The sequence below is a fragment of the Gastrolobium bilobum genome, unplaced genomic scaffold (assembly GCF_033153095.1).
Source record: "Gastrolobium bilobum isolate Gb01-03AN ecotype WA unplaced genomic scaffold, APGP_CSIRO_Gbil_v1 utg1982, whole genome shotgun sequence".
Lineage (NCBI taxonomy): Eukaryota > Viridiplantae > Streptophyta > Magnoliopsida > Fabales > Fabaceae > Gastrolobium > Gastrolobium bilobum.
In genome coordinates this window covers 46527-107386 of record NW_026897008.1, presented here as the reverse complement: position 1 = coordinate 107386, position 60860 = coordinate 46527, and the positions used below count along the sequence as shown (strand labels likewise).

Here is a 60860-nt window from a genome sequence, read left to right as displayed (position 1 = left end):
ATCCCATTGAGATTGAAAAAATATTGCATGCAAACCATCCAAGCCAGGAGCTTTGTAAGGCTTCATATTGAAAAACGTATTCCTTATCTCAACAGCATCCGGAATAGCCCCCAAATTCCTCCAACTCCTATTATCAATAATAGGGAAACAGTTTCCTATACTCAGACTTGAAGCAGCTGGAGTCTCCTCCATATACAGATTCTTGAAGAAGTTAACAGCTAAAAGCTTCAATTCCTCAGGATCTTCCACCCACTCACCTCCATCATTTTTCAAAGTTTTAACTTTATTCCTCCTAGTTCTTGCAACAGTGGCAGAATGAAAGAACTTAGTGTTCTTATCTCCAAAGGCAAGCCATTTACATCTTGCTCTCTGAAACCAAGTTAACTCCTCCTGAACATAGATTGAATTTAACTCCTGCCAAAGCTCCTGATGCAGTTTGTCCATAGTCTCACTAGGACATCTACTCAACTCAAACTCCAAGCCCCTTAATCTACCTTGTAACTTCTTCTTCCTCCTATGCAAGGCTTTAAAAATATTCTGATGCCAGGCAACAGCTTCTTGTTGAAACTTATCTCTAGCTTCTAACCAACTAGAACTTTGCTGCCAACAAGACTCCACAACCGAACCAAAGTCTTCATTTGTCAACCAAGCAGCAAGAAATCTGAATGGTTTAATGCCCCCAACATCATTAACCCGAGAACCATCCTTGAGGAGAATTGGTCTATGATCGGAACCATTAAACAATAAATGCTGAATGGACCTATTAGGGAAATTCAAGTGCCAAGCCTCATTCACCAAGATCCTGTCAATCCTTTCCTGAAGCTTACCTCTTCTCCAAGTGAATTTAGGCCCAGAAAAACCCAAATCCGCAAGATTACAATCACTCATACAACTAGAAAAATCATAGACACTTCCCCAACACACCTCACTACCTCCTTCCTTATCATTCTTCTCCAAAATGGCATTAAAATCCCCCATAACAGCCCAATTAACCCCTACAGTCAACCCAATTTCTCTAAGACTCCCCCAAAGGCTCCTTCTCTCCATCCATCTAGGGCTCCCATAAACAAAGGTGAAAAATTCCTCCTTCCCATTCTCCATCCAGCAAAGTCTCGAATGGACAAATTGGTGCTCATCCAACAAAACAGACACATCAACCACACTTTTATTCCAAAGTAACCAGATTCCACCAGAAAATCCAGTTGCCTCTCTCCTAAAGTAACTATCAAACCCCAAATTTCGAACAATTTTATCAGCCCTCCCACCACTCACTCTAGTTTCTAGCAGAGCCAGAACCTGAATGTTATTTTGGTAAACCAAATCTTTGATTAGAGAGGAAAAGCCCTTTTTTCCTGCTCCACGGCAATTCCACGAACACACTATCATAGCAAACAAATTAAAACAGTAACAAAGAGCCAAATGAAGCTCCAAAATCAACCTATAACCTTAGGTTTCTGCACATCACCAAAATTGGTGATATCATCCAGGATCATAGGATCCTTACTCATTTTATCCACCCTTATCCCCTCAATACAAACATCCGGTGGTTTATCCTTCAGAATGACCCCTTGTCCAGACCCATTCCCAACATCTAGTGATTTACCTCCCTCCATCAAGACCCCCTGGCCTATATCCCCTTTGACAGCAGCCTTATTCAAACCAGTTTTCTTAACCAGAATAGCTTCTCTCAGGCTTTTAACATTTCCTTGCATCAAGCTAAGCCCATTTCCCTTACCCACAGAATTCTTTTTTATAGACTCCATGTGGACAGAGGGTTGTTGGGTGCTTGACTTTCCATTTCCCCCAGGACTCCCCTTTCTCCTTCTTGTCTCTGATCCTTTACTACTAGAACCACTTCCCTTAGGTAACCCTGAACCCCCCTGTTTTGCCTCATCATTTTGCAACACCAAACCCGAATTCCCATCATCCTTTAAGTCTCCTAGCATTGAAAACCTCGAACCTGAAATTTCCTTTTTAGAGTCCTGACCAAGACCAACACCCTCCTGTTTACCCTTTCCTGGACTTACTACCTTGGGTTTTTGTTGTTGAGAACCCTTCCTGTTTTTATTATTCCTCTGGATGGTCATCCAGTTGCCAAAACCATGTTCCTCCTGGCTTTTCTCCACCTCCTGTCTATTATCCATCACCCCACCACTTGGATCATCATTAGGAACCTGACCCTCCTCAGATTTCCTCAGATTTTCAGGGTTAAACATACAATGATCTTTTTTATGGCCATACTGCCCACAACAAAAACATATGAGGTGAAGCCCCTCATAGCCAATAAACAGTTGCCTACGCCCAATTCTAAATTTAGATAGCAAGCTCTTACTTAAATCAACTTCAACACAAATACGGGCAAACTTACCTCGATCAGTGATCTCCTCTTGCTGCTCCAATCCACTATGCCTCAAAGAACTTGCATCAATCCGTAAGGTTCTGCCCACCATATTCCCCATCCTCCAAAGATCCTTATACGTATAAAACTCTCGAGGCACCCCTGGGATTCTAATCCACACCGCTAATTTCTTGACACCATCATCATATGGGTCGAAATTCGGTCTCCATCTCTGCACTATTAAGTAGTGGTCAGCAACAATCCAAGGCCCCTGTTGTTGAACAAACAAGTAGTCTTGCATTTTCTCGAACTCCACCATGAAATGGTCATTCTCCAAATCCAAGACTCTATACTCCCCTTCCAGATTCCACAACTTGTGTAATCTGTTCCAAAGGAATCTAGCCCCCAACCTCTTTCCCATCAACTTCACGATAAGAGCCATTCTCCACTTTTTGCATTGCTCCACTTTCTCCAGAATATCAAACTGGTAGAAAGGGTTCAATGGGTCATCCTCTTGCGATTGCTCGTACGCTTTGAACGCCTCCTCTTCATCCAATTCATCGCGTCTGCTCTGAGCCAACCAATCATCTTCCTCATCAACATGCCGATCATCCCACACTCCGTTCACCCGAAGAAGCTGGTCCTTATACGAAACCAGTTTCCTAGGATCCCTGTGAAAACCTTCTTCCTTCCCCCGCATCTCAGGACCTCCATTACTGGTCTCCGTCAACATCTCCTCCTCCGTAGCGCCCGCTACCAGGTTCGGATCAAGCATGACCAGATCCACCGTTTCCTCTCCCTTAGCCTTCTTGGTATCTCTGTCATTAGCAACCTCCTCCTCCGAATCAGGGGGTCTACCCCCTCTTCCTAACATCATCGCTTGGATTTGAGACGAAAAAGTCACGAAACCCTATCAGAGCACAAAAATCTCCCTCACGCGCTCACGCGCTTCCCTTTGCCAGTAGCATATATTCCTTGTAAATACTGTGCAACCTTTAACTATAGCATTTTATGTAAATAATTATTTTTTTGCAAGGATTTGTGTCATTAGTATTTTTGATTTTTACAAATTTGTATTTACAAAAATTAAAATCAGATTTAGGAATTTAATAATAAAAGATAGTACTTATGTTGCACTTATTTACAAATTTGTATTTACAAGAATTTAAAAAATTTAACAATTTGATTTTAGGAATTTTTTTGCAACCTTATTGTAATGTTGCACTTCTAACCCGAATAATAAAAAATAAAGAGGAGACCTCCTTAACAACACTATAAAAAAGAGGCTATTTATTGACCCGACCTGGAGGCTCTTTCATCAAGTCCATATATAAGATAGTACTTATGTCTTATCCAAAAAGCAATTTATAAAAACTAACTTGACCCGGTCAGTCTCATAGGTTGAATCAATTAACCAAACATATATGTAACTTGATAAAGAATTGATGAATCAATTCAGCTGATATTAATCTGGTATTGATTTTTTTATTGAATTGGTTCCTAAAATTGTGACAAATATTTCACCTCTTGAGATTCAAACTGGTTACCAAATGAGAGGGGAGTAAAATGCTAACCATTAAGCCACATAACTTTAATTATTATATTACTTCTATTTATATATTTATTATATATATTTACATAAATTTAATTAATCGGTTGAATTAGTGTCCCATTTATACGGTATTTTAATAACATTACCTAGAAGAAATAAAAATAACATAAAACCTTTAATAGAATTAAATCACTCAATATGAGTTAAGAATAGATAATGCTTAACTGTTGGGTGTGTGTAGTGTGTATTAGGTTGCAAGTTCAATTCCTATAATATTCAAAAAAAGAATAGATAATGTTTTCTGAGCTTCTCGCCCTATATAGATTGAGTGACTGCCCTTACAAAAAGAGATATTATTTTTGTTTTTAAGATTTTGTATATATAGAAAATGGTGAAAATGAGATTTTATATTTGTTTTACAAATTCTTAAAAATAAGAAATAAAATAAAAATAGAGCAACACTTATAAAAATTTTAATAAAATTCTATCAGTTAAAAGTGAAAATAAAACAAAAAACTAACACCAAGCTAACACATCCATCAAATTCATTGTCCATCGAGAGACCCACTGTTTTTATTATAATTGTCGGGCCATGTAGGATATGCATCACAATGTTTTCAAAAATAATTTTTATTCAATTCTTAGTTTGAGAATTATATATGGTTAAAAATTATGATTGATAAAAGAAATTTATTTATTTTTCTTATAGAGAATGAACCAATTGTTTAAGAATAAAAATTTAAAAATATTATTTTTGTGAGAGGTAAACTTAATTAAAGAAATAAGTATCCCTTTTTGTATCAAATAACATATTATTTGGTAATTATATCACTAAATTAATATATTTGTGATTACTAATATAATGAGAAAAGACACAAACTACTAACAACAAAATATAATTTTTTGATTTTATTTGTGGCTATATTAAAGATGTTTTTTTTTCCTTCCAAATAAACATTAAAAGTGTATATTAGACAAAAATTGTATGTCGTTTTGAGTTGAAAAATTAAAAAAATAGAATGATAAAGACTATTATAACCCTGAAATAAATTAAAATTACAAAAATATCATGATTTCCGTCCCAAAACGACGTCGTTTCAATGAACATTAGATAAAGTTATCTAAAGTAATTTTAGAAAAAACAAACCCTTTATTTTTTCGTAAAACTACTGCAGATTATTGTAACATGCTAATTTTGAATTTTTAAAAGTCAAAGTACTTAATAAATTTATATTCAAACAATTGGAATTCAAATTTATATTTTCAAGAAAAAAGATTCAATAAATATTTTATTACTTATAATAGATCAAAATAATTATTAATTCAATGTTATTTAAAATTTTAATTTTTAATAAAATATATTATTCACAATCATAAAATATACACACACACAGAGTAAATGATAATTAATATTCATGTTAAAATAAAGAAAATAAATATACAAGTATGCTTGAGATTTGAATTAATTTATTTAAAATTTGGATATTAAGACTAATCAATATACTTTTGTTAAAGAACATAAGAGATATTTCATCACTTAAATTAAAGCCAATCAGTTATAAGTGAAATTTGATTTTTTTAAACTAAAATTAGAATACAAAAATTAATTATATTAAGTGATCATGGTGAAATTAGAAAATAAAAATAAAAATCATACATATATAATTGACCTGTAATATTAATTTCACTCGCACATTCGGTAAACATTAAGTGACTATATTTTATCCTTTTAAGATGTATTTAAAGTTGTATATTTTGATTATATATATTTTTTAAATAATTAAATCAATAATTTTTTGGGTACATAATTAAGTAACTAATTAACAAAGATGAATTTGAAACGATGAAAAGTGGACGCTATTATAGTATGGAATCCCCTTCCCTTCTCCGGTAGGTAGTATAGACTATATATATAGAATCAGATATATTAATTAACATTTTAATTAACATATTATTTATTTAGAATTCAGAAATCCCTCGTCGATGTAGATTGGATTGGATTGGGCCCAAAACAAAACAAAGATGCTGCTGCTGAAAATAACACCCGACCCAAGTCCAACCATTGCATTGCATTGCTCTCAGTGTAGGGTAGTGTCTATCAAAGTCAAGTGTGGCCCTGCAAATGTGCAATGCATAACCCAAAACTGCAATCATTCTTCTCCTCTCCACGAAACATACATGCCCTCTCTCTCATTCAGATCCTGTCACCGTCTTTGATTTCATCAGTTTTTTAAGGCATCTTTTATGTTGTTTAAATTTATTGTGTTGTCTTGTTTCCCTTAGATCCATGCGCGAGGCAATAGAACCCAGTTCATGGATCATCCTTGCAGTTCTCGTCAGATGAAGATCGTTGATCTTGTTTTATATCTATGCTCCTTCTCTGTTATGCTTTGCTGGATTATTTGCTGTGATGATGGCTATTATGGATCTTTACCGACTGTGATTTCCTTGATTAATAAGGTAATATATCTTTATCATATCTCTACTATGGTTAATTAATTTATTTAATAAATTTATCTTTCTTTGATATTGTTTGTGAAACGTTGTGTTCGATGCTTCAAATGCAGTATGGAACTAGTTTCCTATGCTTGGTAATATGTTAAATGAACTTTTTATAGGTTTTGTGTAATGCTTATTTCGCAATTTATATTTCATTTAATGAACTTGTTAAAGGTTCTGTTCTGTGTTATGCTTGTATTTGCAATTTATGTTTCATTTTGTTCATAGAGAATAAAATTTATTGTAATTATTGATTTTGCAGTATCAACTACTACTAATGCAATGAAGGCCCTGGATATGTGGTAAGAAAAGAGGTTTGGGCTGAAACGGATAGGCTGATGCTGCTTAAGCTCTCCCGCCTTTTTACGGACGTACCTGTTATATGTATGTGATAGTTTTATATGTGATCTTCAACTATTCTTATTATTATTATTTTCAATTGTTGAGGTTTTGATTTTGTGGTTTTCTTTCTATATAATTTAATTACTTTTTATTTACTTCATCACTCTCAATTATTAAATTTTTCATTTCAGTGTCATCCGTAGACAGTGACAAAAAGCTGGTTAAGAAAGCAATCAGTCTGGGAGCGTCAGATTATCTGGTCAAACCTCTTAGATTTGAAGAGCTGCAAAATGTTTGGCAACATGTATTTAGAAAGTAGATGAACTCTAAGAAGATGGAAGAAGATGAGGTTGAAGATTATGAAAAAGCTAAGAAGATGGAAGAAGATGAGGATGAAGATTATGAAAAAGCTGAGAAGATGGAAGAAGATGAGGATGAAGTTGATGAAAAAGCTAAGAAGATGAGGTTGAAGATTATGAAAAAGCTGAGAAGATGGAAGAAGATGAGGATGAAGTTGATGAAAAAGCTAAGAAGATGGAAGAAGATGAGGATGAAGTTTATGAAAAGATGATGAAAAAGCTGAGAAGATGGAAGAAGATGAGGATGAAGTTGATGAAAAAGCTAAGAAGATGGAAGAAGATGAGGATGAAGTTTATGAAGAACTTGAGAAAGGTCTTAACCAAGAGGACCGATCAACCCAAAAGCAGTCTCGGGTTGTTTGGACCGAAGAGCTACATCGGTGTTTTGTGGCCGCTGTTAATGACTTGGGTGTTGACAGTAAGTTATTCACTCTTTCTCTACAATGCAAAGTAGTTGTTATCTTAATTGTTATTAATTGCTACAATTGGTCAATCGCTTGATGTTTCTGCTTTATTTTAGCAATACTTTTATTATATATTTGTTTAGAAATAGCAATCAAATCCTAATACTATTACAATGTGAAAACTAGTTCCATCACCTATCTTTGCAAACTTTATTTCCACAGGTGTCTTCACATCCACTGCCTAGAATCCAACCATAATTTTTCGAACATCTGTCTCAGCCCCACTTGGATATATAATTTCTGTCATAATATTGGAATCTGCACCAAAATAAAAAATGGCTTCTCCGTTGTTAATACCAGTGTGCATTTCCAAATAACAAACAAATCCACTGCCCATGTATTCCTCTATTTCAGTAATCCTTTCCTTGGAGTAAGCTAATATACTTATTTGGTATCTCTCGAAAACTGAACAAATCAAAATTCAAATTTTCCTTAATTCGATGATGATTAATTTGGTCTCATGAGAGCTGGAAGCTGCCCAATTGGTCCCATTTGTCATGAAGTCCCAACTGTGTCTTCCATTCCCTGCCAAAAATGGAACAATGATGCCTTTTTCCATTCTTATGAAAACTCTGGTTTTTTTTTTGTATCGCTGAAGTATATGTTTGTTGTATTTTTCCCATTGCTGTATTTTTTTGTTCAACATTATTTTGAATGCTTTCTCAAATACTCTTCCTAATCTGTAGTGCACTGTAGTAGATGTCATGGCATTATTATTAATGAAGTCTGACACATTTGTATGTTCTTTTGATTGTAGAGGCTGTACCTAGAAAAATTCTTCAATTGATGTACGCAGAGAAGCATCTTACTAGGGCGCATGTGGCCAGCCATCTGCAGGTATTTTTTTTCTTTTCCTTTCTCCTTAAATTTCATAAAACCAAAGCTTTTCATTTATAGAACTTTATTTGTTTTTGCAATTGCTGCAGAAATATAGACTCCGTCTGAAAAGAATCAGCTCTAAGGCAACCCAGCAAGTTAATAATGTCAGTCTTTTTAGATCCTCTTCTCCTGGTGGGATGATTAATAGATTGGACACTCTTGCTGCTCTGAATGTGCCAGAGTTGCCTTCTTCTGCAACTCTTCAATTGGGTCATGCACAGAACTTAAGCAACTCAACCAATGGTCAACTTCAATTCCAAGCAGCCATAGTTTATGGTAATCAAGAAGGTTCACAGGGATTACCAATGTCTGGGGGGCTTGACCAACTACTGTAGATTGAGGGTGTTGAACCTCTTGGGCAGGCTGTAATGGGTCCTATAGATGACATGAGTTTTACACCCTTGCAAGGAGTTACAAATAGTCCTAGGCAAACAAGTAATATAGTGCCATTTCAGGGGTTGGCTGACCAAAGCCAGGATGGCAGTTATGCTTCACATCTTACCAATTTAAGCTCAATAGACTCAATCTTAAATGAAGACTTGGACTTGGACTTTGATTCTGACTTTGATCTTTATGATCCTAGTCAAATGATTGACTTGGATTATTTGTTGTCTATGTAGTTGATAACACCAATTATTTGTTGTCTATGTAGTTGTATTGTGTAGTTGTAAATGAGATTCAAATTTAATTCTGTTCATAACTGCTTGTATTTTACAGCACAATGATTAGTCTGATCAACATCAACACTTTTTGTGAATGATTGAACAAGGTTATTTGAAAAGAATGATGAGCCTAATGTGGATGGAAAATTTAGCTTTCTGAAATTTTTGTGAATGATAACGAAGTGTCAATTACTAGCATAAATGTCCATAGATTATTCAATATGTTAATGTTTGTGAATACCTTTTCCTAAAGAAGTCCATAGAGTCTTGGGGCTTTGCATAAGTTATATCACGATGTAGGCATTAACTGAACTTGATGAAGATATTAAAATAAATATATAGAAGGAAATTGTGATTCTTAGACCTAGCAATGGTTTTCCGTATGATGGATTTAGAAATTTTATAATAACTTATCATAGGAGCTTTTAACTAACCGATTCCTAGCAGCATTCGCCTCTGAAATGCAGTTTTCTAGATGGAAACTAGATATCTAGAAGTCACATGCAAACATAAGAATTAAGCCAAAAAAAAGAAAAGGAAACAAACAAATTTTTCCAATATGGGCATGTTAAAGTAGTGTGGATGAAAGAACCAAGTAGCAATTGCCAAAAATACTAGTAAGAAAAAGTTTAACATTGCTCCAAACTCACCCTCTTGAAAACACAATCAAATGCTTAAGGATACCCAACATAGAAGAAACCACCTAACCTAGTCCTACATCGAATTTTTTTTATGGCATCATCAAGGTGGACTTAAACTTAACCATAGCAAGAAGTTTGGTAGGACTACGTTGTACCCTGCATACATAACTACGATTTGCAACATTCTCTACTAGAAACAAGTTTCTCTTTTCTCAGTTTGGTCAGTTCAAAGGCACCAAAGGGTGCACAACCTATGTACACAGCTATATGTTTGTTATATAATACTTCTATAATCCTATATATATTTGGAGGTTGAGTCTCAGAGTAGTGGCACGACACTATGACTGTATATAAAGACACTATGACTGTATATAAAGATTGCCCTCATCCCTATTCTTGTTTATCTGTCGAGGTTTAAAGAGAAGTGATTTAATCCTATATATATTTGGTTCAAACAATTTAATTCGTAACCCACTAAAACGTAGTAACTCGATCAAGTTGAGTTCAATGACATTGAAAAATAAGGCAAGGAATGAAAACAAATTCATATAACAAAAACAAAAAACAACGGGCAACATCATTTTTCAGATAAAAAATATAAATAAACACAAAATGGAAAAATAAATAAATAAATAAATAAAAATAAAACCTGGGGAAGGCTGTTTAAGTGCATTTTCCTGCACTTGTCCCCATTTCTTCTCCACCTCTCGCCCATCCTTATTCTTAACACTTCTTTCCTTTCTAGTTTTTTTTTTTTTTTTTAAATTAAACACAAACGATATTTTGTTACTAAATTTTGGAATATCAATTTATTAGTAAAATAATAAATAAAAAGCTTAAATTGACTCAATTGATTAAATGACATTGGGCCGTTATATTCCTTTAAAGCTAGAGCTACCTAATTGATCTCAATACCAAAACAATAAAAGTCAAGTATGATTAAATTATTGACTTAAAAATATTGATTGGATATTGTAGATTGTTTACTTCAATAATCAACATGCTCGCTTATCAACTACCAACTTCATATTCAATGAATAAGGGTGTAAATAGGTGAAACGTTTTATCAAGAGCTTAGTGTTTAAAATAAAATAAATTCAGATGTTAAAGAAAGTCAAAAAAATTTCAATGGAAATAACATGTGAAATCAAAATTATTGTTACTAGAAGTCTTGTAACTTTATTTCTAGAACGGTAGCTTGCTTCAAAATTATTATGAAGACGACATCAAATAATATTATCAAACTCAAACTAAGATATTGGGTCAATGGAACACCGGTTCAACCAATAAGTCATTAGTTCAATCCTTGAATTAAATATATATAATAAATATATAATTAGAAGAATTACAGCTAATAAATAGAGTTGGTTTAATGACAAGCGTTGTAAATTATAATCTGGTCTAGATTCAAACCCTATTGGTGGTATTTTTCAAGCATTTTATCAAAATTTCATAAAACTGATGCAGGTTTAACATCGATTGAATCCAGCTCAAGCTCGGGTCCAATTTACGGATCAATCGGTCAAACCAACTAGGGCGGGTCAATTTTGACAAGCACCAAATTTCAAAATTATAAAACATTGGACCAATCATCATTTGACACCCTTAGTAAAAGTCATTTTTGGATATGAAAATGTGGATTTTGTACCTCATATTTTGTGTGTGTGTGTTTTTAATTTATACCCACAAAATCCTTTCCCATACTTCAAATTAATTTACATTCTCATTGAGGTTTTCATGGAACTCAAGTTTGTACAATCTCATCTGTCTTATTTTTTTAACTCTAGAGACACACCATCTCAGTACATAAAATATTTGAAAAATTAATTTACCATGATTTCAATCAAGATACTATTATATATTAAATTTGAGCACTAAGTTAAGCTGATATAATGCACCCTACATTGCTCAACCAAGTGACCATTTAATGAGATTTCAATTTGCATATATCAAAAATGAGAAAGACCCCAGAAAAACTCGTCAACTTGAGAGTAAATACAGATGATGTTCTTCTTGAAATTATTTGGTTTTTATTTGTAGAATTTTTTATATTATTATTCTTAATTTGTGTGAAAAAGCCCATTACATGAGCAAAGGCAAAGAGATACTCACTTGAACATATATCAATACAAGATGCATCTAGCTTATACCCCAAAAACAAAAACTTGCAGGCCTAAATCATGTTTACAAGTTCCCCTTGCAACATTGTACCTTCCTAATGATCATCAACTAAATACTAACCAAAAGGGTAGGTACCAATTCAGCACCAGATTAAGAATAAAAAATTAGTTACATGTTGAAGGTCGTGGTTTTGGTGGCATATAATAAGAATTACCACAGTCAATTGGAGTTTGCATAAGTGGATTCCATCGGTCAAATATTATACGGCCCCCTCTGCCAATTCTTCCACGAAATCTATACGATGGTGCTGACACTGACACCCCATTTTTTGTTACAGAATCTGGTGGCAGAATTCCTGCCATGGCCAACTTATCTGGAAGTAGAGGTTTTGTGAACAATAAAACTGGCTCATGCGGATCCTGCATAATACCACAACATATTGAACTATGAAGGTAATATAAAAAAAAAAAAATAAAAAAAAAATAAAAAAAAAAAAACCACTCCCCGTTAAACCCGACTAGCGAGTGTGGGGTGAAGGAAATCCTTGTACGCAGCCTTACCCTTGCATAATTGCAAAGAGGAATAATATAAAATATTAAAAATCCACATGAGGAATCATCTCTCACACAAGGAAGGAGATATCATAAAAGCATGGCTAAGGAAGAGGATATTAAAATAAATGAGCAATATATATTGCTCATTTATTTTAATATCCTCTTCCTCAGCCATGCTTTTATGATATCTCCTAGGAGAAGGATCAACTTACAATAACAAGTCTTATATCCTTTATTATCTATTGATCCCACTTACATCAATGGCTCTAATTTATTAGTCATGTGAAACGTTAGATGCAAGTGAGATCAACGGCTAAAATTGAGTGCAAGACTTGTTATTCTTGTAGTCAATCTTAGCCATTGATCTACGTGTATCTAACCAGCTATAATTTATTAAGTTATATTGATTACTTAATTACTAATTCTCAATAAATTATAACCGTCACATGCACATAGATCAACGATTAAGATTAGGTATAAGATTTTTTATTCTTACAGTGTTGTAAATTGATCATATCCCTTAAGATATATATATATACCTTAAGATATATATATATATGTGTGTGTGTGTGTGTGTGTGTGTGTGATGGATAGATAGATAGATATAGATGTATGTATTAAATTACCAATTTATGAGGCCATCCATGAGGGACATATCTCCTCTTAAACTCCTGCTTTGTACTAACTGAAGGAACCATGGGCAGGTTGGTGTCATAGGAAGGAAGACTATGTACTGCAGTGGAACGTGCACGAGGATGACGGTTTGTCATGACATCATCTGAATCAAAATATTCCTCTTCACTTGAAACAAACTTGGAAGTGAAGGGAGTAAATCCAGAGAGTGCCAAGTTGTCTTCCAAAAATTCAGTTTCATGCTGAAATAGAGAATTATACATCAGTTCATAAGTTCAAACAAAACTACTTCACAATGCATTCTATGACCCAGTAAATAAAAAAAAAAATAAAGTCCACAGTCCACACCACTTATAAGTTTCTAAGAGGGATAAAATTGATCCAACAAGGTGCATAAAATAGCACACAGTTTCATACAAATTCTTACTTTTCTTTCTTCACCCTTCTTACTGAGGTCTCAAATATATTTGAATAGGTTTTGTATTCTAACCCATACAAATGATAGACGCAATCAGGCCAAGATTCCAACCAGATGCAAGAATAAACACTAAGTTCAATACATTCAACAAAATATACAAAAGGATAGACATACCTTGTACTTCATTTGCATCCTCTGGAGTGTAACTTCACTCTCCATTACTTCTCTTTTTTTCTCTTCCCTCTGGTTATGATTGTATATCAACACAAGTATGAGTACAAAAAGGGGATATAAATAGGGTAAAAGACTCAACTACTCAAGACATAACTTGAAAGTCACACCTTGATCAAAGCTTCCAACAAGCTCTTAGCTTGGTCAAGGTTGCGCCTAACCTGTTTATGAAGAGATTTCATTAAATTTTCAGGTAATATATATTACACATGAAACATTCCAATTTGAAAGGAAAGAAATCCTGCTATTCACATATTTCTTCAGACACAATTATTACCAACATTTCACAACTACACAACCATGCAAATCATATAATTTAATATATTGCTTCTACGTTAAGGCAACTAACACTACACCTTGAAAAAAAAAATGGAAATGAATTCAAATCAAACCATTTTTCATTTAAACTGACAATTATATGCAGAATAGTAGCACCATCTATTGCATTAGCAATAGATTAAACTAAGAAACTCATATAATTAGAAAGGGGAGATGGGAACAGGGACCCAATTCTGTTTTAGCAGACAGTTAAGAGTCACACATATAATTAGAAATAATTAGAATGTTGTTAGAATATCTGAAAAATATCTAATCGTATCATTATTCTATCATAAAATATGTATATTAGATGATCTCTTAGTATTAATTTCTATATTTTCTTATATTTCATGATGTTTCTTCATTTAATTAGGATTAGGAGTCTAGTATGAGTATAAATTCCCAGGTGAGGAAATAATATTAACAATCAACACAAATAGACAATTATAGCATATCAAGAACACAGATTTCTGTAAGTATGTCAGAAGAAGCTAGTTTAGAACCACAGGGAGTATGCATCAAAATGTATGTCAAGAAACTCGGTATTCTCTGCGACAATAAATAGAGGAATAGACCTATACCAATCCTTTAAATCTCTAACATTCACTTTCATAGAAATAAGAATCCACAATGCAATGGAAAACCACAAGTTCATAGAACCACTACTCCACACTGAACTGCAGGCCCTCGAAAGAGAAGCTTCAAGCTCAGTTTTACTAAATCCAACAGATGCCTAATAATCAGCAATTCAGAATCAATTAGAGGAGCTAACCTGGCGAAGCTTTTCAAATGACTGCACATTGTTTTCTCTCCTTTGCATCTGAATAGAAAAATAATAATGGCTTAGTAAACAAAAAATCATGCACAAATTTCCATAAATTGATGCCTTAGAGGAAAAAGCATTTACCCAAAACTGAGGTATAATGAAAACATGAGCCAAGTTTTCCACCTACCCTTCTTGTGTGAAGCCTGTGGGCCTTCTCCCTTGGCCGAAAGACATTGTAGGGGTTGGTGTCGTTAACAGGCGGAGGCGGCTGTATGCAAAATACAGTTCATCTTGTCAAACAATGCCTAAATAAACCAGTAAACAATACTAGATTCAACTATAATCCCGTATCAAAGTTTGACATCATGTCATGGCTAATTATGCAAAACTACAAGAAAAGGCTGAAAAAGAAAATTATACAACTCTAAACAAATCGGTCAAAGGTATTGTAGCTGAATTGAGCAATAGAACTGATAAATCTCATCTAATATATTTAAATTTGACTTCAAATACAAATACACTATTATATCAGTGACAAAGAACATATTAATTGTAATGTTCTGAAAACTAACCTGCAAACGTCGCAAAATGGGCTTTTGCCACCGTTCTCGCTGCCCCCCAAAACATGGCAAACAAGGGAGAAAAAAGCATCAATATTTTTGGTAAATACTGACTAATAAAAGCAAATAGCAAATTACAATCAATTATAATTTAGATAATATGAACTCATAGGGGGATAATATGAACTCATAGTACTGTATAGGTATCTTGGATCTATCATTTAAAGTGATAGAAAAAATAGATGTAAAACATAGGATTCAAGCTAGGTGGATGAAATGGAGAAATGCTTTAGGTGTTATTTGTGATTGAAAGGTGCCTCTCAAACTAAAGGAAAATTTTACTGCACAGCCATAAAATTGACAATGCTTTAAGGTATGAATGTTGGGCAGTAGAAAGCCAACAAGAACATAAGCTAAGTGTTGGAAATAAGAATGTTCTGGTGGATGAGTGGAAATAAAAGACAAAATTTGGAATAAATGCATTAGAGAGAAAGCAGGGGTAGCACCTATTGGGCAAAAGATGGTAGAATCTCGCCTCCTAAGATGGTATGGTCATGTGAGAAGAAGCCCTAATAATAAGAGTTGACCAAATGGAGGACAGCCCAATAATTAGAGTTAGACGGAGACCAAGAAAAAAGGGAAATCATTAGACTTAGGTATCTAAATGGCCTTTCTGAAGGCTTTGTTTATAACATAAGACAAAGGAATCTTTTGATTCATGTAACCCAACCCTACCTAGTAGGAAAAAAGCCTTTGTTGGTCTTGTTGAATTCAGAGTGGGACAAACACAAAATTATCAGAGAAAACACTAGCATAGATCAGTGGAAGATAATTTAAATTCATCATAACCTCTTCCAACTCCTAAATGAAACTTTATTGTAATCCTCTCCTTCTTTAGGCTAGTGAAGTGTGAGATATATTCTAGCAGTCTCAATACATCCCTCCACCCATCAGCATCCATATTTAGTCATGTCAATGTTAATATATTACCAAGCACTGGTACAATTTCCAGATCTCATAATGAAGGAAATTATTGAAAGTCATTCAGAAATCTAAATTGATAAATAAAGGAGGCATGTCCCTCATAACTGATAGTTTGATGCTGATGCCATACCTTCTCTTTCCAATAATCATACACAGACTTAATAACTGTATATTTGATGGTCTGCGCTTGTAAGGCCTAACATTTAAAAAAAACAACTTTCGATAAGCCCAATAAGAATCATACACAAAACAAATGCAGAGTAATATTTGTATTGCAGGACAATGATATGAAATGCATTCTGAAATTTTAAAGATGCTCCTATGTTATCAATAATAATAATAATAATAACCTAAATAAGGAAATCTTTGGAGAAAACCAATTCTTCACTGGCATCATCAGGTGGCAAAAGACTGCTGAAATATTCAAAGTTTTTCATCTAACAAGAAAAACGGTACAAATAAATGGGGGAAAAATGTTTGTCCTTTTAAAGGAAAGTCATTTTAGTTAAAACTAGTGTTTTTTATTTAATATTTAAATTTAAAAAAATCTCACTTTCTCCAACCATGATTTATGTTTCTCTCACCATAAAACACAGTAGTTTTAATTAAAATGACATAATTAAACATTCTTTAAAAGGACAAACACTAATCCCAATATATATTCATGAATCAAATGTTAACCCTCAAAAACTATATCTCAGTTCATCATTGGCATAAAACTGTTCAACGTTACACTCAGATCCTTAGAAGGCAAACACTAGATTAAAGGAAATTTCCATGATCCACCTTTAGGGTAGTGTTGAGATTTTAGGTTTGAAAATTACTATGCAATTCTCTAACAAAAAGAACCCAGTCAGCTTACATGTCAAAATGTTTTCTCAATACTATTTATTCATTACATGTACAGGTTTAAAAACTGTTAAGAAATAAAGTCTTAAGAGAGTTGGTTCTTAACAAGGCATCAAAGCCCCATCAGCCAAGTGTTCAAGAGTTAGACCATTGCCACTCCATATGCATTTAGGATTTTCAAAATATAAAGGATCTTTTCCTTGAAACATATAGCCATTCAAGTTCATTCATTATTTCATACTAAAAATCTGTGAAGGCTAGGTTTTATATATTTCTGGAACCTGGACTTGTAGTACCAGCTTTTTTTTCAAAATACCACCCTTTTCTGATTACATTGCATAACTTATTTTAAAATATCACTCTTGCTCTCATAAATTTGATTTCTCGGAGGTCTAATGATAACTTCATCAAGTGAGGTTTTCCATGTGCACATTTGAAAAAGAACTTTTAAAAAGGTTTGATTAAACTATGTTCATGCCATCATCTCCGGACAAATTGCAAGTAATTTTTTTAGAATACTATAGCTAGAACCATTAACATGAAATACATCTTTCCCAGCTCATACACTAATGACCAATCGTTCAAGTGCCAAAGGAAAAGTGCATGTTCTTAGTAAACCAAGTACAAAATAATTAAGCATTAATTAAACTTAATAAAATCTAGCAGCTAGACCAACCAACATACATCACCATCAATATCCTCTTCATTCCAAACAAATTGGAGTTGACAGTCAATAAACCCAAACAAAAAGCAAGAAAAAATTGAGGGAAAAGAAAAATAAAAAAGAAATAAATAAAACATAAGAAAATAAATAAATATAGGAAATAAAAATATAGGGAAAAAAGATTAAAAGGGGCTGTCTGCAACATAGGAAAAAAAGGGATTGGAAAGATGGATTTTTAACACGCAAAGACACCGTAAATTTTTACCTCAATAGCAGTATCAAGCCGCAATTGCACAGGAATTGGTGAACCAAGAGTAGGTGTGATAAGTCCAGCTCTTTCACGAGCTTTATGATCCAATACCTCCAACTTGAAAATAAGACTCTCAAACCTATTCACCAAACATTTTAAATGAAAACTGGAAGAAAAAGACAACAGCATATGTAATGCAGAGCTTATACTACCATTACAGGATGATATGAAAAGATGTGGCAAACAAACAAAAATTCAATGGAATAGAAGACTGACTCAAACCAAATGAAAAATCCTTTTGGGTTGCACCAAAAGGTTTTCAGGACAGTCACATGTCAGGCCAAACCCAAAATTAAATATAAACCACTTTATAACACTGACAAAACATTCTGTTGGAAGTCTAGAACAACCACTTTCTATGTGTAGGATCCATATTTTGTTGATTTTCTTTAAAATAATGCTATTTTGATTCTAAATTCAAAATCTACTTATTAATTTCTATTATTCAATATAATAAAAGCTAATTTACTGTCACAAAAATAATAGTTAAATAATTTGACCAAACCATGATCAATAGTACCACATTCATTTCAAGCAGTCTGGAAAACATAGCTTAGAACATAAAAAAATGAAAACAAAACAGCATATATATATATATATATATATATAGAGATAAAAACCATTAAACTGAAACCAACCTCTAGCAACCAGAAATAAATAAATTATCTGAAACAACAAAGCCAGAATTCAGTCTAAAACGTTACATTTCAGGTGTCAGAATCTTCCTTTCTTCATTAAACTCTGAAAGCCAATCCTCATCTTCATTGTCCAAGTCATACTCAACAAACTCTCCAATCTCAGCCCGAGCTGCAACAAATGAAAGAACTTACAGTGCAAGAATTGAAATTTACAAAAGAACCTTCCAAAATTATTTCTAATATAACTAAATGATCTATGTAGTGCAGGTACCTCCTCTAGCCCGCAAATAGGAAGTTGGTTGAGAGAAAGTGCAAGAATAGTCCCTTTCGTATGTATCCACAACAACATACTGAGGAGTAGGTATTTCAGCAGCCAATTTCTTGCTGGGAGCTTGATGTACCTGAGAAAAATAAATAGAAATTACTGATAAAATTTACAATATTTCTATAACAAATACCTTATCAACTGGTTTCTTTCCTACTGTTAATTTATTTATAGAGGAGCAACATCCATGATTACTTCTGAATATTTGAAATTTCAACTATCAAGGCTTCTATTCTGCACAATATTTATTAGTTATTTATCATAGAAGCTATTGAGGTAATCATGACTCAGTATATTAAAATAACAATCGTGCATGTTAACATGGTGTGCATCTTTCTTATTGTGCAAGTGAAGGTCTTGTGAGATATAGTATAACAGCCATCACATTGATGCTAACTACAATCTAGCATATAGCTGGTAACTATTAGAACACTGATACAGATAATCCAAAAATATCGAGATTTAAACAAGCCAACACAGCGGCATACACCAAAAAGTTATCAAACAGAATAACTGGGAAACATGGTGCATTAACATAACACCAGGAAGAGCTCATACCTCATTTTCAACCTCAGGAACAACACGTAGCAATTGCGAATTACGGGTAGATGCGGGTGCCTCATCATCTTCAAAGTCCTTGATGGACTTGACAATGGGGAGCTTCTTGTGAATGTCAAGTGGTCGAGGCCTGAAAGACAACCTACTCATTTCTACTCATCTATTTATTCCCCTCTCATTTCCACTGTTTTGAGTCTTTTGATGCCACCCCTTTTTTCTATCCCCGGTTTTGAAACCACAAGTGACAATATCTTAATCCTTGTGAAGCTAAAACCACATCAACACAATCATACAAACACAATGCACAGATTCAAAAGTTATATAATTTATCAACACATCCAACACAAGTGGGCACAGCATAGCATATTCAGCATAATTTCAAATTCCCAAGGGAAAAAAAATTGAATTTTTGGGGCGAAAACAGAGAGAACTGAAGGATTTTCAGAACAATCATTCACAACTATACTGAATCACATACATGCACAAAAGTTGCTGCCCAGTTCAAGATTTCACGAGAAAACATGTAAATTGATTCATACAAGTTTGGGAGTTGGAAAAACCTAGCGAAGCAGTGATGAGATGTTTCTCCGATTTGGTGAATCTGAATTGGTTGTTAGCGATTGTGTTTGAGGCGTAGAAAAACCCTAACCCTAACCCTAAATTGATCGAACTTTTTTGTTTCTGTTTCTCAGTTTTCCAACTTTTTTTTTTCGTCTCCGGTGCCCTCTTTCCTGCTGTGCCCGGGGTGCATTCCTTGATTTGATTTCTATATATAAAAAAAAAAATTAAAATCAAATGAAAAAAAAAGAACAAAAAAGAAAAAACCAAAAAAAATAGCACTTCCTTTATAACTTGTGTTCACTTTCGAGGTTTAAAACTTAACAGTAAGACGGACACCAAAAATAAAATAAAATCTTCGATATAGATTAACTTAATTTAAATAAAATGTCACTTGTAATTTATGTGATTATTGAAAATCACCTAGGCTTTGTTTAAGGTGAAAAAACTAAGAAATATCTCCATTTGCTATGAAAAATTTATTATGCAGTTTGAAAAATGGTGTGTGATCCTTTTATGTGTATCTTTGTTAATTAATGATGGACCCTATGTTCATGGGTATGTCTAAGAATAGTTATAGTGGTGAGTGATGTTGATTATTGTGTGCGGGAGTGAATTATTTAACTAATGTTTGATTTTGTTTTTGTGTATAATATATGTTTACATATGGCTAAATACATTCACATTGTGTTTCATCACAAGGGGTCAAGTTTGTTAAGAGACCCACAGGGTGCTTTCTTATATAAATGGGAATGTAGATAAAATGCCATACATAGATGTAAACTTGGTGGCATTACATGACATAGAAACTTCATTTAAGGAGCTTGATTACCATGTTTATGTAAATTACTCTTGTGTGTACTTGGATCACCTTGGCCTTTAATCATGTTTAAGGACTATTAATGAGGATAATGGTTTTAATTAAATGTTTTATACTTCGTTAAATATAGGAATCTTTACTGTCCTATATTAGAACAAATGGTAGGAGTTGAGATTGACAAAAAATAAAATAAAAATAACAACACTTCTCACTAAATTGCGACTAATGAGGATAATCATTCTATATATTTGTAAAGAGACTGTTTCTTATATTTAAATTGTAATTTTTTGGTCACGAAAAACAATTTTATCACTACTCGAGTAGCTTGCCATCTTGAGTTGAGAGTGAGAATGATATGTAAAATTAAAATTCATAAAGTAATGATCTTAAGAATAAGGGACTGGGAGTGAAGTGAGAAAGGAGACAATGTGAGTAAGAAAGAGTAAGGAAATAGTGAGTACTCTTTATTATTCACTATATAAGGTACTTGAATGGGAAAAAGATCTACAGAGGACTTAAAAAGGCCAAAGAATTGGTGGAAGGCAATAAGTGACCCTTTTGTTAAAAGGTTTATTTCCTAAACGCAGGAAGTGATGCCTAGTGTGCATCATAGAAGTTGTGTGATGCATTTTATGGAAAAACTTTATATAACAATGGAAGGCCAAGGAGATTAGGTTAGGGAATCTGTGAGGGACACCACTATGACTGAGTTTAAAGCTATCATGGAAAAGTTAAAAGAATATGAATCAGAATGGTGAGCTTAACATGTTTTCTCTCCCATAACATGTGTTGAAACCGACACAATCACACACACACGATCAATATCAGAAAGAAAGAAATGGAAGAAAAGTGAGAAATTATTTAGCTTGGTTGATCCAATTTGGATTTCAGTAATATGTACTATATTTTTCTTAACGACATTTGTTACTGCACTGCAAAAAATTGGATGAAATTTCTAAAAGGGTCAGGTTCTATTTTTAGATACTGACCGTCACGATGAATCGCTGCCGGCGGCGAATTGCTGTGACTAATGGCCGCGAGCAGGTACGTCCGGTGACCGGTTCGGTTCAAAACGTTCAAAAAAACTGACGGGAAGAAACATTTGGGTTTGAAGAAACTAGAGGGAAACAACGGATAGACACATGGGCATTTTGAACAAAAAATTAAAAAATATTTTAATAAAAAATCATTTTTGTTTCACACACACACCGGACTGAGTCGGCCGAACGGTGGCGGCGGCATACGTGTGTGGTGGACCGAAAGCCACCTAACTCCTCTCCCCTCCACAAAAGTGTAGTGCATCAAGGGACAATTTAGGAGTGTGAGGTGGGAACTTATAAACTCTTTCACCTCCTACTAGTTGTTCAATGTGAGACTTCTTAAACCCACACACCCCTTCAGCTTTCCTTTTCTCTTTTCTTTCTTAACTCACCTCTTATTCGTAACCAATAGATTGTCTATACAAATTCCAACAGTTACAAGTTACTCAGTTTATAAAGGAAATATAAATAGGATTGAAAATCCAACCATAGCTATTTATGAGCTACATCAGTACCCAAACTACTAAGTATCCGACCTCCATAGTCTTGGGGAGGCTCCCTCGGACCCTCACCCGCTCATCGAGGAGCGGAACCCGGTTGGCTTTCTCTGCGTCCCGCCAATAGGAGTCGTCATCTACATACGAAGTATGAGATATGTCCAATGGCTTACAATGAATGAAGATTAAGCTTCATGTTTAGCTCTGTTCAATTAGATATTCTATCAATTATTTGTTCTTATGAAATTTCTCTTATGTAACAAATAATGAAATATGATATTATGGCTACTTTTTTTTTAGGGTAATATTTTTCTTATGTTACATAAGAAAAGTATTATCTCCTACACTCACATTTTTTAAATGGGTCCCACAAGAATTTTTCTCTCTCATCTCTAACTCTTTTCTCTCTCTTATTTATTGTTTGAGTAGGAGATAGTACTTTTCTTATGCAACATAAGAAAAGTATTACCCTTTTTTTTATGTCTATCTTACTTATTTTTCTTCAACATCGTTAGATCACAATATCAAGAAGAGAGAAAAAAATATGAAAGTCAGTTAAGATTGTGATCTAATGGTACGTGTTAAAAAAAAGAAGTAAGTAAAGTAAATATGAAAAAAAATGTATAGTATTATAGGCTTTAATGTTTCTAAAGTGAATGTAGATAAGTTATTTACATTCGCTCTCAAAACGACGTCATTTTGGGTTGAAAAATTAAAAAGTTATAATGAAAAAGACTATTATAACCCTGAAATAAATTATAATTACAAAAATACCTTGATTTCCGCCTCAAAACGACGTCGTTTTGGACTCAATGTAAATAAGTTATCTACATTAACAGTAGAAAAAGCGAACCCAATATTCTATTCCAAAAAATATTTAGGTATTCAAAATTAGAACTCGAAATGACTCCTTAAATTGAAACAATCATGTATTAATTGATCCATGTGCTTGGTAATGTTTATTTATTTTTTATTTTAATTTTTTATGTCTCTCTTTATCTCCTACATAATTTGCTTAAATTGTTGATGTTCTAAACAAAATGTGTAAGGCCTATCAGAAGCCAAGTAGCTGCTGTAGCGAGTTGCAGAGTCACATTCCCTTTTGTAGATGGATTGGTTGCCATTGCTCTCTCTTACTCATGGATGATGGTTCTGCCACTCCATCACACATTTCGATATGATGAGTCAAATTGTGTCCTATCTTTGTCACCACCATTATTATCAATGACTTCCCATAACCTCTCTATCTTATATAATAAGGGAATTTCATTATTTTTGCAAGCTTTTGGTTTACCAAATAGGAAAAAAAAAAAGATTTAACTTTATAATATTTCACAAAATTGGTTCAATTCTCATTGTTGGACTCTTTTTAATAATTCATGTTTTATGTTTGGAAATTTTTAAAATATGTAAAAAAGTAAATACTTGCACAACAATAAAAAAAGTATAATTTATTATTTATAAATGATGGTGACGTTGATTATTCTGAACTATTGTGAAGACTTTGAGCATGTTTGAATGATTTTTTTTCCTCAAAAAGCTATTTTTTTTAAACAAAAAGCATTTATCAAGAAATGTCTGTTTGAATATTTGCTTTTAGAAAAAGTAGAAATCATAAAAAAAGATAAAAACTTACTTTTTTTTTATAGCTAAAAATTTTAGCTTCTAAAAAAAATAAAAGTTAAAAGCCAAATATTTTTTTCAAAAATTTAAATAACTTTAACTTTTATAAAAAATACTATTAAAATAAGTAAGGCATAAAAAAACACTTTTTTGGGAAGTCCATCTGAACAAACTCTTTATCTCTTGATTACTTTTAACTCTTGATATTTTTACTAAGTAAAATAATATTTTAAAAAAATGATTTAGTTAAAATAATTTTATTTTATTTTTCATAATTATTATAACTATTTGACAATTTTCATAACCTTTATATAATTGCTTTGAATGGCATGTACTGAATTTAAATAAGAACAAATAAAATGTATAATATACATGTTCTATGTCTCAACAATGACAATTTAACAATAAATTTGTTGGGGACTCTTCAGTCACTCCTCTGGTTAGGGGTGACAGTTGATTGTTTTCCCTTTTTTTTTTGGTAAAATGTTTTTTATTTTTTATCTTTTCTTCGTATATATAAAAAAAACTAAATTAAGATAGATGTAAAAAAGAGGTAGGAGCAGGTTCTTTTTACACTAGTGTAAGACTAACAAGTCTTACATCACATCTCAATCGTTGATGGACGAAAATCATCAGTTGATATTTATAGTGTAATTAATAATTAATTAATATTAATTCATTCATATGACTTCCTAAATTATAACAGTTGAAAATGTGGTGTAAGACTTATTAGTCTTACAACACCCGTGTAAAATGATCTGATGCAAAGAAGGATCATAAATCTCTGTCATAACAGGAAATGGACAAACTGAAATTTTTTAAATTTTGTCAAATTTTTTGAATAAAAGTTTGTCTATCCCTCATTTTTTAAGAAGAATTTGAGAAATTTTGTTCATCAGCATCTATCATTTTGCAGCACAAGATAAAGGGTCCATACTTTTTGAACGTATCACGTGCCCTCGTCATCAGGAGTGCCTGTCCCTATCTTGTTTAGTCTTTCTCAAACTTTTTTTTTTATTGGCATCCGATTCAGCTTCCAAATGATATTATCTCTTCTTTTTTTTAAATACAATTAGAGAAAACATTTTCTCCTTTTAAAGGAGAAAACTTTTTTCATGAGTAAATGAGGCCTGCAAAATAGTGAAGAGAAAAAAAAATTAAAGGTGAAATCCATTATGCTATGACTATGAGTCACTATTAGGGAAAAAAATTTCTCCATACAATTATCTTATTTCCCATGCTTTCATCGCCGCAAAATCAATCAATATCAATTATTATAATATAAAGACCATATCATATGTACATGTATCATGTTTTTAAAAAACTCTACACGATTATATGGAGAACAAAGTTAACTTAAAAAAAAATCATTAGTCATAAATTTTCTATTATTGTTTTAGGAGATAAAAGTAATTGTCTAATTTGATATCTATTAGACGTACGTGTCAAGGAGAGGTGTAACTAGAAGCATCAATAATGGGCTAAATGGCAATTTATTTAATAAATAAGCTCAATGTCACATTTTAATCCAAAATTTTAAGAGAATCAATCATTTCATGTGATACGAGGTTATTCGAAAGGATATCAATGATCTAGACATAAATTAGCTGTTACTGTTTTATTTTCCTTTACCTTAATGTATATATGCACCTGGAAATTCTCTCAAATGACTCCTAATAAGGTTGTATTTAGTTTATTCCAAGGGTCTTATTAAGGAAACTGAAGACTCAGTGCATCCTTTATTTTATTTAAAAAAAATTATATGAGAAAATTATATTTACAAATTTTTTGTTTACAAATTATACTATGTCTGACCGATTATACACTAATCAAGAGTATATGACCGGTTATATTTAGCGTAATTTGTAAAAAAAAAAAATGGTAAACGGATCCTTCTCCAAAATAATATAACTGATTTTACCCATTTTCACTTAAGTTTCATTTTTTTTCTATTTTAGTAAAGAAGTATATGCTAACTGACTATGGTGAATTATCTCACGTGAAAATTTCACATGATCATAGTAGATCTCAACCTTCATTTTTAGATCATAATTGACGTTACAATTTCTACTTTTTCGTTTTAGGAAGTGTTCATTAAATGTGGCCGTTAATCTAAAAATGAATATGTGAAATTTTCAGATTCACTCTCGTCTCTCGCCTTTATTTAATATTTTTTAAGTATAACGTTATCATAATTCGCACTAATATTAATACTTTTGGAAATACTTATAACCAATTAGCCAAAGAGCTTTGCATGCAACGTACAAAACGCCCCTTGTGTCTTGGATTGGAAATATCGCATGCACTTTGCCTAGAAAAGTGAGGAGAAGATTCGTGCTGAAGACAAGTTGTTCCATACAAATCATATCGGTATCTCTATTCTGGATTATATTTATCTCATTCAATATAAGATAATTCATCTTTCTATACACACATAATAAAGGTGAATTTTACTTTTATTCTTTTTCTCTCCGATCATTCATGGTCCTTTTTATTATTTTATTTCATTAACATAAGATAATTTATCTACATGGACATTAGAAAAAGATTTCCCCTTTAATTTTTCTATCCAACTTTGCCTTGTTTTTTCAAGAAAGTTGAAACTTTCCACCCTTTCTCTCTCTTTATTTTTCTGCTACGTTTTCCACATTCAAAACGCTTCAAAAACACGCAAATAAACCAATGACCAGTACTACTACAAATCCATAACTCCATTCTCTTTCTCTTACATCTACAAGAATTCCAAAACATACTCTCAACGTTGCCACTGCCATCCATATATATATGGAAGCAGCTTCAGGTCCTGCAATGAAGTCCAAACAACAACAACAACATGGGAAGAACAAGCTTCAGAGGCTTCATTGCTCCGTTAAGAACTATGATTGGGGTCAACCATGCAGTGATTCCCTTGTTGCCAAGCTCTTTTCCATGAATTCTGGGTCCCAGTTAGATCTGAATGAGCCTTATGCAGAATTTTGGATGGGAACCCATGAATCAGGACCCTCTTTCCTTGTCTTTGATGGTTCAGAAAGAGTGACCCTTAAGTCGTGGCTTTTGGAGAATCCTAGCGTGCTTGGACAAAAGGTTTTGGACAAGTGGGGTGGTGATCTCCCTTTCTTGTTCAAGGTATGATATGAATATGATCCTATGCTTTTTTTTTTTTTTTTTTGTGGGTCAATATTAGAAAATAAGATATAACGCGTTAAATTTTTGGGAGAGTTGGTTATATGAGATAATATTATAGTATATGATCAAGTGTCTAGAGTTTAATTCATCTTCTATTAATTATCTAAGGGAAAAGTGTTTGTCATTTTAAATGACAGAAAGTTATCTCATTTTAAGAGAGATACAGACACAGAAAATTTGAATTTTAAATTAAAAAAAATCACTCACTCTCTCTCATGATTTTCGTTTTTCTGTGTCTATCTCTCTCCTAAAATGACATAACTTATGTCATTTAAAATGACAAACACCAAACCCATTATTTAATATATATTGTGAAATTTTTTAGCATATAAACTTTTGATCAAGAATTAGCTAATATTATTCTTCTTTAAGCCAACAGATTTTTATGTAAAATGGCATGTTAGAAAAATAATATAAAATCATTTATCTACCTTCACTTTTCACTTTGCAGTTTAAATTTTTGAGTTGAATTAGTTCTTTATTAATAAATAGAAGTTAGTTAAGATTTAATTTTGTGAGTTTTTTTTGTGTGTTAAGGTTCTCTCAGTGGCCAAGGCCTTGTCTATACAGGCTCACCCTGATAAGGAATTGGCAAGAACTTTGCATAAGTTGCACCCTGATATTTATAAAGATGGCAATCATAAACCAGAGATGGCTCTGGCTGTGACAGAGTTCGAGGCTCTATGTGACTTTGTCCCTCTTAAGGTACTATTTTGTGGAATCTTTTGTTAATGTTTCTTTACAGTGTTCCTTACACGTTTTACCCATTTTTGTTTTGAGAAAAAATAAATGTGTTGCACTGTATATATGTTTTTATTTTACTTTATTACTTAAAAAGGAAATAGTGTAATTAAGCATAATGAAAATAGTATACAAATAACATTCATATTTATTTTTCTGCGAGTGTATACGTGTGATATATGAATAGCTTTTGTACTTTTATTAAGGGAATTTTTAATTTTTCTTTGACAGTGTTAAGGACAAATCTTTACTTTTATTCAGAAAGTTTTTTGTGTTATCTTTCTAATTTACAGTTCTAGAAATTGATGTTATAAATTATAGCCCAGGAGTTTGGTGTTAAGGACAAGTCATTGACTGTTTGGTGTGTTCAAACCATTTTCTGTTAATTTTCATTTTGGTATGTATTTATGAAGTTCAGATTTTAGGTGATTGGAAAATAACTGTCCACTTGTTAGGTATAACTCCATAATATATGATGTGACTGAAACAATTTCTTTTGACTTGACTTTTTCGTTGATGCATCCATCACCTATGTTCCCTTGTTCACAAGCTCCTTTATGATGCAACAAACAGTTAATTGAGAGCAACATGTGAAAAGATCAAATAATAATGTTTGACTTAATAAATGAAACCTGCAAAGTGTTTTTTTTTTAACAGTTCAGAAAGTAAAGTTTGATGCCTTTTATTATAAATGTTATTCACCTGGAGCAAGTTAGAAATCTTCTCTGGTTTTATTCAGGAGCTAAAGGCCGTGCTTATTAACCCTGAGATTGTCGAACTGGTTGGTGTTGAAAATGTTAAATCAATCTTACAAACCACTGATCAGGATGGTGAAGAGAAGATAAAACCTTTATTGAAGACTGTTTTCACTGATCTCATGTCAGCAAGTAAAGAGAGAGTAACTGGTGTAGTAGACAGATTGAGAACTCGTCTGCATAAGGAAAGACAGGTTGATTTATATCTTAACAAGTAACTTTTTTTGCTTTTCTTCAAAAATTGTTTCGTGCATTTTATTAGTTTTCTCCCATGTAGTTATTTGAATATTATATATATATATATTCAAATAAAGACATTAAAGAAGCCTATTCCAAATATCCTCCCTCACGGAAAAAACACCATTAATACTAATACTTATCTCTTATAAAGACACTGGTTTTTCGTATCAAGATTCTTAAGCTGATATGTAAAGTAACAATCAACCACCTTGCTAGTTGCACATTTGGACCATCTTACTACACTTAGGGCTTGTTTGGGAGTTAGTTTTAGGAAGGAAAGGAAAGGAAGGGAAGGGTTTTATTAATCCCTTCTCTTGTTTGTGAGTTTAAAAAAGTAAGAAGAAGGATTTATGGATTTTTATAAAACCCTCCAAAACACTTCTTGTTCTTAAAATTAAAGTTCTCCAAATTTGGGAGGTTTTAACTTCCAAACAAAGGAAGAGAATACCATTTATTTTCCTTCCCTTTTTTCCCCTCCCTCTCCCTTGAATTCCTTTCCTTTCCCTCTCCCTTGAATTCCTTTCCTTTCCTTCCCCTCCAAACTCCTAAAATAAGGAACATTTTGAATTGTATATTGGATATAGCATATTGTGGCAGCTTTAATATTCAGCTGGGGTCATATTTCAAAATTCGGATGCATTATTCTTAATAAGTTGCTAAGAAACAATAGTTTATGTTATATTTCTTTGTTAATGTACATGTGTTACCATGTGATTAATGAATACTATAATGTTCTCATTTTGCATTAGGTGAGGCAGTTGACAGATAAGGAGCAGCTGGTGCTGAGGTTGGAAAAGCAATACCCAGGTGATGTTGGTGTCATAGCGTCCTTCTTTCTTAACCATGTAAAACTCACTCCAGGTGAAGCCTTGTTCCTTGGGGCAAATGAACCGCATGCATATATTTGTGGTGAGTGCATTGAATGCATGGCAACTTCAGACAATGTTGTGCGAGCTGGGCTTACTCCTAAACACAGAGATGTTCAAACTCTTTGTTCCATGCTCACATATAAACAGGTAAATGATAAATCAAGACTGTTACTGTAGTTTTCCAGTTCATTATTCATTTTCCTTACAGAAATTTGCTGTTTGCTATGGTTATATCTTATAGGATGTATGTCAAATTGTGTATAGTAATATGATGACTTGTTAAACCATGCATGCCATAATTTACTCCTAGTCACTTGCTGATGCATATGCAGAAATTATTAATAGCCTATACTCTTTAGTCACACTTTACCATGTCCTACTTGTTTCATGGAAATTAACCGACAATATTATCGGCCAATATTTTATAAAACAAAATTAATAATTAATGGTAAGTCACAAAAAAAAATAATTTCTAACAGCATATGCAGAGATTGTGCAGTTTTTATATTTTGCATTAGATACAAATATAAATATATTTTCACCTATTCTATGTATGATAATACCCATCAAGGATTTTCTGTAATTGTACAATGATATTCTTTTGAAGGGAAAAATTCTGGTATAGTATAAGTGGTATGAATAAGCAGGACTTGGTATTTGATGTCAATTTTCTTATATCTGTTTACACTTGCAGGGTTCTCCAGAGATACTGAGAGGAGTTCCTCTAAATCCATATGTAAATAGATACCTTCCACCGTTTGAGGAATTTGAGATTGATTGCTGTATTCTTCCTCAAGGGGAAAAAGTGGTGTTCCCTGCAGTTCCAGGCCCTTCTATATTTTTGGTCACAGTTGGTGATGGAATGATGAATTCAGAATCTCTAAAAGAACATCAAGTCACTGAAGGGGATGTTCTTTTTGTAGCAGCCAACACTGAGATTATTGTTATCAGTGCATCTGATTTGCATCTGTACAGGACCGGGGTTAATAGCAGATTCTTTCAAGCTTCCTAAGTTTCAATGCCATGTTCCATCACTTTTTTTTTTTCTTACGGTGGCTTGGGAGTGATTAATAACATGTTTTCTGAAAGTGAATCTTGCAATTATGTGTCACATGTGACAGCAGTTTACATGCAAGAATAATGGGATCAGTGAAATGGTTTAAAGGCAATGTAGAAAAATATGTAATGGAAAGTAAAAAAAGGTAAATCTCTTAGACATAGATCTAACTTTTTTAAAGTGATCAAAGAAATACAAGGTTCCTAAAAATGAAAAATCCCATAATTTAAATATGAACCTTTTAATGGTTTTGAAATATACACTACAGAATCATCAATCATCTAGTCCTCAACATAGAAAAGTATGACATAAGTATGGAGTGCTTTTTCTATTTTTGCGGAGCACAACTAAAGGAAAATAAAAAAAAATACCCAACAAACAATACAGCCACTTAGATGACCAAAATACAGAGGTGAAAAATTTTATAGTTCCAGGTTGCATGAGAAATAAACAATTTCAAAAGACAGTATTAAGTATTAATACCTATTATAAGAAAAACAAAACAAAATAAAAAACAACAAAAACAGAAACACCACCAATCTCAGAATTTTGAGGAACATTATTCAATTAAACCTTGAAGGAAACAAATTGATGCTGACTTACATTTTCTTAACAAAGATACAGAGCAAATATTTTCCGTTCTTAGTTTCAATAAACGAGAGTTAAGCGAAATCAATTCATCATTCATAACACCCTTACATTGTTTGATTGATATAGAGATCTTTCAAGTCACTTTTCAGATCCTGATTGGTATTCTCCAAAGTCAAATAAGTACTGCACAGGCATCAATCAAATTGCTGAGTTTCAATAAAGAGTATAGTAGTGAGTTCATAAAAATAGGCTTATTCTCCCAAAACAGAGATGGCAATAATAACCTGTGCAACAGTCTCTTCAAATTCAGCATCCTTATCCTTGTGGATTTTCTTCCTCTAAGTGTACATTTTGATCAATCTGTTTCATGACACAACATCCACTAATCAGAACCTAAGTAAAAATAAGAAATCACAATGAATACAACAACAAAAACTAACATATCACAAACTAGTTGGGGTTGGATGAACCCATATAATAAAAGTAAATAAATAATAAATACGAAAAATTGCAAAATTGCAAAATAATCAATAAAAATAGAAAAAAATTTACAAAAAATAATAAAGTAAAGAATACCTTCTACAAAATGCTATTAAAAGCAACTCAAACAATATTCATAGGGTTAGAAGGGTGAAGAAAAAGAAAAAGAAAACACTGCATAATACTAAGCATATAGAAATCATAAGAAAAAAAAAAAGTTGAACAAGAAAAAAATAAAGCTTCTAGATTTCAGATTCGTAATAATTCAATTAAACCTTGAAGGAATACATATTGTTGTTGACTTACATTTTCTTAACAAAGATATAGACCAATTGTTCCCGTTCTTAGTTTCAATAAACGAGAGTTAAGTGCAACCGATTAAAATAAGTCCTTCATTGCTGGAAAAAAAATCATTTAAATTCAAAAAAAAAAAAAAAACTATAAGAAAAAACACATTTTGAGGGAATATTGGGACGATTATGAATTGGAAAACAAATAATATATAGAAATAGGAGAATGGGGATTGCGTCGAAATTGTTGCTGCACAAAAACGAAGAGAGAGAAAAATGGAGAAAGCATATGATATACATACCCAATAAACGAAGGGAGTGAAATTGATGAAAAAGCAGCATTTAGTAGTAGAGAGTGAGTTGAGTTAAATACCAAATGGAGAGTGAAGAACCCTTCAGCTTTAGCTTCAGCGCCACAGAGAGGGTGAAAGGAAGGAGAGGCAAACAAGAGGATGGTTCAGGTTGCCCTAATTTTGAACTCTAAAATTTTTATATTAACTTTTTTCTTAAAATGATAAAATCAAAAAATTCAACATGTCTTTTTTATTTTTTAATCAAATCAAATACAAAAGAAATGTAGTATTTTTACCATGAAAATATAATTTCTCTCTATAAACTCAATCCTAACATTTTATTTATATAATTGACATAATTAATATAAAATAAATTAGTGTGAATAGAAATATATTTATCAGAATAATATTTCTGTATTTACTGCAGATAAGTTATTTGTATCTACTTTCAAAATGACGTCGTTTTGGGATTGAAAAATTAAATAATTATAATTATAAAGACTGTAATAATCCTGAAATAAATTAAAATTACAAAAATATCATGATTTCTGTTCCAAAATGATGTTGTATTAGGCTTACTAGATAACTTATCTGTAATAACTGCAGAAAAAGTGAATTCTATATTTATATTGGTTAAATTTACACTTGATATTATAATTATAAGCTTAAAATTATTTTTATTTACTAAAATTTATTGATTTACGTGATAGTAAAATAATAAAGTTCAAACTTTAATAATTAAAAATATAATTAGCAAGCGGATGGTGTCCAAAAAAATAGCTCTGGTTAAAATTCCTTCGTGATTCACGTTTTCATTAGATATTTCTAAAACAAAATTATTTAAGGGAAAAATATTTGACTTTTTAAAAAATATAAAATTGTATTATCTTAATTAAAATTATTATATTTTAAGGTGAGAAAAACAATAAAATCATGATGGGAAAGAGTGGAGAGTTATTGAGAGATTTTTTTAATTTAAATATTAAATAAAATACTACTATTTTATTTAAAATAACACAATTATGACATACTGATCCACGCCTTTTGTAAGCAGCATGAAATAGTAAAAGTGTAATCACCGGCTTACCAAAACAAAAGTGTAATCACCGAAAAAAAAAAGTACAAGTGTTGGTAACCTTAATTATAATTAAAAAAGAAAACAGTGAAAGTATTGTGCATACATAATTTTATTTCATTTAAGTTACATAAAATTGAAAACTTTAATGAATAAATATAGGTTTTTTTAATACTTTGTAAATAAGTTTTTATTGAGCTGATGCTATGTTTTTGTTAATGAATATTAAAAATTACGTGCAACTTGCAAATCCGGTGGCTTGATGTTAGTTTGTTACAAGTATTTGAAACTTTATTTTAAATTTTATGATTAATAGGATTAATTAAAAAACTTAATTAAACTATAAGAATAAACATACTTTTTTAAAATGGGGACGGTTATACTTACCACCAGGTAAGTTTACCACCCTTACCACCAATATTATCACCGTCGGATCAGAATTAAATCCAACGATCTATAATTATCCCATATAATCCTAATTTTTTCTCCCACATTCCCTCTTTGTCTTTCTCTCTCTACGTTTCCATACCTTCTCTCGTTCGGTTATCCTCGCTGCACGTCGATTTATTCAACAGGTTTCCCTTCTCATTCTCGCTCTTTCTAATTTAATTGTTAATTTGTATGTCTCTGTATGCTTTAATTCTGATTCTTCGGTTCTGCATTAAAAACAAAAGAAAAATTAACAAAAAATTAAAATTTTGAGGATTGCATTGCATCGTTACCTCGCTGCACTCTCATCATTCTCTCTTTCCTTGATTCAACTATCATAGGGTTCTTTTTCCAGCACTCTCATCGTTACCTCGCTGCACCTCTCTCGTTTTTCTTTTTCCATTAAAAACAAAAGAAAAATTAACAAAAAATAAAATTATGCGGATTGCATTGCATCGTTGCTCTTTCTTTCTTAATTGTTTATTTGTAAGTCATAAAATTATAAGGATTGCATTGCATCGTTGCTCTTTCTTTCTTAATTGTTTATTTGTATGTCTCTGTATACTTTAATTCTTATTCTTCGATTCTCCATCAAAAACAAAAGAAAAATTAACAAAAAATAAAATTATGAGGATTGCATTGCATTATTGCTCTTTCTTTCTTAATTGTTTATTTGTTTATTTGATGATATTGTTTTGATTTATATGGTACCCTCAAACTTTCGATCCTGCATCTGTTTTTTCTTAGGTAAGTTTGAGTTAAATTGGATGCTAATTCAGGTTGAGAAAAAAAAGTTTGAGTTATGACTATTATTCTGTTAATTGGCCAAAAGTTATTCAGGAACAATTGGCCAAAAGTTCAAGCTGAATTGGATGCTAAACAATTGGCCAAAAGTTATTCCGTTCATTGCTTGCTCTTCATAACACTGGTGGAAGGGTCTTGTGAATTCATTTTTTTTGGTAATCCGTGACTATTATTTCTGTTAATCTGATCATCTTCCCTCGAATTCCTTTATACATGTTTATTATGATTTTTTTTTTACAATTAATAAATAAAATTTTATATAATATTCAATGTATATGTTAATATATGTTGTATATAGAATCCATTGCTGTATTTTTGTTTTTATAATACTATAATTTTTATTCTTTAATATTTACATGTTATTTCAATGAAGGTCAATATGGAAGATGATCCATTCGATTGTATTGACTTCAGTGATGACTGCCTGTCAAATGAAATGGAATATGATGGAGTGGGAAATGACATGCCTGATGAAATGGAAGATGACATATCAAATGATTTGCTTAATGATATGTCGAATGTCATTCCATTGTCACCGACAAAGAGTACTAATGTTTCCATTGAGGTTGGAATGGAATTTCCTGAACGAAAGGATGTAGTAGAATTATATACAGCATTTGGTAGGATAAAAGGTTTTGGAATCCGGGGACGAACATCCAAGGAGGACTACGTAAAGCTAACATGTATTAGAGAGGGTCATCCACAAAAGAAAAAAGAAGAAAATGAGATAAAGAAGGATCAGACGAAATCAAGGAGAACATCATCATCACGTATAGGATGCCAAGCTTGTCTCAAGGCTTCTATAAATAAAAAAACAAATATGTGGAGAATCACATATTTCATAGACAACCATAATCATGAGTTGCTTTCTCCAAAAAGTGTTTCGTATTTGAGATCACACAAAAGAATGCCTGATGCTGCAAAATGTTTGCTAGAAAAATTCAACCAGGCGGGTTTGCCTATTGGAAAGGTAGCCACCATATTAAATAGTCATGATTTGGGGTTTGATAGTAGAGATTGTTATAATCATATGAAAAATATAAGGACAGGGATATATGATGATGGAGATGCACAAGGCGTGCTACATTATTGTATTAAACAACAATCACTGAATCCAGATTTTTTTTATTCCATCAAGTGTGATGGTGATGATCGTATGATGAGCTTCTTCTGGATTGATGCAAGATCTAGACATGCCTATGAGCTATTTGGGGATGTGATAACATTTGACACGACATATAGGACTAATAAGTATTCTATGCCATTTGGACCATTTGTCGGTGTAAATCGCTTCTACTCGGATGTGCTCTATTACATGATGAAACCGAGGATACTTTTGTATGGCTATTTGAGGAATGGCTACGAGCAATGAATGGGAAATATCCAGTTGCTGTAATTACAGACCAGGTATAATCAATTTGACAAACTCTATTATGATGTTTTATATATTATCTCAAATATGATTATTTATTAGTAACTGTACACTTACTCATGACGTTGAATTTCCAGGACATGGCGATTAGCAATGCAGTCTCCAAAGTTTTCCCAAAGACCAAGCATCGATTTTGTTTGTGGCATATCATGAAAAAGTTTCCAGAGAAGTTATCTCATGTTTACCATGAACAAGCATCATTTAAGAAGCATTTAAATGGGTGTATATGGAGCTCTAAGAGCACTCAAGAGTTTGAAGAAAGATGGAAAAATCTTCTTGTTCAGTATGGTCTTGTTGGAAATGAGTGGCTGCATGTACTTTACTCTATTAGATCGTCATGGGTACCAATCTTTAATAGATCTACTTTCTTTGCTGGTATGAACACTACTCAGCGCAGTGAAAGTATAAATTCATTCTTTGATGGATTTGTTACATCTGGAACAACATTGAAGGAATTTGTGGAGAAATATAATCAAGCAGTAGATGCTCGCTATGAGTCATTCAAAAAAGAAGACTTTGAATCTAAGCATAAAGAAAGACTTTTGACATTTAATATGCCATTGGAGGAGCATGCAGCTAAAGTATATACCCGTGCAATTTTTTTAAAGTTCAGTGAAGAGCTTTCTTTTAGTTTACGGTTATCTAAGGAAAAACTTAGAAATGATGGCGGGTGTGTTACGTACCGAGTTTTTAATAAGAAAGACATAGAAGATTTTGCAACAGTTGAGATGAATTTGGAAAATAAAGAAGCTAATTGTTCTTGCCTTTATTTTGACTTCATGGGAATCCTATGCCGACATGTTCTTGCCATTTTTTTGATTGAAAATGTTGAGCAACTCCCTGAACACTTCATCTTGTATCGCTGGCGCAAGGAAGGAAATCTTATACTAAGAACAAACAAGGACATGTCTGTTACTGATGGAGATAGACTCTTTCGCAGCTTTCACCTACGCTCTAGATATTCTACACTTGATGAGCTTGCATATAAGTCTAGTGAAGCATTTCGATTTATTTGTGATAGTATTGATTCTCTCTCTATTGCTGCAAAAAAAATTGTTACATCTGAGGAGAGTAGTGATGTTGGCGATTCTGACTTACAATACTTGGGTCATAATTCTGAAGAGTCTTCTATGATGAACTTGAAGGATCCCTGTGTTTCGCAAACGAAAGGGCGAAAAAGGGACTCCCATAACACTTCACAGGGACGGAGGATTCGTAGCGGCATTGAAGAAGCATCAAAGCATACTAATATTTGTGGAACTTGTAAAAAAAAAGGACATAATAAGCGCACATGCAAAGAAATACATCTAAATTCAGTTTAGTTTCAATCAGATTTTGTTTTTCATAAATTAAGATGTTTGTGGAATTATGTTAGTTTTAGTCATGTTGGTTTTAATATAACACCTGAAATAACTTGCAGGCTTCAATTTCTATAGTATTGATTTTCTGGTCGATGGGTTTAATTTCTTGCATGACTTGAGTAGTCATTTGGTTGGTGTTGGTTCTGTTTCTGCTCAATGATGCACATTTGTTTGACCTTTCAATTGCCTCTTGGTTTTAGATTCTAGTTGCTGTTGGCACTTACAATTCTTCTTAATTACTGAAGCTATTAGATATTGTTCCTTAAAAAGAATAGAAACAACGTGTCTGTTCAACGTTTTATTCAGAATTTAGCTTGTATCTGTATGCATATGAGATGAGTTCTCGAGGAAGGCCATTATTTGATCTCAATGAGCCACCTGCAGAGGATAATGATGAGAAGGATGGATGAGAGGATAATTTAGCTTGTATCCGTATAATGATCTCAATGAACCAGTCCATCTGATCCAGCTTGCTTCTAGAACTGACTGTTAGTTCTGTGTGGATTTGTAGCTTCAGCATGTGAAGAAACAGAGCAAGAAATAGTGCTGCGTACACTTAAGTCCATTAACAAAATTATTCACTACTTTAAGGAAAGCTAACAGTAATGCCTATTAACTAATGATGTGGAACTTATTAACTTGTTTTTCCATATCTTTTATATTTTTTAGATAGAAACATCCTTTGACCTGAATCATATGAAAAAGACGAAAAGGAAAAAAGAGACAAGAGTACATTTTAACTTAGCGGACTGTGATGTTGTGATACGATACAGAATATAATTCTAATACTCCTATTTTATTCTAATAATCTAGATCAAGTAGAGATTGTCCAGCAATGATTCTAATAATCTAGTGCTGCTAACGTTTGAAACTCATCCTGATTAGAACAACTAAATAAAAAAGTAGGTATCTCAATTATAATCTATTTTTTAGAAACGGATTAGCTTGGTTCATCCGAAAAAAAATTATTTGAAATGGCTAACTCGACTAAAAAGTTTGACAATGTTTCAATTAATCTAGTCAATTTGAGACCTAGTAAATTGATGGTTAAGTCACTTTGAACAGAAGATCTTTCACTGCATGATCACTAGTTTGCTACTGAATGGGAAAATATGAGGCTTTGTTTGGTGTGAGAGTTCTTGATAATGGGATGTTATGAATAAACAGAAGAATGACAAAACATTCAGCTATAGAAATAATTAATCTCTTGAATAATTAATCTCTTGAATGACAAAACACCATACATAATCCTTGCTTCATAATTCCCAAAAGGGTTCTCTTAATCTAATTGAACTCACTCTTCTCACGTTCTCAGTCTCTCGCATACACTGGAATGATAATAAGGTGCAAAAGAAAAAAAATGAAAAGGATAAAAATTGCAAAATCTTATACTATCTGCACAATGAGCAAGCTGGTTTTCTGAGGAGAAATATCCCATTACCTCTTCCACACTTTGTTGGAGGTCTATTCATCCCCAATGTCAAATTGAGCACCCCTTAGCAGTAGCTTGGCCATAGTCTCTAGAGGGATGTACATTGTGTAATGAAAGTGTGAATTGCAAGAGGCAGAACCAACTTTTTTACAAGTTATAAAGCTCAACAACTGCAGAATTATGACCAAATCCGAATAGCAGAAAACATGCAGCCGATAAATGCTCCAGATTTTGATATATTACCCCTTGACTTTTTTGGTCTTTCCTTTTTCTTCTATTCTTTTTTTTGTCTTTCTCCTTCTTCGTTTCTTATATCTTTTTGGCTACTCTTTCTTCTAAGGTCCCAATCTCAATCCTCTTCCATTGCCTTGGAGTAACAACATCATAAAACAAACATTAGCATATTCACAGTAATTAGATAAAATTGAGCAAATAAAAAATAAAATGAAAAAAGAACCCTAGAGTAAAAAATTGGCACCAAATTCTTCCAAACATTTACAGTACAAAAAAAGAACATTAAAATGGAAAAAGAAAAACGAGAGAGGTGCAGCGAGGTAACGATGAGAGTGCTGGAAAAAGAACCCTATGATAGTTGAATCAAGGAAAGAGAGAATGATGAGAGTGCAGCGAGGTAACGATGCAATGCAATCCTCAAAATTTTAAATTTTTGTTAATTTTTCTTTTGTTTTTAATGGAGAACCGAAGAATCAGAATTAAAGCATACAGAGACATACAAATAAACAATTAAATTAGAAAGAGCGAGAATAAGAAGGGAAACCTGTTGAATAAATCGACGTGCAGCGAGGATAACCGAACGAGAGAAGGTATGGAAACGTAGAGAGAGAAAGACAAAGAGGGAATGTGGGAGAAAAAATTAGGATTATATGGGATAATTATAGATCGTTGGATTTAATTCTGATCCGACGGTGATAATATTGGTGGTAAGGGTGGTAAACTTACCTGGTGGTAAGTATAACCGTCCCCTTTTAAAATTATATATATAAAGATTCCTTCAAAATTTTGAGTTGCAATTATAGAGTCGGGTCGACTCCATTTGAATGACCTAAAACAATGAGAGCCAAGGTCAAATAAACGAAAAGATAAATCCGATGGATGATCTAGAAGACTCATCCAAAATTTTGATGGGTAACTTAATATGTAGGAATTTTGGCCTTTGAAAGAAAGACAAGTTAGAGAACTCAAGTTAAGAGACTAATCAAGCTCCGGTCCAACTGCGCTATCAGCGCCAGATTGGCATTAGAAGCTCCAGGTTGGCATTAGAAGTGCCAACATGCAATTCACTTTTTGTTTTATCGTGCTAGTAGCGCCAAAGTGGCGCTACCAGTGCCAATTACATCAAAAAACCTCTGTCGCTTCGCACCACTAATGTGAGATTGACACTAAGAGCGCCAGCATTTCAAGTTTTTCCCCTACTAAAGCGAACACGGCGCTAAGAGCACCAGAGCATAAGTTAGTTTCAGTCTCCTAGCACTAGCAGCGCCAGAACTGCGCCACTAGCGCCTGAGACATGTGATCCTGTTTAAAGTTGAATTTTAATTATATTTGAAGGGGTTCTAAAGAACATTTAATGATGATCTTTGGAGGGATATGAAGAGAACAATTAGGAAACATGAAAAAGGGAGACAATTGGGAGCATAAATAACTTGGAGATTGCTAGGAATTTCAGAGTTTCAGAGAATTGGATAGACGAAGAGAATTGAAGATTAAGCAACCTTGAAGATCATCTTCTTACTTATCTTCATGACTTCATCTTTTTTTTTCTTTCTTTATTTTATTTAAGTCAGATATGTCTGGCTAAGTTTTCTTGTGTAGTTAGGGATATGGATCCGACGTGAATCCTTCTTTTGGGTTAATTCGTTCATTAATTAATTGTCTCTAATTGTTTGTGTTTACCTCAAATTCCTTTTTAAAATTCTTTTATGATTTGATCACTCATATAAGAATAAAGAGGGTTAGGGTTCACAATAGACATATTGGAATCTTAGTCTTAACAGGGATAAAATATCATTTCTTACATGATCTAGACATGGGATTTTACGAATTGCGAACTTCGTAATTCTTCGCGCTTAAAGTTTAAGTCTCTGAGACATTAGGATTCTAATTGGGTTAAAGAACTAAGAAATTAGGATTTAACCAATTAAATATTAGATGATGAATTATTTGAATCAATTGAGATAAAATATTAATGAATTGAATTAATTTACTTAAGGAAGATCGAAGGTGAAATAAAACCCTAGCTACAGTTTTGTTATTGATTTCAAATATACAGCTTTTAATTCTCTGAATCCTTGTCCTGCAGTTGTTCTTACCTGCAGTTGTTCTTACTTGCAATTGTCTTTTATTTCATTTCAATATTGAAAATCACTTCCTAAAACCTTCTAAATTGTCCAAATTAAGGGGAATAATGAGAATAATGATTTATATACTTAATCCTCGTGGGAACGATAACTCTATTCATTTCTTTATTACTTGTACGACCGGTATACTTGTCGTGTATGCAACAGTTGACGCAAAACGGATCTTCTTCTGCTACCACCGCTTCAATACCCACAAAAAAGCATATCCTACTTTTCCTCCTTAGTATGATCAATCCAAAACTTGGCCCCGATAGGAAACCTGGATATGAGGGTGGCCTCATCATCCTCGGCTTCATCACCACAGCCATGGCTTCGCATATGCAACGCTCCACCTCTCTCACTCATACATCTCCACTAATTTTTTGAAGCCTCTCAAATGTTTGAAGGAAGTTTGGGGGGAGGAAGACACTAAGCAAAGCTACCCAGAAAAATACTAGAACAGGAACTTGCGAAAAACCCAAAAATCCCAATCAAGTACCTGCACCTTAAAATACCAAAAGGTATCAACTTTTCCAAAAAAATGCACTAACATAAACAGAAGTGTCATCCAAAACACCAAGAACAACATGAAAATGCCAAAAATAAGGGGGGAAATGTTTGAAGGAATACCTGTATAAATCGAGGGTGAGAACAAGATGACACTGTGGAAATGATAAAGGTGGGATAAAGGTGTCTCCCAAGACAAAAACCACAAGGACAAATACTAGTGAAGGTTGTGTCCCAAATAATCAAAATCCAAAGAAAGGCTAGAAGATGAAGAAACCGAGAGAGAAAGAAATGCACAGGCATAGGAAAATGCAAATATGGGGAAAAGAAAAGGGAAAGAAAGGGTTAAGTCTTTTGGGTGCGAAAACTGAAGAGGTACTGGAAAAAAGTCATTTCTACAAGACAAAACAACTGACAATGACGTTTAACGGGAGCACATCATTGCACACAAAATGCAAAGGCGGAACACATTTCTCAATGAATGTCTCGCCAGTCAAAGATCACCACATATAAAAGCGTTACTGTCAAATGGAATAAAAAAGGCCAAAGGAGCTTGCCTAACCTGACTCCAACAACTGAATTTGGAACACAGATCAACACAAATATACAAAAATGCTAGAATAAGCATAAGGATAAAAGCAATGGAACTCGGCACGACGGGAACAAGAACTCGGACAAAGAGATCTGAAGAAAGATCAGCCAAACCGAATCATGACCCAAGCCAAAAAGGTTGAGGGAGGAATGCTGGAGCAACACCCCAGTACCCAATATAGGAAACTTGGCATGGAGAACCCAACACATAAGATTCAAAAGCCGAGTTAAAGCTCGAATCACAACAAAAAGATGTTCAAGATGAACATAGATGTGGTCGGGTCCTAGAAGAGCCGAGTCCGACAAGCTTGACCTCAGACACAATCAAAGGCCTTGGTCGAAAGTTCTGACCCGATCGACCAAGCAAGAAGAGTCCTAACCTGGAAAGGGAGCGCCAAGAGAAAGATGCATCCATCATTAGGAACACAACACATATTGCAGCTCGAACACCCATGCTACTAGGTTGGGGGTAACTATTGAAGGCCCAATAAGGGCAAACAGATACGAGAGAAATAAGGAAAGATTCATAAAAATTATCAATCTTACCATATCTTCAACGGATCATGCATTGGACCCCCAAAATACATAAAAGGTCCAAAATTCCACTACTCACAGGTAAACTCTATATATAAGAGGCAAAGCCTACAAGTATGCACACTTACTCTCTCTATCAACTGTCACTGTGTACACACCCCACGTCCTAGCAACGCCATTACTATAGTAAGTTGTGCCCTGCTTACCTTAAAAGATATCTCCCCCATAGATACATAAAAGAGCTCATATATCGTATATAAACTCACTAATCTCTGACTAGACATCTCAATCCACATGATCGAACAAGATATAAATTATCTATTATTATTTTCTCATCCTTTATCCTAATGTTTGTATTTAATCTATTCCAAGGGTTTTATTTGCGAGTGAATCACATGAGGGTGGAATATCTCAACCATTCATTCTTAGATCATAATTAAGATGATAACTTTCACTTTCTTATTTTATGAACTTATTGATCAAATATGTGATTGTTAATCTAAGAATGAATGAAATCTCCCACATGATATAATCACGTGAAATCGCCACACGAGAAGATTCATTCTCGTCTTTATTTAATATATTCCTAACTAAAGTATAACTTCATCACTAGCATTAATATTAGGGAAAACTTCTTTTCACCCATTGTGCTTAAATAATTTATAATTTTACCCATTATGATTTCAAATTTTTATTTTACACTCATTGTGGTTATAAAAATATATCGCCTAGACCTCTTATGGTCTTATATATACATAATTTTTTTTTTATTTTGTCTTAACTATTATGTACCAAAAAAATAAATTATTTATCTAAATTTTAATTAATAATAATATCAATTATATTCTTATAATTTCACACATACATTTTTTTATTTCCCCTCGTTTTTATTTTATATCCTCATCCAATGTGTTTAAGGCAAACAAATAAAAAAAAAAATTGACTTATTTTTATCATGAAACTAAATTCAAATCAAATATTATTTTATTTATCTATTTTTTACTCGATATCAATATAAAATTATCTAAACAAAGTAAATATCTTATTTTGATAATACATATTTAATTTATCTTAAATATTTTTTAATTTTTAAAATAAAAAATTAAGATAATATCATATTTAACTTGAAATATCTAATTTTTAATTTTTTAATTTCAAATAAATAACTTGAAATATTTTTTAATTTCATATTTATTTATAAATTTTATTATAATTTTGTTTGATAATATCATAATCATTTTTTTCTAAAAAGCGAAAAACTATTTTTAAAAATAATATTCAAACAGGCTAATATCTAATGTTATAAAAACTGGATCGACCCAGCCGAGTTGAACCGAAAACAGGTGAACTTGTCATGTAACCGATCCAGTTTTCACATTGGACCGGCCATGTTATACAATTGTGTGACCTGGCCGGTTTTCATAAAAATCGATGACCCGATCGATTCAATCGGTGACTCGACCAAGTTCGTAAAAAAAATGGTTTGTTCTCATCAATTAACGTCTTTATTTTTTTCACTCACACATATAAATAGATTGTCTTCTTTTGAAATATTTAAGTGATTTGTAGCTTATTAACTTATATAGATTATGTATCTACAACACAGTGTTTAAAAACTCGGCCCGGCCTTCGACCCGGCCGAGTTCAAGAGTCAAGGTCACAGGTTTAACCGGGGGATCACAGGGTCACTTCGCTGACCCAATTTTATACATTAAAAACCTATATGAAAAATTCAAAATATTCAAATTATTAATCGTCAAAGATTCAAAATATATTTAATATAATCAACCAATTACATCCACAAGCTAATCAAAGTATCAACTATCAAAGTATAAAACACATATTCCAATGGAGTTAATAAAAAATTATATCATCAAACTCAGGCCCTCCTTGTCCTTCTCAAGCACCTACAATAACATGTAGAAGGAGATCCTTTACCCAAGAGAGAATGACAGAGGTGGCTACACAACGAATCAACAGTGGGAGAGAAGAACCAGCATGACGGAGGAGAGAGAGAGAAAAGACCGAAGAGGATAGGAGGAACCACCAACACGACGAAGGAGATCACCAGATCAAGGAGATTGGGTCTGAGAGAAAAGATTGGAAGAGAATAAGAAGAACAATTCAGATTTCGGATCTAGTTCTAGATTTAGGCAGCAACGAGTTTTTGTTTTTTTGTTTTTACACATCAAACAATGTCTTTTTGTGTGTAATTTTTTTTAATTAATAACCCCGTTTGACCGGGAGTCACGAGTTTAACTAGGGGATTTCGGGAGTTCGAGGGGTCAACGTGCATGGAAGGTCTAACTGCTGACCCCAATCCTCAGAGAGGGAGTCAGTGACCCGTCGAGGTCGTCCCCGGAGCGAGAGACGAGGTTTTAAAATACTGCTACAACACTAATATTATCTTGGTTATGTAATATACAGAGAATTTTAATTTGATTTATAGTTAAAGATGTCGTCTACTGAACCTGAATTGTAATACATCAGATGACATATTTCCTAAAAATAATATAATTTTATCCTAAAAATATAATACATCGGATGACATATTTCCTAAAGAATATATTTTTTAATATTATAACTATTTATTTTTCGAAATACATAATTTTTAATATCATTTTGAACTAACGTGGTTCTAAGTGTTCAGTATGAAAAAATGTTCTCATTCGACTTTCTCTCTCCAACTTTGCCTTGTTTTTTCAAGAAAATTGAAACTTTCCACCCTCTCTCTTTCTTTTTCTACTGCGTTTTCCACATTCAAAACGCTTCAAAAACAAGCAAATAAACCAATGACCAGTACTACGACAAATCCATAACTCCATTCTCTCTCTCACATCTACAACAATTTCGCCACAACACACTCTCAACGTTGCCACTGCCATCCATATATATATATATGTGGAAGCAGCTGCAGGTCCTGCGATGAAGTCCAAACAACAACATTGGAAGAACAAGCTCCAGAGGCTTCATTGCTCAGTCAAGAACTATGACTGGGGTCAACCATGCAGTGATTCCCTTGTTGCCAAGCTTTTTTCCATGAATTCTGGGTCCCAGTTAGATCAGAATGAGCCTTATGCAGAGTTTTGGATGGGAACCCATGAATCAGGACCCTCTTTCCTTGTCTTTGATGGTTCAGAAAGAGTGACCCTTAAGTCGTGGCTTTTGGAGAATCCTAGCGTGCTTGGACAAAATGTTTTGGACAAGTGGGGTGGTGATCTTCCTTTCTTGTTCAAGGTATGATATGAATATGATCCTATGTTCTTTTTTGTTTTAGTGGGTAAATGTTAGAAATATAATATAAAATATAAAATTATTGGTTGACTTTATTTTAAGGGATATGAGATATCTTTTTTTTATCCTTATTTTACTTATTTCTCTTCAATATAATTAGGTCATAATCTCACTTGGTAGAGAAAAAATGAAAGTTAGTTGAGATTTTGATCTAATAGTATTTAGTTAGAGTAGTCATAAGAAAATATAGACATAATATTCTATTTCTTATAATCAAATGGTTTATAATTGAATTCATGCCACCCCATAGTTCTAATAATCATCAAATAAATATTGTAGAATTTCTTAACAGGTGTTTAGGTCCAACATATTCCTGTGTAAGGATGCATGTTAGAAATAATGTAAAATTATTTATCTACTTTCACCTAGCAATTTAATCTTTTGAGTTTAATTGATTTTTTAGAGTTGGTCTCTCAAACAAAGTTAAGGTTGAGTTTTGTGATTTTTTTGTTTTTTTGTTTTTTTTGTTTTTAAGGTTCTGTCAGTGGCCAAGGCCTCGTCTATACAGGCTCACCCTGATAAGGAATTGGCAAGAACTTTGCATAAGTTGCATCCTGATGTTTATAAAGATGGCAATCACAAACCAGAGATGGCTCTGGCTGTGACAGAGTCAGAGGCTCTATGTGGCTTTGTCACTCTTGAGGTATTATGTTGTGGAATCTTTTATGTTTCTTTACAGCATTCCTTACACGTACCCCTTTTTGTTTTGAGAAAAAAATGTTTGAAAAAAAATTGTGTTGGACTCTGTATCTTTTTTTCTTTTCTTTTATTACTTAAAATGGAAATAGTGTAATTAAGCATAATGAAAATAGTATACAAATAACATTCATATTTATTTTTCTGCGAGTGTATACGTGTGATATAAGAATAGCTTTTGTTTTTTATAAAGGGAATTTTTAATTTTTCTTTGACAGTGTTAAGGACAAGTCTTTATTTTTGTTTAGATAAATTTTTGTGTTGTCTTTCTAATTTACAGTCCTAGAAATTGATGTTATAAATTATAGCCCTGGAGTTTGGTGCTTAGGACAAGTCATTGACTGTTTAGTGTGTTCAAACCATTTTCTGTTAATTTTCATTTTGGTATTTATGAAGTTCGGATTTTAGGTGATTGGAAAATAACTGTCCACTTGTTAGGTATAACTCCATAATATATGATGTGACTGAAACATTTTGTTTTGACTTGACTTTTTCGTTGATGCATCCATCACCTATGTTCCCTTGTTCACAAGCTCCTTTATGATGCAACAAACAGTTAATTGAGAGCATAATGTGAAAAGATCAAATAATAATGTTTGAGTTAATAAATGAAACCTGCTAAGTGTTTTTTTTTTAACAGTTCAGAAAGTAAAGTTTGATGCCTTTTGTTAAAATGTTATTCACCTTGAGCAAGTTAGAAATCTTCTCTGGTTTTATTCAGGAGCTAAAGGCTGTGCTTACTATCCCTGAGATTGTGGAACTAGTTGGTGTTGAAAATGTTGAATCAATCCTACAAATCACTGATCAGGATGGTGAAGAGAAGATAAAACCTTTATTGAAGACTGTTTTCACTGATCTCATGTCAGCAAGTAAAGAGAGAGTAACTGGTGTAGTAGAAAGATTGAGAACTCGTCTGCATAAGGAAAGACATGTTAGTTTATAATTTAACAAGTAAAACTTTTAGCTTTTGTGCAAATTTTAATTTGTGCATTTTATTCCGTTTCTCCCGTGGAGTTATTTGAATATTATGTGTATCTTTTGTGAATGTGTAAAAAATGTTATATATATATATATATATATATATATATATAGGCATATATTCTTACAACGGTGTAAGTATAAGAAGTCTTACAGCAAATCTTAATCTTCTACAACGATTAAGATTAAAAGTGTAACTTATACCGATGTAACACTGACTCACATAATATTTATGTTCAAGGCAACAAAAACTACTTAGTGTCAGGCGGGTCCTGAGGGAAGCCCGTGGCGGGGGCCACCACCAATGAGCTAAGGCTACACCAACCGTAGCAAGTGGATCCGACACCATATCTCAACGCAAAACCTTAAGGCATTGGGTTCATGGGTCCCTTCCACTTATATACTCTTCACTTAGCTCATTACCAACCAATGTGGGACTCATCACACTTGAATATCCCAACAATCTCCCCCTCAAGTGTGAAACCCACCATTGGTATGCTCCCCCTCAACCGAGTACCCCAAGCGCAAAGTACTCGACTCGCCTCCTAGCCAATCACCAGGCTAGCTCGAGCCCAATCCGGTTCTGATACCACTGTCAGGCGAGTCGGAAGCCCGTGGCGGGGGCCACCACCAATGAGCTAAGGCTACACCAACCGTAGCAAGTGGATCCGACACCATGTCTCAACCCAAAACCTTAAGGAATTGAGTTCATGGGTCCCTTCCACTTATATACTCTTCATTTAGCTCATTACCAACCAATGTGGGACTCATCACACTTGAATATCTCAACACTTAGTTTGCAATCATTTTTTATCTACTTGTTTCTATTCCTCCATATTTTGTGTTACGAAGCCTTACTCAAGCATTATGCACAACATCTCATCATTCCCTAAAATGGTGGCTCCAAAACCAACATATGGCACGACACTTCGAATCACGGTATGGTCCTCGTTACTGGGATTCATCGTACTCATTGAGCTAGCAATAACTATATAAAGCACCTCACATGCACGGGCAAAGGGTTAAACACCTAGTACCCAAATCATACCCCCAATATCCTCCCCCAAGGAGAAAACACCATTAATACTATTATAAAATATATCCATATCTTAACAACCTACTCAAGAATCCCTTAAAGGATAATCACCCAATTATCCTAATAATATGAAACAATAAAGCTACCAAGGATAGAATCTTTATCCCAACAGAAAAGGAGTTGAATCCTACTACAAGATCTACACAGCCCAAGAGATAACTCTTATAAATACAAGGCTTAAGACCCCCAGTACACACATTCTGAACTCATTTACTACTTCTGCCCACACTGTGCACACATCCACGTCCAGGGGCGGAGACAGGGGAGGCTAGGGTGGGCGGCCACCCCCCTCCCCAAAAAAATTGAAAAAAAAATTAATGCAGTTGAGGGCTAATATGATATTGTTGTTACTATTAAATGTGCTTCTTCTAGAAGTTCTGGTTTGAGATTCAAGTTGAAATCTACCTCCACTTCACCCAAAGTGTGTGTGTTATGTTTTACCTTTTCTACATTTTCTTTTTTCTTTTCACATGCTATGTTTTGGTTAATGAAAGCTTTTGCCTTTTTGCCACCCTTTTTGCTCTCTTTTCTTTTGCATGGTTGTGTTTCTCTTTATGTAGTGGTTTCATATAAAGAAATGAGTTTGCTCTAACTTAAAAGATTCACTTTTTGTGGCAACTTGGTTGCTTTCTTTTAATTTTTTTTAAAAAAATTGTAGTTAAAAGCATTGTTTTAGTTAAGGCACTCTTTTTTTTTTCAATTATTGCTTTAAACTACCTTTTATGTGTGTTGGAACCGGCCAACAGTACATTTTTTCAGTCTATGAAATGTTGTTAAAAGTTAATATTTTGATAAAAAATTACCTAAATGAGTTTCATGAAAGTATGAGGTTAATAGGTAAAGAAAATACTGATATTATACAAGACAAAAAAATTAATTTTCGCCCCCCTCCTCCCCTCCAATCGGCTCTGCCACTGCCCACGTCTCGGCTATAAGCCTAATGTTTGTGCGCAGTGATTGAGATATTGACTATAAGCCAATCAGCGCATACTATACAGTATATCATTTACGGTTCTCTAGGACCGAACAAATACTTAAAGTGATCTTTTATAAAGGCATTCGTTCTTCTTACCAGGATCCTTAAACTAATACATAAAGCCACAGTCAACCACCTTGCTGGTTGCACATTTGGACAATACACTCAAGGAACATTTTAAATTGTATATTGGATATAGCATATTGTGGCAGCTTTAATATTAAACTGGGGTCATATTTCTAAGATTCGGATGCATTATTCTTAATAAGTTGCTAAGAAACAATAGTTTATGTTATATTTTTTTGTTAATGTACATGTGTTACCATGTGATTAATGAATACTATAATGTTCTCATTTTGCATTAGGTGAGGCAGTTGACAGATAAGGAGCAGCTGGTGCTGAGGTTGGAAAAGCAATACCCAGGTGATGTTGGTGTGATAGCATCCTTCTTTCTTAACCATGTAAAACTCACTCCAGGTGAAGCCTTGTTCCATGGGGCAAATGAACCACATGCATATATTTGTGGTGAGTGCATTGAATGCATGGCAACTTCAGACAATGTTGTGCGAGCTGGGCTTACTCCTAAACACAGAGATGTCCAGACTCTTTGTTCCATGCTCACATATAAACAGGTAAATGATAAATCAAGACTGTTACTGTAGTTTTTCAGTTCATTATTCATTTTCCTTACAGAAATTTGCTGTTTGCTATGGTTATATCTTATAGGATGTATGTCAAATTGTGTATAGTAATATAATGACTTGTTAAACCATGCATGTCATAATTTACCCCTAGTCACTTGCTGATGCATATGCAGAAATTATTAATAGCCTATACTCTTTAGTCACACTCTACCATGTCCTACTTGTTTCATGGAAATTAACCGACAATATTATCGGCCAATATTTTATAAAACAAAATTAATAATTAATGGTAAGTCACAAAAAAAAATAAAAAATTCTAACAGCATATGCAGAGATTGTGCAGTTTTTATATTTTGCATTAGATACAAATATATTTTCACCTATTCTATGTATGATAATACCCATCAAGGATTTTCTGTAATTGTACAATGATATTCTTTTGAAGGGAAAAATTCTGGTATAGTATAAGTGGTATGAATAAGCAGGACTTGGTATTTGATGTCAATTTTCTTATATCTGTTTACACTTGCAGGGTTCTCCAGAGATACTGAGAGGAGTTCCTCTAAATCCATATGTAAATAGATACCTTCCACCGTTTGAGGAATTTGAGATTGATTGCTGTATTCTTCCTCAAGGGGAAAAAGTGGTGTTCCCTGCAGTTCCAGGCCCTTCTATATTTTTGGTCACAGTTGGTGATGGAATGATGAATTCAGAATCTCTAAAAGAACATCAAGTCACTGAAGGGGATGTTCTTTTTGTAGCAGCCAACACTGAGATTTTTGTTATCAGTGCATCTGATTTGCATCTGTACAGGACCGGGGTTAATAGCAGATTCTTTCAAGCTTCCTAAGTTTCAATGTCATGTTCCAACGCATTTTTTTTGTGGTGGCTTGGGAGTGATTAATAACATGTATTTTGAAAGTGAATCTTGGAATTATGTGTCACATGTGACAGCAGTTTACATGCAGGAATAATGGGGAACAGTGATATGGTTTTAAGGCAAAGTAGAAAAATATGTAATAGAAAGTAAAAAAAGGTAAATCTTTCACACATACATTAACTTTTCTAAAGAGATCAAAGAAATACAAGGTTCCTAAAAATGCAAAATCCCATAATTTGAATATGAACCTTTTAATGGTTTTGAAATATACACTACAGAATCATCAATCATCTAATCCTCAACATAGAAAAGTCTAACATAAGTATGGAGTGATTTTTCTATTTTCGCATAGCACAACTAAAGGAATAAAAAAAATACCCCAACAAACAATACAGCCACTTAATTAACCAAAATACAGAGGTGAAAAATTTTATGGTTCGACATTGCATCAGAAATAAACAATTTCAAGAGACAGTATTAACACGTATTATATAGACACCTAGAAATTTTAGAGACTTTTAAAAATCATTGCATGTCTTTTCAGATAATCCTCTCCAACTCCCTCACATAACTAAGTGTCTGGTTGATGAGTTGGACAGAAGGTATATCTTTACATGGTGCAAATTCTTTTGCCTTTTCGAAAAAGACAACCGTTTTTTATCAACCACTCAGATGCTCCTACAATCAATGAAAAATAACTATAGAACAATGGTAATATAATAAAATTGTGCAATCCATATTGTAAACAAACTAGTAGTGAACTCATTACAAAGAAAAACAATATCCAAACCCCACACACACAATTACACACATGGACACAATACACACACCAGGCGTATATTGGCAGTTCAATATTACACAGTCAAGATTGGATTTAAGTAAAACCAATCTTGAGCGTCCACATAAGATTACACGGTCAATATTTGCTACTCTCACTTGATACGTTCAGTGTATATATATCACAACATTGCTCACCTCTTCAAGTATTGTGGGCTCTCGTGTAAGGGGACGTATTAGAGAATAATATAAACCATTAAAAAGTCGTCATGTACTAGCTTATTGAATTGATTCTTTATATATTCCAAGGGATCCTGGTCTAAGGAGAAAACAACATTTGTCTAGCATCCTTAATTGAAAGATAGTCATATGCCCTCTCATTGCATCCTGCTATTTCATCTTTGAATGTTTCAAGACAGATATTAACTAATTAGAAAATTTATATAAATACCTAAATGCAAAGTAATATACAGAGCCACTAATGGGTTGAGGCAAAGGGGAGAGTCGTGCTTCTGCCAAATTGCTATTGTAGGAAGCAGAAAGAATATAATTACAACAATATAAATAACTCACCAAATTTAATAATATTATACAAATCAGTTCGGAGGAGAAAAATCCAAAACATTCTAACTAAACCCAACTTATGAAGTAAACAAATCTTAGATGGAGTTCCAGTTTCTTTTAGTTTATCACTTGAGTTCAATCAATTGCTAGGCTATTAGGGAAAAATAACAATAATAATTGTCTGTCCTTGAGACAGAGATGTCTAGCCCAGTGAAGCTAGTACGTTAATATTGGATCTGATGCCCTCTCCAAGGTATCTATGAGGGAGATACCCTTGAGTCAAGGAGACCACTGTGCACAGAATACTATAACGGTGTTAGCCAATGGGGAGTGTGTGCACAGTGACAGCATAACAATAAGAGAGAGAATGTGTGTACCTTTAAGGTTTGCCCTGGATAGCTATGCTGACACATTAAGATTAGTAGGATTGATTAACATCAATCCATATCTCGGATTGCCCCTTGTTGGGCTTACCACTTAATGGGCTCATCATATGAGTCCATAACAATAATAAAATTCATTAATTACCTGACGATCTTAGCCAAAAGATCCATGAAATAAACATATGTATCATGCTAATATGTTAATAATACAATAGTTGAGATTCTCATATAACATATTGAATAATGATAGACGAAGGTAGGTGGAAAAAAGAGATAAATAGAATAATCTATCTCTTGAAAAAATGAGAGAAAAATATTTGATTTATAAAGAAGTAATGGATAATAAATTCAAAAAAAAATTAATTTAAAATAAAAATGGGAAATAAAAGATGATATGTGTCACTTTTTTAGATGAGAGTAGACTAGAGGAATAAACTACCATAAAAAAATATACTATAATTTAATACATGGATGGACTTTCTTTTCGGTATATGAAATGCTTAATAAGTTTTATATCTTTAAAGATTAGTTTTTTCTAAAGTTAATAAAGATAATTTACTACAATAAATTCAAAACGACGTTGTTTTGAGGCGAAAATCAAGGTATTTTTATAGTTAGAATTTATTTCAGGGTTATGATAGTTTTTTTTATTATAATTTTTTAAATTTTCAACCCAAAACGATGTCATTTTGGGAGCGAATATATATAACTTATCTACATTCACTTTAGAAACATTAAAGCCATCCTTAAATGCATATTTTAAGTGTCAAACTAAAATCTGTTGGAATTTGTATAGACAATCTATTGGTTATAAATAAGAAGTGGGTTAAGGAAGAAAAGAGAAAAGGAAAGTTGAAAGGGTGTGTGGATTTAAGAAGTCTCACATTGGACAACTAGTAGGAGGTAAGAGAGTTTATAAGCTTTCACCTCACACTCTTAAATTTCCCCTTGGGGCACTACACATTTTGTGGAGGGGAGAGGAACTAGTGGGCTTAGGTCCACCACACGCGCGCTGCTGTCTAGCCGGTTCGATTCGGTTCGGTAGTCTGAAATAAAAATAATTTTTTATTAAATAATTTTTTAATTTTTTGTCCAAAATTTTCCTGTACCTATCCGTTACTTCCCTCCAGTTTCTTCAAAACCCAAACGTTTCTTCCCGCCAATTTTTTGAATGTTTTGAACCGAACCGGTTCTTGCCTTTCGCGAACCGGTTATTGGGTAGTAAAATCCAAAGATTAAGATCGTTCTCTAAGAACGGTTTGTTTAGTTTTCTTTTTATTTCCTATTCCTAAATTCTTGAATTTTAAGTAATCAATCTTTCAAACTAAGAAAAGACTAAATGAATTGAAATTGTATTTAGATTTGTATTAACAGAAGTTGTAAATATATTTATTCAACTAAAAACAGCAATTATAACATCTTGGAATTCTCAATTTATGGACTTCTTTAAGCAGTTCGCATCTCTGAGTTTTTACACTATTAAGGCACTTTTATTATAGAATTGGAACTACTAAAGCATGTTTAGCTAGAATTTCGCAGTTCCAGCTTTGTTCTTCAAAAGGGTCTTTTCCCAAAGTCTTCTCATTCTTTGTACAAAAAATGTCAATTCCACCTCTGGTTATCTCTAACCTAAAGGGTTCAATTAGCAAGAAAGCATTTACTTGATTTCCCAATCATAGCTCATGCAAGAATGTTCAAGAATCTTTCCCAAGATTTCTTGAAACAAAGAGAGTTGCTAATCAAATTAGATGAAAAGATGCATAACAATATTCTATACAAAGAAGGGTTGTCCATTCATCTTGAATTCTAGAAAAGAGGAAATTAGCAAGCCATATTAATAAAGAACAAAACTAAAGATTATGAAATTACTTCTACAAGAATTACCAAAATAAGAAGAACAAGAGTAAAGGTAAAACCAATTATCCAGAATTAACAAAGGTTCTAAAAATTAGAACTAATTATAAAGTGCAGATCCAAGCTTGCATGGAGCTAGGTCCTTAATTCCTACCCACGAAGATTTGTTGTCAAGTCAAGAATTGAAAAAACATATGCACTCAGCTTTCAATAGATTGAAAGAAAGCTTTTTGAGAAATCTAACTTTTTTTTATAGCCAACTCTATCTTACGAAAAAACTAATAATATGTATTTAACTAAAAAAACTAAAATAGATCCAACATGCAGTGTTGTTCGTCCAATTAAGCTTTATCCAAGGTTCAGACTTGTTCTAGCTCACACTTCATCCATGTAGCTTTCCTTATTTTGTTACCTTAGCGGAAAGTAAAATAGAAAGAAACGTGTAAGAACCTACAACCAGTTCTCTTTTTACCTTCTTTTTTATTTGGGCCATTTTAATTCTCTTTTGGCCTATTTACCTGCAATATCAACTGTTCACAGCCCAAATGTTATCAAAATTAACCCATTCATATCAGTAAAATACATGACTAACACCGGTCATCGGTTGTACCTCTTTATCGAACAGGTTGTACCAGTTCGCCGCCGCCGGCGGTTTATCGTGACCGGTCAGTATCTATAAATAGACCTGACCCCCTCAGAAATTTTATCCGATTTTCTGCACTGTTATTCTGCCGGATTTTTTCCTCCATCCGGTTTGCATATTTCCTTCCATCCTCCGGTGTAATCCCTCTGCCATATTGTTGTGTTCATTTGAGCTGTTGACTGGTAGTGTCACCACTCGTCAGATGCAATCCGTTCTATCCTGGGAGACACTTGTTCATCAACCTTTGACATCAGTAATGAGGCAAATTGTCTTGAGGAGACACATTCTGTGGGCTCAAATTTTTTATTATTCTGCATACTTTCAACATTCTATTCCATTATCCGACATATTGTATGTTCTAATCTCCTTTAGTACACTGTGTTTGGTAATTCTAATTATTATCTCTTCTATTCTATACATGTATTCAAATCTCTTAGCAATTTAATATCGCCCAGTGTATTTGTTGTAAATAATATTGATTATTTAGTTTTTATTTAGTCATTTATTGTTGTATTGGGCCAACCCCTTTGTTGTATTGGGCCAAGCCCATTAGGTTAAAAGTAGGTCAAATATTCTCTATAAATAGAGAACCCTTTGTACACATTATTTACAATTCTATAATATATTAGAATACCCTTTTTCAAGTTGGTATCAAAGCTCTCGATCTGAGGGCTTTGCTTCCGCACATATTATCTTCTTTTTTAACAAAACCCTAATTTCTTTGCCTCTTGCCGCCATCAGCCGCCACCGGAAAATTTTTCCGGGGACCTTTTGGACCAAGGGGACCATTGTTGACCTTATTTTTCCTCCGATCTATCATTCTACGCATTGTTCCTCCGCCACAAACGACCGAAACACCTCCGACCGCCTCCAATCAGATCTGTCTTCACTGTTTGGACCACTTTCCGGCGACTTTTCAACAGCGACCACCCACAGACAGGTGCGCGCTCACTGGACGACCACACAAGAAAAATCTCAGCCGGCGAAGCCCTTCCACGCGCTCTCACGCGCCGCCCCTTTCCCGGCGAGTGAATCCCACGCGCAGCTCCTTTCTCCGCCGCGTGGAGGCGCGTACGACCGTGTTTTTGGACCGGACCACCACCATTCTTCTCGTCTTCTTGTCTTCTGTCTGGATCTGTAATTATTTTTCTGATCAGAGGTCATTTGATATTTTGTTTGGTTGATTTTATCGCTGGTTGTTAACTTTTTTTGTTAAAGAATGGCCGAGCATGATAGTTCTTCGATCTTGTCTGGTAAGAGCACACGTTCTATATCTCTTCTTGCTTCTTGCACTGATTTTAAAACCTCATGGATTTTGGATTCTGGTGCAACTGATCATATGGCTTGTCGTACTGAGTTGTTTTGTTCTTATCATCCTACTGTTGGTAGTCATACTATATCCGTAGCTGATGGATCCCATAAATCAGTTATTGGTTCTGGTAACATTCAAATTCAACCTTCCTTGTTTCTTAAAAATGTTCTTTATGTTCCTCAGCTTTCTACTAATCTTATCTCCACTCAAAAACTTACAACTGATTTGAATTGTTCTATCACATTTTTTCCTTCTCATTGTCTTATTCAGGATCTTACCACGAAGAAGACAATTGGAGTTGCTAATGAACAGGATGGGTTGTATCATCTCCTTCCAGACCATGCTAGCAAAAATCAGTTATTAATGACACGTCATCCTTCTACTGCAGAGTCTATGATTTGGCTCCATCACAAGCGTCTGGGGCATCCACTATTTAGTCTTTTGAAGTCTATGTTCCCCTCTCTGTTTCTCAATAAGTCGGTTGAGACATTTCATTGTGATGTTTGTGAATTTGCAAAACACCATCGAGTGTCATTTCCTTCTAGCACTATTAAAAGCAGGGAACCTTTTTCTCTTATCCATTCTGATGTTTGGGGCCCTTCTAAAGTGCACAGTGTTTCAGGTGCAAGATGGTTTGTTTCTTTTATTGACGATTGTACTCGGATAACATGGATATACTTGATGAAAGACAAGTCTGAAGTACCAGAGATATTTATTCGGTTTCATCACATGGTTGAGACTCAGTTTGGTAAGGGTATTAAAAGACTCAGATCTGATAATGGTACTGAGTACGTCAATCGACGCCTGTCACAATTCATTTCAGACAAAGGTATGATTCATGAGCTCACATGTGTTGATACCCCTCAACAAAATGGGGTTGCTGAAAGGAAAAATCGTCATCTTCTTGAAGTTGCTAGAGCACTACTTTTTCAGACATCTGTTCCTAGTTCTTATTGGGGAGAAGCAGTATTAGCTGCAACTTTTTTGATCAACCGTTTACCTTCACGGGTCCTTAACAATATCAGTCCTATTCATTCCATGACTTCCTTCTTTCCTTCTGTTCCCATATTGCAGAGCCTTCCACCAAGAGTGTTTGGATGTGTTGCCTTTGTCCATGTTCATAAACAACATCGGAGTAAGTTGGATCCTAGGGCTCTTAAGTGTGTCTTCCTTGGTTATAACCCTTATAAAAAAGGGTACAAGTGTTATCATCCACCAAGTCGGAAATTTTTTGTTTCTATGGATGTCACCTTTCAAGAATCTGAATCTTATTTCCTGGGTCCTCATCGTCAGGGGGAGAATAGTTCTTCAGAAGACTCGTCCCCTTCCTTCTTTGAGTCTGGATCAATCTTCTCTCTTCCTAGTGTGTCTGCTCCTGGTGTGTCAGAACCTTCAAATACACCTGAGATACAACCCATACTGTCTCACCAGCAACCTCAATCGTCTGAACCACTGGTAAGTCCTGAATCTCCTATTTCTTCTGAGTCTCCTGAATCTCCTGTTTCTGATTCTAATATTATTTCCTCTCATGATTTGCCTATTTCTTCTGATCTCTAATGACTTACCCATTGCTTCTACTTCTGATGACTTACCTATTGCTCTTAGAAAAGGAAAAAGATCTTGTCACAAGAAAACTTGTTCCTCCTGTCCCTCTTGTACTCAATACCCTATCTCCCACTTTGTTTCCTATGCTAATCTTTCTGTGCAGCACAAAAGCTTTGTTTCAGCACTAGATTCTATTACAATCCCAAAATCAGTACATGAAGCCTTGAAAGATAGGAATTGGGCTTAAGCCATGCAAGAGGAGATGAATGCTTTGGAGAAAAATAAAACATGGGAGGTTATTGATAGACCCAACGGAAAGAAAGCAGTAGGGTGCAGATGGGTTTATGCCCTGAAATATAATTCTGATGGCACTCTTGAGAGATATAAGGCTCGATTAGTGGCCAAAGGTTACACTCAAACCTATGGCATTGATTATGAAGAAACCTTTGCTCCAGTTGCAAAGATGAATACAGTGAGAATCTTGTTATCCCTTGCTGCCCATTACAATTGGGATATAAATCAATTTGATGTGAAAAATGCTTTCCTCAATGATGAGTTAGAAGAAGAAGTCTACATGGAAATCCCGCCTGGTTTTGATTCTGTGAAGGGGGAAAATAAAGTTTGTAGATTAAAAAAGGCCTTGTATGGATTGAAGCAGTCACCTCGTGCTTGGTTTGGAAGATTTACTAAGGTTATGATGACCTTAGGATACAGACAGAGCCAAGGAGATCACACTCTTTTCTTCAAGCACTCCCAAATTGGGAAGCTTACTGTGCTCCTTGTATATGTTGATGATATTATTATCACAGGTGATGATTTTGTGGAGAGACAGATTCTGCAAACACGGCTTGCCTCTGAGTTTGAAATCAAAGACCTTGGGAAACTGAGATATTTCCTAGGGATAGAAGTAGCTCATTCAAGCAAAGGAATTTTTATCAGCCAGAGGAAATATGTTCTTGATCTTCTCAAAGAAGCAGGAAAGCTCGGGTGTAAACCCTCTAATACTCCTATTGAGAAGAATCACAAGATGGGCTATGAAGAAGAGAGTCCTCCAGTTGATAAAGGACAATATCAACGGCTAGTTGGGAAATTGATATATCTGGCCCATACTAGACCAGACCTAGCTTATGCTGTTAGTGTTGTCAGTCAGTTTATGCACGATCCAAAGGAAAAACACATGCAGGCAGTAGAGAGAATTCTTCAGTATCTTAAAGGTACTCCTGGTAAAGGATTGTTATTCCGACGTGGTGGCAATCTATCTTTAGAAGTCTACACAGATGCTGATTATGCTGGATCCGTGACTGACCGTCGTTCTACCACTGGTTATTGCATGTTTCTTTGCGGTAACTTGGTGACATGGAGAAGTAAGAAACAAGATGTGGTTGCCAGATCAAGTGCAGAAGCTGAATTTCGAGCTATGGCTCAAGGCATTTGTGAGTTACTGTGGCTGAAAATTATACTTGATGATCTCAAAATAAAATGTGAGGGACCTATGAAGCTGCTATGTGATAATAAGTCCGCTATTTGTATAGCTCATAATCCAGTTCAACATGATCGGACTAAACATATTGAGGTCGACCACCATTTCATCAAAGAGAAACTTGATAGCGGGTTGATTACCACTCCATACATTCCCACTGGGCGTCAATTAGCTGATCTATTAACAAAGGGGCTTCCTTCAGACAGATTTCAAGAATTTACTAGCAAGCTGGGAATGATAAATATCTATTCCTCAGCTTGAGGGGGAGTGTTGTAAATAATATTGATTATTTAGTTTTTATTTAGTCATTTATTGTTGTATTGGGCCAAGCCCTTTGTTGTATTGGGCCAAGCCCATTAGGTTAAAAGTAGGTCAAATATTCTCTATAAATAGAGAACCCTTTGTACACATTATTTACAATTCTATAATATATTAGAATACCCTTTTTCAAGTGTATTCTAAATAACAAAATAAACATTGATTAGAGTCAAATAAAATATGTACATTCTCA

The 60860-nt window shown here is 33.7% G+C and overlaps 6 protein-coding genes and 1 long non-coding RNA gene across 8 annotated transcripts; 5 read left to right on the top strand and 2 right to left on the bottom strand.

Moving 5' to 3' along the window:
• Positions 1–6014: 6014 nt before the first annotated feature.
• Positions 6015–9167, top strand: LOC133303379 (two-component response regulator ORR24-like). Its single transcript, XM_061503284.1, has 5 exons — positions 6015–6350; positions 6652–6773; positions 6923–7508; positions 8312–8391; positions 8481–9167. The coding sequence occupies exons 3-5, from the start codon at positions 7319–7321 to the stop codon at positions 8766–8768; spliced, it is 558 nt and encodes a 185-aa protein (XP_061359268.1). The 5' UTR covers positions 6015–6350; positions 6652–6773; positions 6923–7318; the 3' UTR covers positions 8769–9167.
• A 2642-nt stretch (positions 9168–11809) lies between these two features.
• Positions 11810–20515, bottom strand: LOC133303369 (uncharacterized). 2 transcript variants are annotated; one of them, XM_061503275.1, is made up of 13 exons: positions 20226–20515; positions 19666–19932; positions 19054–19183; positions 18849–18951; positions 18100–18223; positions 16452–16517; positions 15350–15388; positions 14965–15045; positions 14784–14831; positions 13804–13854; positions 13637–13705; positions 13038–13286; positions 11810–12276 (listed from the first exon to the last, which is right to left on the bottom strand). In XM_061503275.1, the coding sequence occupies exons 2-13, from the start codon at positions 19813–19815 to the stop codon at positions 12022–12024; spliced, it is 1365 nt and encodes a 454-aa protein (XP_061359259.1). In that variant the 5' UTR covers positions 19816–19932; positions 20226–20515; the 3' UTR covers positions 11810–12021. The 2 variants fall into 2 exon arrangements, with proteins under 2 accessions (XP_061359259.1, XP_061359258.1); XM_061503274.1 differs by having other exon boundaries at positions 19666–20515.
• A 6491-nt stretch (positions 20516–27006) lies between these two features.
• LOC133303373 (mannose-6-phosphate isomerase 1-like) lies at positions 27007–31018 on the top strand. Its single transcript, XM_061503278.1, has 5 exons — positions 27007–27329; positions 27927–28094; positions 28870–29079; positions 29875–30141; positions 30689–31018. Exons 1-5 carry the CDS (start codon positions 27012–27014, stop codon positions 31004–31006), a joined length of 1281 nt encoding a protein of 426 aa, XP_061359262.1. The 5' UTR covers positions 27007–27011; the 3' UTR covers positions 31007–31018.
• Positions 31019–31021: 3 nt separating this feature from the next.
• On the bottom strand, positions 31022–32887 carry LOC133303374 (uncharacterized). The gene is made up of 3 exons (XR_009750456.1): positions 32786–32887; positions 31927–32002; positions 31022–31825 (listed from the first exon to the last, which is right to left on the bottom strand). It is a non-coding gene; the product is annotated as an uncharacterized LOC133303374 (long non-coding RNA).
• Positions 32888–35392: 2505 nt separating this feature from the next.
• Positions 35393–36385, top strand: LOC133303363 (protein FAR1-RELATED SEQUENCE 5-like). Its single transcript, XM_061503268.1, has one exon. The coding sequence runs from the start codon at positions 35393–35395 to the stop codon at positions 36383–36385; it is 993 nt and encodes a 330-aa protein (XP_061359252.1).
• LOC133303362 (protein FAR1-RELATED SEQUENCE 5-like) lies at positions 36382–37966 on the top strand. The gene is made up of 3 exons (XM_061503267.1): positions 36382–36420; positions 36523–37708; positions 37866–37966. The coding sequence occupies exons 1-3, from the start codon at positions 36382–36384 to the stop codon at positions 37964–37966; spliced, it is 1326 nt and encodes a 441-aa protein (XP_061359251.1).
• Positions 37967–46152: 8186 nt separating this feature from the next.
• LOC133303361 (mannose-6-phosphate isomerase 1-like) lies at positions 46153–51776 on the top strand. Its single transcript, XM_061503266.1, has 5 exons — positions 46153–46464; positions 46997–47164; positions 47939–48148; positions 50633–50899; positions 51444–51776. Exons 1-5 carry the CDS (start codon positions 46153–46155, stop codon positions 51759–51761), a joined length of 1275 nt encoding a protein of 424 aa, XP_061359250.1. The 3' UTR covers positions 51762–51776.
• Positions 51777–60860: the final 9084 nt, after the last annotated feature.

What these genes read in the sequence shown, in the direction of transcription:
- LOC133303379 (XM_061503284.1), top strand. Translation starts at nt 7,319, where the DNA reads ATGGAAGAAGATGAGGATGAAGTTGATGAAAAAGCTAAGAAGATGGAA. An exon ending in TAATGACTTGGGTGTTGACA is followed by an intron (nt 7,509 to 8,311) that starts GTAAGTTATTCA and finishes TTTTGATTGTAG; the next exon opens with AGGCTGTACCTAGAAAAATT. An exon ending in ATGTGGCCAGCCATCTGCAG is followed by an intron (nt 8,392 to 8,480) that starts GTATTTTTTTTC and finishes CAATTGCTGCAG; the next exon opens with AAATATAGACTCCGTCTGAA.
- LOC133303369 (XM_061503274.1), bottom strand. Translation starts at nt 19,815, where the DNA reads ATGAGTAGGTTGTCTTTCAGGCCTCGACCACTTGACATTCACAAGAAG. An exon ending in AAGATTCTGACACCTGAAAT is followed by an intron (nt 18,224 to 18,848) that starts GTAACGTTTTAG and finishes TTTGGTGAATAG; the next exon opens with GTTTGAGAGTCTTATTTTCA. An exon ending in CATTTGAAAAGCTTCGCCAG is followed by an intron (nt 13,855 to 14,783) that starts GTTAGCTCCTCT and finishes CTTCATAAACAG; the next exon opens with GTTAGGCGCAACCTTGACCA.
- LOC133303373 (XM_061503278.1), top strand. Translation starts at nt 27,012, where the DNA reads ATGAAGTCCAAACAACAACAACAACATGGGAAGAACAAGCTTCAGAGG. An exon ending in ATCTCCCTTTCTTGTTCAAG is followed by an intron (nt 27,330 to 27,926) that starts GTATGATATGAA and finishes TTGTGTGTTAAG; the next exon opens with GTTCTCTCAGTGGCCAAGGC. An exon ending in CCATGCTCACATATAAACAG is followed by an intron (nt 30,142 to 30,688) that starts GTAAATGATAAA and finishes TTACACTTGCAG; the next exon opens with GGTTCTCCAGAGATACTGAG.
- LOC133303363 (XM_061503268.1), top strand. Translation starts at nt 35,393, where the DNA reads ATGGAAGATGATCCATTCGATTGTATTGACTTCAGTGATGACTGCCTG.
- LOC133303362 (XM_061503267.1), top strand. Translation starts at nt 36,382, where the DNA reads ATGAATGGGAAATATCCAGTTGCTGTAATTACAGACCAG. An exon ending in TTGCTGTAATTACAGACCAG is followed by an intron (nt 36,421 to 36,522) that starts GTATAATCAATT and finishes TTGAATTTCCAG; the next exon opens with GACATGGCGATTAGCAATGC. An exon ending in TACTAATATTTGTGGAACTT is followed by an intron (nt 37,709 to 37,865) that starts GTAAAAAAAAAG and finishes AATAACTTGCAG; the next exon opens with GCTTCAATTTCTATAGTATT.
- LOC133303361 (XM_061503266.1), top strand. Translation starts at nt 46,153, where the DNA reads ATGAAGTCCAAACAACAACATTGGAAGAACAAGCTCCAGAGGCTTCAT. An exon ending in ATCTTCCTTTCTTGTTCAAG is followed by an intron (nt 46,465 to 46,996) that starts GTATGATATGAA and finishes TTTGTTTTTAAG; the next exon opens with GTTCTGTCAGTGGCCAAGGC. An exon ending in GTCTGCATAAGGAAAGACAT is followed by an intron (nt 48,149 to 50,632) that starts GTTAGTTTATAA and finishes ATTTTGCATTAG; the next exon opens with GTGAGGCAGTTGACAGATAA.